Source organism: Typopeltis vanoorti, chromosome 5 (assembly GCF_054136105.1).
Source record: "Typopeltis vanoorti isolate ZY-2024b chromosome 5, IOZ_Tvanoo_1.0, whole genome shotgun sequence".
Taxonomy (NCBI): Eukaryota; Metazoa; Arthropoda; class Arachnida; order Uropygi; family Thelyphonidae; genus Typopeltis; species Typopeltis vanoorti.
The window spans coordinates 15,815,449-15,873,862 of record NC_143553.1 but is presented as its reverse complement, the minus strand read 5'-3'; the positions used below and the strand labels follow the sequence as shown (position 1 = coordinate 15,873,862).

Sequence of the window (58,414 nt, the reverse complement as noted above, 5' to 3'; positions counted from 1 at the left end):
AGAATAAAACTGAATACACTGAATTGTGCAAAACAATCAACAAACGCATCACGGGAGAAATAAGAAAATTCGATTATATATTCATACAACAAACAATTGAAAACAACCGTAGTCTCAAAAATCCAAACAACAATTGATGAACAACAATAAACAGAGGCTTGCAGTCGAACTACAAGATGGACTATAACCAGAAATAGATATGCTATAGCAAAAAAGAATTGAAGAAATTTACTTAGCATTCTATCAGGATGATAAGTTAAATGAAGAAGATAAGTACGAAGTAACAGAAGTGCCAGAGATTTTACCAGAGGGAGACACAAGTTATGTGGAGCACCCAAAACTTGAAAAATGGGAAAGCTGCGGGAGAGGATGGAGTTGTAACTGAACTTCTAAAAGCAATTGGGGAAATGATCTACAAAATCTTGGCAAAACTATTTACCCTACGTCTTAAGAAGAAAAATGATGTACCAAGGAGGGAAGAAGGCTACTCTAATTCTCATACGTAAAAAGGTGAAGTAGAAGACTTGACGAACTACCGATCCGTCAGTCTACTATCCGTGATTTACAAAGTGTTTACAAAAGGCTTGGCTCACAGGCTTTGTGCAGCGCTAGACCTCACAACCAAAAGAACAGGCAGGCTTTCGAAGTGGCTTTAGTACAATGGACCGTATCCAAGTTGTACAACATATTATCGAACGGTGTATCTTGGTTTTATTGATTATGAGAAAACCTTTGATTCAGTAGAAACTTGTGTAATACTTAAAGCGTTACCAAACCAGCAAGTGGAGAGGCCTCTCTACTGTCGAAATACAGAGAGGTATAAGACATGGTGACAAAATATCTCCAAAATTATTTACAGCATGCCTAGAAGAAATATCCAAACTTCTTGACTGGGAAGAGACAAATCTGAAGATAAATAGAAGCTATTTGAGCAATTTAGGCTTTTCAGATGATATAGTTATCTATATTTCAACTGCGCATGAATTTCAAACTCGTTTCCATGAATTCCAAATTGCTAGCAAAACAGCTTGCCTAAAGAAGACTAAGTTATGTTCAATAGCTATGTCCAATCAGAAATAATAAAAATCAATAATAATGAAATTAAACAAGTAGAGCATTACATGCTTTATTACATACTGACAACAGATATCAATGGAACAAAATATCATGAACGAAATTGAAAGACACACGATGCTTGGGTAAAAAATACTTGGAAAATTACAATCAAATATTCAAAAGCCATCGACCATTACGCCTAAAGAGAAAAGTTTTTAACCAACGTATTCTTCCTATAATGACACATGGCTGTAAAAAATGGACACTAAAGGCAAAGGAAATTCAAAAATTAAGAACAACACAATAATTAGTATGGAAAGCGTATGCTTGGTATCACAAGACTGGATCACAAAAAGGAATACGTGGAAAAGAAATCAAACCAAAGTCTCTGATATCGTAACAAGAATGAAACATCTGAAGTGGCAACGGGCTGGGCATATTGCTCGAAGACAAGATCAGCGATGGACAAAAGAAGTACTGGATTGGATTCCACGAGACGAAAAACGATCACGACGCCGATCTAAATCACGGTGGATTGATGATACATCAGATTTTCAGGAGTGATTTGGAAAAGGAGAGTCAAGGACAGACATTTTTGGACTAATCTTGGAAAGGCCTTCATCCTGCAGCGACTGATGATGATGATGACATCATCAGAGACAATGGCTGATGATGATGTTAAAAATGTAAGTCCAGCACTTTTAAGATGCTTAAAAAAAGCATCTTAAAAAATGCTTATCTCAAGAGCTCACTTTAGTGAGTATGGGAATAGTAAACCCGAAGCACCTGATGCTGGACAATGCCTTATTTGATGTAATGTACCTCTGTTATGTTATCTTTAGACTGGTTCCTCCCTTCTTTCTTTTCTTCTTACTTCTCCCCAATGCTATTAGAGAATTTGAGAGATGGGGTGAACCTTTCCTATTTTGTTATTTCATTTCGTCTTATGCAGTGGAACTCTGTCTCGCCTAGTACGCGGAACACTGGCCAACGTGGAATGAATTGGGGAACAATACATTCCAAATATGTGGAAAGGGTCTCTACAATCCTACCACTTTTTTTCGTGCAGTGACTTCACTCCAAAATGCTAATATGGTTGTGCTCCATAATACATCTCATGCTGAATCGGACGTCGCGCAGAATAATCAGAGCTACGTTCAGGGCTTAGGGTTTATTGCCTCGGTTCTTGAAGAGAGGTCCTGTCCGATAAGTCTATTGCAATCTCCAACAAAAGTAAGTGATATTGTGAATGAGGAATACAGACGGTATAGGATTAATCTTAGAGATGAATTTTACACACGCACATTGAATGTTCGGAGATCTACAAATGGTTACTCTTGTTATTGTCTGTAAAGAGATAGAGAGGTATAAAATTGGCATCATGGAAATTACACAGACTAGATGAAATGGAGAAGGTCGCTTCAAAACACAGGATGGTAAGTTAGTTGTTTATTCAGGAGGTGAATCAAAGCATCATGGGGTAGCTGTGATACAGAAGCCTGTTCAGGCAAGACCTCTTCTTGGTTATAATCCCATTAATTACCGGATATATTGTATTTGACTTAAGGTTCATCCTAGCAATGTGTCAGTCTTCGTAGTTTATGCAACCCACACAGATAAGCCTGATGAAGAGAGAGTGAGCAATTCTATGAAACCTTACAGATTGTTTTGGACTGTCTACCAAGGAGAGACGTACTTTACATCTTAGGGGAATTTAATGCAAAATTGAGAAAGAGTATGAGAGTTAGGCCTGAGTGAGGCATTCGTGGTGTGAGTGAAGTATCACCCGTGGCAAAAGACTGTTGGAATTTTCCCATGCTAACTGATTGGTTAATACCTATACCTGCTTCCAGAAACACCCACGATTAACCTATACTTGGACCCCTAACATTGATAGGTGAAGGTACCAGATTGATTACATTCTGGCTCGTCAACGGTGAAAAACAAGCAACTCTGATATGCATATACTTGTCCTAGATACTATATTATATGATATACTTGTCCTAGAGCAATCAGAGCAATTCCTAGTGGGCTGACAGAAGAAACGTCAACTCATTCGGATTATTTTTGGAGACTAGTGAGGAGAACTCGATAGAAATGCTTTGGGAAGGAGTCAAGTTTATAATACAGGATGCAACCAAGAAGACACTCATTGGTATCAGATTCAATGCGGGATATCGAGAGAAGAAGGCTGGATAAACAAAGATACATGGGACTGAAGAATATAAGAGATTTCATTGAGAAGTTAGAAGAGCTATCAGGAAGGATAAGGAAACGTTTTATACTAATAAATGTGAGGAGATAGAGTTTCAGATGATGAGGCACAATTTTGAAAGGATGTTTCATTTAGTTCGTGACTTAAAGCTTTAAGCCGAAACTGAATGTCAACAAAGAGAGAAATGGAGCAGTACTAAAAGAAGAACTGGAAATCAAAAACAGATGGAAAAAATACTGTGGGGAACTGTACAACAGAGAGGATAAAGAAAATTTAGAAGGTCCTCTCACCAGGAAAATTTCGATTTCGAACCTCCTCCGCTTAGGTATGAGGTTGAAAGAGCAGTTAAACAGCTTAACAACAATAAGGTCCTGTGCGTAGATGGAATCCCCGCGGAGTTAATTAAGGCCACAGGGAATGAATGAAAAAGTGTTTCATAAATTGATTACAAGGATATGGGAGACAGGATCATAGCCTAGATATTGGAAGAAATCAGTTTTCATACCACTCCATAAGAAGGGAGATATGAAAGATTGCAAGAACTATACGTTTAATATCTCATGCAAGCAAGATTTTATTAAAGATCATTCTAAATAGAATCGGTTGAGAGGGTTGGTTCGAGGATACTGTGGTTGGTCGGTCGATTTTACACTCCTGTAAAATTGGTGATTTGTGTCTGTTTTATTGTGTTTTTTCTTTAGAAAATTAAAGCTATAAAACATAAAACATAAAAACTATAGAAAATTTATAGTTTTATGCTATAAAACTATAAAATGTTTTATAGCATATTAGTATAGTTTTCAGTGTATTTAGTATTTAATAACATATTTTATTAAGATATTTCAACAATAAGTATGTAAAATTGCGCCAAAAAGCACAAGAAAAGTAACACTAAAAACAGCGCCGCAGGCGAGAACAAAAAGGCTATCCCCACTAACGAGGATACTGGAGTTGTGGAGGAGGTTAATGAAAATGAATTAGCCTTCGAAATAGCAAAATTAACTCAGATCATCAAAGAAGCGACGGTATTTAAATTTTCTCCTTTTGCTCATTTAAACGCCTCTCGACAAAAGTCGAGAGGCGTTTAAATGAGCAAAAGGAGAAAATGAAAAATAAAAGCAGCAAAATTAGAAACAAGAAAGCACGGAAACGGGTACGTCAGGAAGTAACGGAAATCAATTAAGTGATGTTGTTAATAAAAAGAAAAGTAAAGTAAACGAGATCTTATTTGTAGTAGTTACTAACGACTTAAATAGCGATAAGTGCAGTATGAGAGAGGACATGAAATGGTTATTGGAAGAGGCGAGAGTGAGAAAGTGAAAATCGTCAGTATTTGACCTCGATACGATAAGAATGAATTAAAAAGAAGGGCTATGATGGCAAACGATTCGAGATGGGTTGGCTGTGTAGAAGGAATGGATGCGAGTTTTTGAATATGTGGAGTGAGTTTGAGGGAAGATTGGATTTGTATAAGAGGGACGGCCCACACCTGAATGCGTTTGGTATCAGGAGTCTTGAAAAACTAATAACTGGTATGAGACCTAACACAGAGAGTCAGGGAAAGTATATTATAAAGATGAGAATGTGAGTATAAGAGAGACAATGTTATATAACTGTGCTAATGACAGGAATGGGCTTTGTCATAGAAATGTTGACGAGAGATCGATTTCGACTTTGTGTTCGTCCGGTTCGGACCCATCAAACGTGTGCAAAGATGTCTACATGTACAGGGTGTTCGGGATAAATTTGACATATTTATAATTAATTATATTTTTCCGTAAGTTACATGTATTAACACACACTTCTCTTCATTTAAAAGTTTGGACCCTTCTTCATTCATATACAAGATGTCAGAAAGGATGGATAGCTGGAACCCACCTGAATCATGGAAGAGAATAACTTGTATCATGATGATTCGTGCCCGCCATCAAAATAAGGATATTACGACTGCTGCCCAATGCTCCCTGAATACAGTAAAAACAATCAGGCATGAACTAGAGACTTGCAATGGTGACTACGAGGATGTAGCAAGAAGAAAGATCCCTAGCAGACGATCTGATTGCGTTCGTACAGCAGAATTCCTCGCAAATCTGCAGGAACAGGTGTTGAAGAACCCTGGCATTGGAATTCGGGCTTTGTTCGTGGAGTTGCTAACTGTAGTCAAGCCCTGGATAACAAGGGTAGCCAATGGTAGGCCGTATGTATGGCAGCAGGATTCGGCCCCTTGCCACACCTCTGGGAAAAGTCAAAAATGGTTATCTGAAAATTTCTACGACTTCACCAGTCCAAATGTTTGGCCTCCAAACTCCCCAGACCTTAACCCCATGGATTATTTTGTATGGGGCGCAGTTGAAAAAGACACCAATCGCACTTCCAGTAATACAAAAGCCCAGTTAATGGATAAAATTAAAACAGTTTTTGCGGCCCTTCCCAGGGAGACTGTAGCATCAGCTTGTTCGAGGTTCCGAAGCAGAATTGAAGCTGTGATCGATGCTAATGGTGGTTATTTTGAGTAAATCTTGTTGATAGTATTGTAATTAACTCTGCCTGTAATGTTTTTTTGTCAATTCATTAAATTTAATAGATACAAAGAAGATTTTCTTTTTCCTTACGAAACTGTCAAATTTATCCCGAACACCCTGTATAAGGCAGTAGAGAACAAAAGAGATCTCAAAATGACCAACAGTGTCATGCAGACAAGATTATACAAAAGAACATGCAGGTAGATTATTATGTCTGTACACGAATGGTGGGAGTATCAAAATCAAAGGAGTAGAGGTTTTTTTTTGCCTTAGACATTATGTTGAGACCTCAGATTGTAGGCATCAGTGAGACCAGGCTATCAGAATCAGATGTTAACTGGTATCGAGTGTAAAGGGTACACAGTTTTTAGGAAGGATAGAGAGAATAGGAGAGGAGGGGGCGTGCTGCAAATGATATCGGATGACCTGAATCCAGTTAGAGTTGAGACCTATGATTGTAGTAATACTTCATGTAGCAGTAAGTTTGAAGCCATCTTGTGTAAGGTGGAATCTAACAAGACTAGTTACATAGTGGGGTGTTGTTACAGACCTGTGGATTGGTTGCTAGTGATGAAGAAATGCATCGCCAAATAGACAAGATGAGAGCTAAAAGAGTAATCATAATGGGAGAATTTAATTATCCAAATATTGATTGGGTAGCAGTAGAATCTCATGAGAAGAATGAAAATGCATTTATTGAGCTGTTGCGGGACAACTTCCTCACGCAGCATGTGACAGAAGGAACTGGAGGTCAAATAGTGTTAGATCTGCTTATAGTGTGAGAGGATGTTTCAGTTAAAGATGTGACTATTCTGCTTCCGGTTGGTGACAGTGATCATGCGGTTCTCACTTTGGAAGTGACTAATGTTCCATTCAGAAAAGGTTACTTGCTGAATTGGAAAGCAGGAAATTATGACCAACTGAGAAGATTGGTTCCTGGACGGGAAGAAATCGATAGTGCATGGGAAGCTTTTCAACAATACTTAAATGATGCGATATCAGAGTGTGTACTGAGAGTTCGAAGAATAACTAGTAGGAGTCAAATGGATGTGTAATCTTATTAAACAAGAGATTCGTAAGTAAAGAATGATATAGAAGGAACACTGTGCATAACGATGATGTGCATTATGAAAATTATAAGCAGCAGGCTAGAATAGTCACAACTGTTGTAAGAAAAGCAAAGTCTCAATATGAAAAGAAACTGTCTCTGCATCGTAAAGACAATCCACAAGAATTCTATCGATATCTTGTAAGTAAATGAATATAAAAGGATAACTCTTCTAAATGCAGATGGTGTGAGGTTACAGATGCAGAAGAGGTTGTTCAACTAATGAGTGCCAATTTTGTTAAAAGCTTTCAATCTTGTGCGCTGCTATCTCTTCACTGGGTGAAGAACCTCAGGTGTATGAGGACGAGGTATTAGCGCTGTTGCACAAAATGAGTAAGAATTCAGCAATAGGGACTGATGGGATATCAGCACGTGTGCTAAAAAGTGTTCAGCTGAATTGGATATTCATTTGACTAAGGCTGTTTAATATGGGTCTAAGGAAAGGGAAGATTCTGCAGAACGGAAAGAATGTATGATAATACCATTGTACAAGGGTGATGCAAAGACCGATGTATCCAACTATCGAACAATTAGTACCTCAGCAGTGGTGGTGAAGATTTTGGAAAAATTAGTTAGGGCTCGCATTCAAAAATGGGTTGACAGTGAATTTCAACTTAGGTCATGTTTTTGCAACTTGCTCACATTCTATGAAAATGTTATCATTGAACTAGACAAGGGGGAACGGATACACTATAATACTTTTGGATTTTGCTTAAGGCTTTTGACAGAATACAGCATGACAGACTGCTCATAAATTGGAGAAAACTGTTCTAGGTTATAGAATATTAGCATGGATAAGAGGATGGCTGACTGACAGATATTAAGAATGGTATACGGTGGAATTGAGTTTTCAAGATTTAAGGTAAACTCATTTCCACTATATATATATACAGTATATATACCATTAAGTTTGCAAGATTTAAGATAACCAGTGGTGTGCCACAAGGATTAGTGCTTGGTCCACTGTTATTCAATCTGTACATTAATGATGGGAAGGATCCGACAAGCGACATACATCTATTTGCTGATGATACAAAGATTGGTATTATAATCAGGAATGCTGCCGATATGCAGTCCTTGCAGAATAATTTGATTAGGCTGCAATTGTGAGCATGCGAAAATGGATATCAATTCAATATCAGTAAATGTAAAGTCATTTACTTTGGAATGATTAGATATCGAATATCGTGTTATATTGGTGAGATTATGCTAGAAGAAACTGATCAGGCTAGGGATCTTGGAGAGTGAGTATATAGGAAGTTGAAGTTCATGGACCATGTGGCAAAGACTCCTAATGCAACTCCAAAAATTATTGAAATGCTGAAACGAACGTTCACATGTAGAGATAAGGATGTTATTTTTCCTCTCTACAAGGCCTTGATAAGACCTCACTTGGATTACTGTGTGCAGGTCTGGTTTCCGTTGTGATTGTGATGTATTGGAGAGAGTACAAAGGAGAGTGTTAAAAAATGATATCAGGATTGTGGAATACTGATTATGAAGAGAGAGAGAGAGAGAGAGAATTTGTAGACTAAAGACACTAGCAAATAGGAGAAAGAGGGGGGAATGTGATTGAGACTTACATACTTCTGAAAAGGTCATTCAGAATTTCAATTGATTGAATTTTTCAATTTATGGAGGGTGGGGAAAGGATGAGAGGGCATCCTTGGAAACTGAGAATGAAGGCCGCTAAGAAGGAGTTAGGGTTAGATTTTTCTCTCAGCGGGTGGTACGTAAATGGAATGGATTGCCATTGGATGTTGCGAGCTCAAGCAGTGTGAATGAATTCAAGAATAAGTATGATAGCTGGTGTGTGTAGTATGTGGCCCGTCTTGATGAGTCTCTGACTCCTGGAGGGGTTTCCTTCAATAATAATAATAATAATAGGATTGAAGCCAAAGTTGAGGTAGAGATGCCTGAGGAACAAACAGGTATTCTGAAGTGTAAAGTTACCAAAAATCAGATCTTTTGCCTTAGGCAGATCATAGAAAAATTTAAAGAATTTAGGCTCCCTATGGTAATGTGTTTCTTAAATTATTCTAATGCTTCCAACTGTGTTCAGCACGTGAAACTGTGGGGAGTAATGAAAATAATGGGGTTTCCTCAACACACCATCAGGCTGATAGCTAACTTGTACAGTGAACACGAAACTATGGTAAGAACTAGTGTTTGATTATATGCTTGGCTTTATGTTGGAAAAGGATTTAGGTAAGGATGTCTATGTTCTTCTCACTTGTTTAATATCTATGCTGAGGACATCAAGAATGTAGCATTAGATGAGTTAAAGACAGTAATTAGGATAGTTGGTAGATTGATCAGTAATTTGTGGTATGTTGATGATACAGTATTCCTCTTTTATTATAAGAAAGAACTAGGATCAATTCTTGGCAAAGTTAACAAGATATTTAAGAACAGGGAGTTCAGCTCAATCCTAGCAAGACAAGGATTATGGTTCTCAAAGGAAATACAGACAGGGAAGCTCCTGAAAAACAAGTGTATCTTACTATAGGTGTAATGGAGAAAGAACTGAGGAAGTCAGCAAGTTCGAGTACCTGGGATCCATTAGTAATGTGAAGAATTGCTGTTCAGAAGACATCAGAAGGCAATATTAGGAATGGCTAAAACAACAGTTCAGACACTCGTGTAAAATCTGGAAGGATGGATCCATCTGCACAGGAACAAAGTTGAGGATTTTGGATGCAGTTTTTTTTTTTTTTTTTTTTAACAGCGACTTATGGATGTGATACCTGGAACCTGAAGAAATCAGATAAGAAAAGCATACAAAATGATTGCCGCTTTTGATATTGGTGCTACAGAAGACCGTTGAAAATATAATATACTGAAAAGTGGTCAAATAGATGGGTGCTAGAAAGGATCAATTGAACTTTAAGGTTATTGACAGAAGGAGGGTGGAAGGATGACTTCTAAGAACAGTAACAGAAAGTAAAGCTCGTGGAAAAAAGAGGAATGGATAGACCGTCAATGAGATAGATGGATGCATGGTGTGTGTGTGTCTTGAGTGATGATCTTCGGAAAGTTGAAGCCTCCAGAAAAGCATACAACAGGACCGTATGGTGAGGACTGATATGGCGCATCAGTGACCATACGGCGTCTGCTCATGTCCAATGGACAGATGGATGGATTAAGGATGATTACACCATTCTTGGGAAAATTGTTCATTGAAATATGGTATCACCTGTTCGGCTGGAAATTTCTATAACAATCTGCTTCCTTTAATTCGAATACAAAATCGAATAATTAGAGTTATAATCAACATTGACTTTCGCATATTCAACTAGTGACCTGTTCGCCATTTTTCCGATTAAAGAAACTTTATCATTATAGTTGCATATTTTATCTAAGAAATAGCATTGTAAATTTTTTTGTTTATTTGTGGCCTGAACTTGCTGGTAGTTTCAAAGACAAACAAAGAAACTGTTCATAAATCTTTTAAACACTAAGCAACAAGCAGCTACAATAAACTACTTAATGAACTAAAGTCTGTAAACTTAGAATATGCTTTTAGAAAAAGACTGAGAAACTCTTTCATGGGTCTAATTAATGTTGACTTTTGTTTTAAGCTTACATCATAAAAGATCACAATAAAAAGTGCTGAATAACTACGAAAGCCTATCCACTCTGTCGATAGCAACGTTTTTTTTTTTTGTTTTTTTTTGCGCGTACAGTATGATGTCTAGTATGATTCTAATAGACTACGAGTAAGTATACACTCAGTATATATTACGTGAGCCCTCGCAGATGGAGTAATTTTAGTTTTATAGTTCTGTATCGTCTACATTTGTATATTTATAATAACCAGTATGACCATGACACTTGCAGTTCCTTCTGTTTCATCTTCCTCTTTATTATCCTGTCTTTGGCCTAACCGATCAATCTCTATATCACTACTTGAAGAGTAATTGTATGTTATATGCGTAATATGTGAGTGTTAATTTTTGGTATATTCTGGTATTTCTTGCATTACTGCGACACTTGTGTTGCATCACTATTGTATTATATTATCATTTGTACTACTTCTTCAGTCTTAATAATAAATTTCAACTTCATAACAAAGAATATTTCGGTTATGGTCTATTCAGAAAAGATAACTCTCCTTAAGTAAATTTTTGAATAAAATTTCCACTAAACATACATAGAAGCGAAAAGCTGGCGTCAAACAGAAGGGCGAAATTTTCGAAAGTCCTGTGTGGAACACATCTTTTTTTTTTTTTGGAAAAGTAAGTATAGGGTCAATATGCAGTCTACACTATCTCGGATGAATCGACTGTTGATTCCGTATAAGCAGAAATGTATAAAAGTAAAGGTCATGCAACATAAAACAAAAATATTAGCTCGTGGTAACAATTAGCCAAGTGCAACTGGCTCGAAACAAAACCCAAATCTGCCCACACAGTACAGTTTTTATGAAGTTAATAACTGCAAGAAGTTCACCAAAAAAATTAAATTCGATTTTATAAAGAGCGGAAGTGAAAATGTTGACTTGTGTTCGAAAGGTAGTCCAGATTTCTGATCGCATGCTTAAGTCACTGCTCGCATTGTTTCTCTATCCATGTATTTATTTGTTGATACTGAAATAGCTCGGAGACAGATAACTTTCAGAGAATGTCCTTGTTCACTGAATATAAATTCCACCCACGAGAGATCTCAAGATCTATAACACAACAGTACTGTGGGGGATACAAGTAATCAGATAGAAGAAAGGAATAAGTTTCTGTTTCTTGAAGACTTCACGATTTTATTCTTCGGAAAACCTGTAATGGAAAGACTCTTCCATTGTATGTGCGATGAAGGAAGAGTATGAGAAATCAGTTCTGTGAATCTGGAGCAGAACGATATTTGGTTGTGGCCAGCAGCTGCCCGTATTCATATACGATTCGAGGGAAGTAGTCGAATATGCAACACAACGTTTGGAATCTCGGCTTTTTAATAAATAAATAAATAATATATATATATAACACTTTTTGAAATCTTTGTTATTATAACAGTAGTTCATTTTCCTGATATAAAGTGTTTACTTACTACATCCTCTTTCATCGCTGTCATCATCGGGGCAGTCGATGATTCCATCGCATCTTAACTTTCTCTGAATGCAGCTGTTGGCACAAGTCCACTCGTATTCGGTGCATTTCACTGTACAGGAAAAATCGTCAGTCAAGCGCATGTTTAAATTTGGAGGTTTTAAACATGAATGCAACAAAATAATTATAAAGAAAATGATTATCAATGCAGCTTTCTCTCAGATATTAAAGAACAATCACGAAATACGACTTCATTGATACCGATAATAAAGTCACCACTTACCACTTCCTCTTCTTACTTGCGCACGTGCATATTGTATTAACAAAACACAAGTGATCACGAAAAGTACAAGATTTTTCCGACTGAAGAAAACATGTAAATGTTTGGAAGACTGATCTCTCAAATCCGTCATCACGTCTGCTCTCCACGTACAACTGAGCCGAATTCTTCCAGATCATATGACGTCGACAACCTGTATCAGGTGATCGTCAGTCAGTTCTGTAATATAATCCGTTGTGTTCTGTGGCATTTACTTTTCGTTGCTGAGATATATTTTAATATATTTCCGGTTTTCGTTAATCGGCTTTTTTTCTTTCTGGCGAGCCCATAAAATAATAACAACATTGTTATTAATAGCTAATAATGTTTTCTTTCATTTGCACGGTCAACCCTTCTCTATAAGATTTTACAAACTGGTCGTTCTAGATCGTTAAAAAGACGGGTTCTCTGTTCTGCTGAGTACTCAAATTGTCGAATGGCAGTTCATTCCATGTTGCTCTTATTGTACCAGTTATGGATTTAAGACAACCATCCATACCGAATGCAGTTTAGCTTAAGTAGCACAGAGTAAATTTTATTTCTTTTAATGTGCTGTAGGGATTTAATAAAATAAAGCAGAAATTTTCGAAATGTTTCGTAAAAAGGGAAAAGTTAAGTGTTCTTTGTGTAATTCCTAATGCTTATGCAAAAGTAATCTTCCTGTCTCTGATCACCAACTTCATTGAATTGTTTTTATTGATATTGTCCTATTTTCTGTATTGTTTTCCACATCATAATAACATAATAAAATGCGGTCATCAAATCTCCGGCATTTCAAAAATTCTGGAACGTCGAAAGAAAAAAAATATGCCGAGGATATACTCTCTAAATAGTGAGGTTTCCTCTCTGTTAATAGACGACATATATATTCACGGACCCCCACCCCCCTCCCTTCCTTCTTGTGTAGATCTTCGGTTAAAACTTAGTAGTTTGTGCTGACTGAAATTTCCACCTCTTCCGCAATTGCAAGTGAAGCAGATAACTTATTTCGCGCTAAATTATGTATGTATTTATTGTGTCGTCATTTTCTCCACATTGTCGGACCGCTTAAATACTTTTGGATGTACTACGATAGCATGACCTTGAAAAAAAAAATACAATGTTCAGTTTGCTGTCTAGAGCAAGGATTTGGGATTACCTAACACTAATACTCATCCATGATATTCATTTTCAAAATTTTGTGAACGGAATTGCCATAAAGTAATTAAATAAATAAAATGCTATTTCGCTGTAAATCTCAGTCAATAAGCAATTCAATATAAAGTAGCCTAGGGAAAGTGGTTTTGAGATGGGAAAACATCCTGTTATCGATATATATTATTCTAAGCTTTTTGTTGTAGAATGAAACCTGTGGAGCATTCGTGACTAAACATACACACGTAACCACAGTAATAAGATTTTTTAATAAGTAAATATTTCTTATTTACTTAATTTGATTCGAGGACGAAGAGGGTTGATTTCATCTAGAAACAAGTTCTTGTTCAGAATGATCCCAGACAGCAAAGACGTCATCGATATATCGTAGCCAGATTTTTGGTTTAGGAGTAAAAGTGAAAATTTTTTCTTTAAGATGTTCCAGAAAAAGGTTGGCTAAGTTTAGTGATAAGGGAGACCCCTATGCTGTCCCTTCCTCTTGCTTGTAAATTTTCTCTTTCTAAATGAAGTATCGAGACGTAATAACAAATTTGAATAATTCAACAATATCGGATAGAAATTTTTGAGTTAGTAAGTCTGTCTTTTCCTTATGGGGAGTATTAGTGAAAAGGGAGAATGTCGACGCTAATTAGCATGTCAGTTTCCAACAGTTGAATGCCTTTTATTTTTGCGTGAAACTTTGTGGAATTTTTAATTGATGAAGCTGAGTGGCCTATGAGAGGACGGAGAAGGTTAGATAAAAATCTTGATAATTTGTAAGTCGGGCTGCTAAGAGAATGCACGACGGGTTTGAGTGGAACGTTATTCTTGTGAAGTATAAGTAAACTGTATATTCTAGGAGGCCTAGCATGTTATGTCCTGAGTTTTTATTGTTTCTTGATCTAAGGAAGTGGTTTCATCTAGTAACTTGTTTAGGTTCTTGAGCTGTCTTTTTGTATGATCATAATCAAATTGGACGTGTGGTTTTCGATATCGGAGTAATAAATTCATTTTTCGGTCATATGAATTGGTATCTAGGATAATAGTGGTATTTCCCTTGTCGGCTCTGGTGATGCTTACATTTCTATTACGTTTTTAGGAGGCAAGAGCTTTCAATTCTGATGGTAAGATATTCAAGTCCGAAGGTTTAGCATCATAGATTGTTTTTGCAATTTCGAAACGTAGTCTATTAGTTCCAATATTGGAGAGATGGCTGATGTTTCTTTCAATGTTGTGTATAAAATCTAAATATTGAATGCATTTGGGTGAAATAGCAAACTTATGACCTCTTGCTAGAACATATAATTCATCTTCTGTTAGCGGACGACTAGATAAGTTGACAACCCATTTTTCGATCGGTAATTTGTTGGAATGTTTCTTGGATCGATTTAAAAAAGTGAGGTATTTTTATATAGATTAATATTTCTTTTTTCAAATGCTTTAATCCCCGCAATTTTGAGACATTAGTAATCAATTGTAGCAATTCTTGATTTAACGTACTTGATAATTCAGATACCCTGTGGATATCTCTTTCCTGGATGTACAAATCCAAAGAAAATAAGATGGTTTTATCTCCACTTTTTTTTATCGTAAGCCGGCATTTTCAGGTCGCTACGTTCAAAATTCTTCTGCTCATCATCCATCTCAAGAATTTGGCATCATTAAATCATTAGTAACCAGAGCACACAGATTCTGCTCCTCCGAAGAATTTTTAAGCTAAGAATTGGAAATAATCAAAAATACAGTCATACTAAATGGATACAATCCAAAAACAACTCAAAAAATTATCAGTCACTTCCCCACAAATCAATCTAGACAAGAACAAGCCTGTATGATTCCTATACCTTATGTCAAAGGCATCTCTGAACGTCTTTCAAAAATGATGAAGAAATACAAACTTGCTACTACCTACAAACCAATCAACCAGATCTATAACTTGTTACCTTGTCCTAAGGACAAACCCTCACCTCTGATGCTACCTGGCATGTACGAGGTTCCATGCTCCTGTAAATTGTCTTACTATGGACAGATAGGTAGATATGTTCATTCATTTCGGAACATCAAGATCATATCCGTCTTATCAAACAGCAGAAATCTGGCCTCGCACAACACGGAGTTGAAAACCCAAACCACGGATCCATTGGAAAAAAAGACCAAACTTCTGCATAGATCTTTATGTAAACATGAAGGTTTATATAAAGAAAGTGCTGAAGCCCTACGTCACAGACCCAATTTGAACTGTAATGACGTTCTTCTATCCCTAAAGTCTGGGAAATTGTCATCCTAAATTGTGTAAAATAATTTATATATGTTATCTCATTTTAATGTAATCTCTTTTTTTTTTGTTTTGTTTTTTCTTTCTCTTTCCAGATATATTTTAATTTAATTCGATAACACGCTACTGCACGTAAAGAGGGATTCCATTGTTAGCATGCTCCTAACTGTATGTGATTCCTGGTATTGTTTGAATTAACTGTACTACGATGTCCTATGATACTTAAGACGAAATATTTACTTATTAAAAATCTTATTACTGTGGTTACGTGTGTTTGTTTAGTCATAAAATCTCTCTAGCGTAACGCCAAGTGGGTATTACCTTAAATGCTGTTTGTTGCCCCTGATAAGAAGAGATTTCTCGAAATCAGAGAAAATGTGGATCGAACTGACAAATTGTGGGTGGTCAGTTTTTACCTTTAAGTAATGTTGAAGTCGAACTGTTTGAATGGGAAATAGGAAATAAGATAGAAAAAATAAATAAACCGGATTGTAACCAACAGCTCAACAGAGTACTGTCATTGAATTGGCCTTTAGATGTGAAGCAAGTATTTTTACTAATTCGAATCAATTCTGAATGCATTAATTTCTTTCTGTCAGTGTAGCTTGGCAATATGTAGAGAAGTAACTTGAAGGATTTAAATCAGCTTTGATATGTTCTTTTCTTATGTGGATCAGCTTTAACACGTACGTTAGAAAGCTAAGGTTCTGAAACAGGACAAGAAGTCAGGGCGACATATATTTTTTATTCTTATATTTGGAGATTAGGTTTGCCGAATTGGTGGTATCTCTGCCGTTTAACCGACGAATAATAGGACGAATAATAATAGGACGAATACGAACATCTAAATTTAAGCGACATGCAAATTCATCGCCAGGCGAGACTGCCAGCCTAATAAACGAGGAAACGAAGCTTAAAAAAGTTCTATGTTTGTTTTATAAAGCAATTTCCTGATTACCTAATCCCCTCCCCCCCCGACAAGGTAGTATTAATATACTACAGGTGTTTTCCTGTCTCTCTCTCTCTCTCTCTCTCTCTCTCTCTCTCTCTCTTTCTCTCGTAATGTGAATTACACTCTAGGCGTGTGTTGCATTCGCGTAACGCACTTGTGCACAAACATTGAGACTGTATGATCGAAACATAATCTAACTGAAAAAAATTTAAATTAACACTGAGTGAGATCACATATCATCCCCTACAGTGCCTTAATTTGCCAAATTCTTAACAGAATTTGTTATTTATTTATTTGTGCAGAATCTTTCGTCTTATAGTTTAATACCACTTTCTGATCAATCATTAAGGTGTCAAAATTGCGTTTATAGCTTTTCTATAAAGTAGTTTCCTGATTATCTTAACCCTTATCCCCCCCCCCCAAAAAAAAAGAATCAGCGGTAGGGGAACGATCTATGCTGCGAACAAAGATCAACTGGTAATGACTTAACGATTCTTTATATATCCGATGACAATATAATCAGACATGAAAGGAGGCTACATGACACCTCAGAAGATATATGACCTGTCATATCCCATTTCTTGACTACATGTCTTGTTCAATTAATGTAAGTCAGGCATTGTTAATCCTATTAACAGCGGGTCTGATTTATTTATTACATTTTTGGGGAGAATTACAACCTGAAAAAAAAAAAGAATTTTGAAGCTCTATAATACATTAACAGTACGGCGCATGTATTTTATATCCTCTCCAGTTACTAAAATTTTTTTATAAGAGAAACACGGATTTTTTTTAAAAGCTGCATAGTTTTCATATATCTACTTTTCCTCGATTTTCATTTAATTTAAAGTAGTCCCTACGGCACCTTTAAACTAATTTTCTTTGGAAATCAATCTCTGAGCATACAACGTACGTATTAATCAAAGTTTACTAATGGAAAGAAATTCTAATAAAAACCCTCTGTGGTTACCCGTGTGGGAAGAGTGGAATATAATGACTGCATGAATGGGAGCAGACTTCGTTCTTAAGAATTACTTATTGATCTTTAAATCTTAAAAAAAAAGTACACGCAATTTTTAAAACATATGAAAAATAGTAAAAGATTTATGTAATTAACTCTTCTGAAAATCATTCTATTATTCCTGTTCTTGTACTCGCCTTCGAACGCAGTTCGCGAAGATAACGTAATATCGAATCCCTTTAGTTGGAAACATCCGGGTTTGAATCCCGTCTAGGACACCAGAAATCTTTATAAAGCCTTTTCAGCAGAAGGTGAGATATGCAGGATGAAGAACACACACGCATTTGCCAGACCAAAAAAAAAAAAAACTGGCCTAATGGCCTCAGTTGCTTTGGCTATAATTCCAAAGAACTACCAAACAAGTTTATTCTACCATCTATATTTAACTTTCCATCTTAGCTAAAAAAATGTGCATATAAATAGCTGAAATATTTTATTTGTTCTACGGGTTCTCCATTTAAAATGCATTTGATATAAAATTTTGTTTGTTTCTATTCTTCAAAGTTTTTTGTTCTTTTATTTTGGGAATATCCTACAATACTTTTAGAGGAGTCATTCGATTTTAATAAAATGTTCCGAATACTTGTGAAGAATTTATTTAGGGATATAACATTATCTGCCTGTTTAATGTCCACAACGATATAACATTATTTAATGTCCACAAGGATAATGCAATGTGGACATTGCATTATCCTGCAATACTGATGACTCTTACATTTAATGTGATCGATATAAACCATGAATAGCAGTGTAGACAGCGTGCACCCTTCTCTTATACCTGATTTTAAGCTATACTACTTTCTTTTATCACCTTCAGTTCTAACAGATGAATTAAGTACTTTATATTGCACTGCAGCCAATAACAATTCTATGCTGCCAATGGTTTCCCATTGGCAGCACAGAATTGTTATCTGATTAACTGACGCACATCTCGAAACGACAGACTGCAGGTTCGAATCCCGCCGTGGGTACGAATGTTTGTGATTGTCTTCAGGCAGGAGATGAATTCCACCGCCCGCTGCAAGACTACCGCCGAGCTTATTGTGTCCTGAAGGAGCTTGAAAAAAGTTCCATGTTTGGTCTCGAGAGTAAGGTTTCCGAAATATGTACCATTTGAAGAGCTTTTCCGTGGCCACCTTATCGCGTACCTTTTCCAGATCTACAAAACTTAAACACAGGTTCTAATTATTTTCCAGTGCTTTCTCTCAAATATTTTTTTTAACCATCCGATCATAACAATCCTTATTTAGCCTGAACCCAGACTAAATTTCCACTAAAGCACTCCACTAAAATTCTCTTTCACAATTTTTCCTCTTCTAGGTAGGTTTTTGTAATCTCAACGCCCAGCAAGATATTACTCTTCAAATTTCGCATTCAGCTCTTTTTATTTTTATATATTTATGTATTTATTTGCATTATTTTTATATACAGACTGCAGTGTGTAAGCCTTCCTTTAATCATATGGAATTCGACCTTCTAAACAGGCCTTTTGAATATCGCAGTGTAACTGTAACTTTTTATATCTCAATATTTGAGCGTTCCATGCAGAATATCTACTCCAGCTGCCTTTTGCACATTTCCTATTTTCTGACAGCTTTCTTCTCCCTCTGTTGACATATACTCTTTTGATATATATTCACATTTATCAAAGCAATTGTTGTTGACCGAAAATACTCGGTATGAAGTGTCCGCTCTCCAACAGTGAGGTGATATGTTCGAATCCCAATGTGGACAAAGATGGTTGAGAATATCAAGTAGCAAAGTGATTTCTCACCATGACTGGTTTAAAAAATTTCCGTGTTTGACATCTAGAGGAGAAATCTGGAGAGAAATATCTTGCTGAGTGTTAAGATTACAAAACCTACTTGGGAAGAGGAAAAATTGTGGAAGAGAATTCTAGATTACTTAGCCTTTTCTCAGGTATTAATGTATGATAAGTTTAAAATCTCATGTGAATGGAATTCGTATTGAGTACATCTAGAACTCTTACAACCGTTATGAACTGAACCTTTACGCAACTTTAAAATGGTATTTATTTAACTAGAAGGTATAAATTAACAGTCACAGATTTACAGAAACAGTTAAGTACCTGAAATGTTTTTGACGTAGAAGGTCTACACGGATGCGAGTGAAAGTTGTAGATGATTTCCATCGCCCAATGCTGGATCGATGCCTTGCATAGAACTGAAATATCATGGGTAAAAAATCAAAAAGAAAAATAAATAAACGGAAAATGCCTTCCGGAAAAGCTAACACTGTACTTAGGCTTACACACCGCACTAATGTGATTCAAAGGATTCTACGCTTTTGTGGATTAGCTGTTATCAAAAATAAGAACATCTGTTCTTATTTTTGATGTTTAACAATATTGTTGTAATGAAAATCACAGTACTGCATACCATAGCAAGATGACATCATCTAATTGTTCTCGCAGGTGAAAATGCATCTTTTAGCAATAATACACCGTACAGATTCAAAATGTGAAGCTCACCTGTGTCAAAATGTTATATAATCGATGGGCTCATCATGATGTATGAACACGCTGATTCAAAACGTGAGGGTAAAGACCTGCGAAACCATAAATGTTCGAATAATAATCTATCTACGTGTGTGGAGGAACGGGGAGGGGGGTTTAACAGTTATGAGCTTATTCCAGTAGATGACAGAATTGCCACATGATTTCTATATTGTTGGCAATCATATTCCAGTGCACTCAACGCGACATCATTTGTTTCCAGCTGGAAAGGGATTCTCCAATATAATAATATTTCGGTTTTTAGAATATGTCGTGCATAAAAGACTAAGTATTTATGTAACTGGAGATGGTTATGCAGCTTTCGTGGGTGCAATTCGCAATAATAATAAGAAGGTGTTAGGAATACGATGTTATTATATATCTACAATGCCTTTTCCGATAGACAAAACTCAGACCTTTTCAACATTTAAGGAAACTGAAAAGAAACTTGTGACACATTTACCCCCTTTTCTGTTTATATGAAGTGGCCGCCTTCCTAGAACGGAAAATGGGTACTCGTCTCTCAAGAATATTCAAGATTTTTTTTGTTTGTTTGTTTAATAACATTCCCACCCATGAAAAGTAATAAAATATTCGTACATTAGCATTTTGTGTGAAAAATATGCTTTGCAGGCCAAATAGAACTTTTTGAAGTAATTTGAAGCCTCCATTGAGAAAGTTGGGTGATCTCGCACCTACACAAATTCACAAAAATCCATGCTGACTTTGGAATACAAAACGATAATCTGTTGGTTAGAGAGCGGACACAGAATCCACTCTAACAACGATCCTGCTTACTGCATACCCTTTTCATTCAAGTTTCATTAGCGATTCTGATACGAATTCTACTTCCTGTGGCATTATCGAATTCAGGGCGCAGAAACACAAAGGTGCCATTACGCAACTTAAAAATTTTATTTTCTTAACTTTTAAGTGGAATATGAGCTATCCATTACAGTGAAATTTCCCTCCCCCTTATGCTGAATGTAGAAAAAAGATAAGAAAATGCTCCTCCAAAAGTCCAAGTTCATTTCAGTTGATGGTCATCCACTTGTTGTTTGTCTAGAAACATACCGAGTTCTTTTTCCTCCTGCGTTGCGGAGGCCCTTCCACTACAATGGCGCCGATCTTCATCGTTTAGGCGGGTAATATATCCTGAATGTCAGGATTACTAATTGCACTTATACTCTTCCCAGTAGTTGAAAGTGACCCATTCACTTGTATTGTGGTGTCAGTTGGAATCCATCACGTGTATAATAAAATATATCTCAGTGGAAGAAAAACCAACCTGAATTACAGGGATGAGTTAAAGCGAATGGGGCAACCCCATTCTACTTACTGAGTAACGTTTATTCCACTCAGCTATTGAAAGAAGAAAATCTCTGAAAAAATTCACATTTTTTTGAGAGAAAATGTGGATAATAGACAGAAGAAAGGAAAGTCAAGGAATTTTTCAGCTGTTCGTTACATGAATTGCTTCTCGATCAAACCGCTCTGCATGTTAAGAATGTTTTAAATGCGAAATATTAGTCCCTCAAATTGTACTTCCCTCCCCTCGAGAATCGAGTTGTCCTATTTGGCCAACAGCAAATTTTTATTCATGTTTTGTTTTGTTGATGAAAGCAAAAGTTATCGAATATTAATATAAATTTCTTTATGACTCAGAAGCGAAACGTTATGGTAATACGTTATGGTAATCTCCGTAGCGTTAGAGATAAAATGACGTCACTTCCGAATCCTACGCTGATAAAAAGAGAGGTCACCTAGAGTTCATTTCTTTCTCTTGTTGATTCCGTGCAGATTAAATTCTGAAAGGACGGGATTATGAGGACTAGCATGGGAAACCGCATTCTCGAAATAATAATCGTTGGACTTTGCTTTTTACTTTCATTGTTTGGTAAGTAATCGTGTTTTTAGTTCATTATTATTGGAGCTTTCTTTGTATCCATGACTGTCGGATATATCGAAATACGGGAACAAAAAGCTTCAAATTTCTTGAAGGAAACGTTACTTTTTTATTTAATGAAATTAAGTGGTAGGCCACCAGCCTTGCATCCTATCTAGTATTACACAGAATGAGTTGACTTCTATTGACGCATTACCGTCTTTCCTAAACTCTTAAATGAAATAACTTAAACGGGCAAAAGTGCTATTTTCGACATTAGTGAGGGAATGCTTATTCGCACAGCTGATGCATAATGTTAGATGCATTCCTTGTTTCATGCTAGATTAAAGTAGTGCAAAAACTAAGTTGATATTCAAAAACTGTCAGTATTCAAACAAAATACTGGTGTTATTTCATCATATAATAAAACTTAATGTTCTTTCAGCATATTACCATAGGAGCAATAAACGTATTTCAGTAAATGAATTAAAATACTACCGAGAAAAACGCCCTACTTAAACTCCAAACGAACAGTTAAGTCTTACTCGGTCGGTTGCTCACACCACGCTTTTTAACAAATGGCATAAGACGCTCGCATTATCCAACCTACTATACACTTAGTATTATAGGAACCCTTGCCGTAGATATTATCGTTATGAGATCACTGTGCTACGAAGTCAAACCATTAAGATTAGTCAGTTGTGCATGAATAAAAGATTGGATGAGTGCGGATCGTGATATGCAAATATTTCTATCCCTGTTCAGTTAGCACTGCTCAGTTCTGACAAATAAGCTTTCTATTGCAGCCTGACAAGCGTTCTCGTTTCCCGTATGAGTGTGCTACGAGTTATCTCTCCCCCCCCTCTCCAGCAAAATTATAGGCATGGACACCGCAACCAGAATTCTGCATAAACTAAGTGATGCTTTGCGTTTATTACTTGCTGTTAACTACTTAGTAATAGTACGCTGAAGTTTGCTCAGCAATGATACTTTAAATCTAACTTTGCGTGGCAGTTCAACATTTGAACTGTCATGCAAATCTTCCTAACTCGATCGAGCCACTTGACCGGCCTGCTGCTACTAAATGTAATGTTCAGTAATAAACTCCGTAGCGCGTCATTGATTGCTCAGTAATGAACGAATCTGTTCTAACTACATCTTGTGCTTCAACGGTCTTAAGCTAAAGCAGCTGTAGCCATTCGCTTATTTTGATAGCATTGATGGTTGTCTTTTAGCCATTAACTTGACTTTCTTGCAGCATTCGTCAGTGGAGAGTCGAACTGTGATACAGAGCTGTGCCTCCAAAAGCTTGCTAACTTAATGGAAAGCTGGGCATCTACACCGGAAATAGAAGACTTGGAAAAGATATGTCGGTAAGTAGTAGAATATTCTTGTTCCGCTGTGCTTCACTCATTAATGAAGTCGTCTTCGCGGAAAAATAAAGGTCATTGTCGGCCGTAATTTAAAACTAAATTCACTTTTCATTCGCTGACTGTATCCTTTCAATGTTCAAAAGGATACATTCAGCGGGAAACATTAGCAAAGCAGCGTATTTTATGTTAGTAATTAAAGTACCGTTTTGCAAACGGTATCGCGCCCATTCGAAGGGGTAGGGTAGTCGGCTTAAACCCTTCGGGTGGACAATCGTTACCTGAGTGACGATGTGCGTAATTACAGTAACACTTCACAATTATATGAAGGAACACTGAAGCAGTTAATAATCCCTGAATATTAACTGCTTCGGTGTTCCTTCATATTCTTGAAGCTGACGCCTAAATGCTATTTTATTTTCAGGGAAATATCTTCTGTGCCCTGCTTCAAAGATTATAACGACTGCCTATCACCATCCCAGGCATTGGCCTCTACATCCTATTTGGCAATGCTTTCCAAACTAAACGCTGACTTGTGCTATATAAACGCCTCACAAGCAAAACTAAGTAAGTAGCATCCATTCTCAATCCTTCCTATATAAGGAAACCTATAGTTTTTATGCATTCAAGCTGCGAAATGTTGACATTTTCTATGAATTAGTTACACAGTAACTTAATCTTAAATCTCAGCTGTAAGTACTTGGTTAAGCCCGCGAATGGCAATTGTGTTAAGCGCATGGTAACTATTTCTTGCCATAATCTTCGTTGCACTCACTTTGCCTGGTAACTTGGTTGCAGATTCATAAATAGTAAACATTTTAGCGTAAAACTAAGACATAAACCTAAAGCCCATGCTTAGATGAATTTTCTTATGGGGATAGCAGGGGCTCTCGTCCGACTGGCATCTAATTTAGGAATTATAGACCAGAAAGGCTTAAAATCTAAACGTTCACTTGAGATTCTTGGAAGGACTAGCTGAAATATTAACCTGAATTAGGAAAGAAATTACCACACGCTTAGGTGACAATTCTCCAAACAGAAATTTAGCAAAATTGCTATACATGAGCACTCTGATTTACTCACTTTCAAAGTAGTGGAAGTCAGTTGAATACAGCTGAGCTAGCTTAAATCGGTTTCATGACATCTCATACTTCACATTTGAGACGATGCTAAACTAGCATTTACTGATACGAACGTAGCATTACTTACTGTAGTGATCTATCCCAGTTTATATTGATGATCCTACGTCACTGTCCCTGTTGGTATACCACGGACTATTTTAGCCTATAGTCTAAAATTTACCCAACTGAACTTGAATGTACAGTTCAGCTTTAGCATTATTCTCCGTATAGTTTCTTAATCCACTGAAAAATCAAGGGGTAACTTAATACCAACTTCGCCCGAACTGATGAGCATGATTAGCGAGTATATTATGTAGCCTGCATAAACCTTGAGCACATTCCATGTTCAAGCAGTTCTGCAGAAGCCATTTGTTCAAACACCCTATGTTGACATCTTAACGGATGTCAACATAGGGTGTTTGATGTATGATTAGCAACAACTAATCATACATCCGAATGAAGAGTATTCGGTGCCCAAAGACAAAGTATCTCACTTGAGATCCAAATCTCAACGAACAATACTTGATTATTCTAGACTTAATGTAACCAAAATCTCGTCCGATTAGGTGAAATTACAGAATGCTATCAACAGATGGACATCTATTCTCCGTCACGAAACATGAATTTTCAGTGACTTTCATTCCCCGGAGAATGACCATATTGCAACTCGCTGAAACGGCGTAATTCGGCTCCTAATCCATGAAACTTGAATCATTAAACCCTCTACTTCTAATCTGCGAGTTAAGGAGTCGCGGTTTGCAATGAATTTATTTTCGAGCAATAAAAACTAGTACTGCTACTCTGGTTGCATCCAATAGTTAAATTCTGTTTAAGGGGCTTCATATGGCTTCTAGTCGACGATGAATAAAATCAATCGTCAGTCCCAACAGAACGAGTTGCTTCTAACGAGCAAGAGCTCGAATACAACGTGATATGTATCGATATACAATGAGATTTTTGAAATTGGATACTTAATCTTGGTTTAGGTTCCAATTCCCACATTTCTTTGCTTCATTCTTCCATTTTTTCTTCGACATTCTTGTAAAGAACGCTTCAGTAACTTCGCTTATTCTACTCATCCTCGTGTATGCCACATGTCGTCGTAATTAGTACCGTAGCCTTCAATTTATAGAATAGCCAAATTGACTGCAACTACTGAAAATATTGCAGAATACCACTTCAATTATACATGCTATTCCATTTCCACATGAGCTCCTTTTAATCTAATTCTCATGCGTACTTATTTGGTATTTACTTTTTTATATCTTGTTCTCTATTCATTTCTAGCTTATCTTGTAGATCCCGGGTTTTAATTTCGTAAACGATACACTTAATTTACATGATACGTGAGCAGTTTTCATACTGCTTCCTTGAACTAGAAATTCACGCTAGCAAGACTTCATATTGCTTGCTTTAATGAAATAGATACTTTCATTTAGTTAACATTTTATTTTGATTTCATATCAAATAAACGGCAGCCAAAATTACATTGAAGTAGTGCTCCCTCCATAGCTGCAAACTTGTTTTATACTCCTGTCTTAACAGGCAATATTTACACATGCTATTTAACTTTCGTCCAATAACTAAATCCTCATTCCACTCTACTGTTACAAATGTCTAATTCAATCCGGTATGAGGTGCTTCTTAGATGCCCTACACTTCATTTGTTTTATGAATATAAAACAAATGAAATGTAGGGCATCTAAGAAATAATTCGAGCTCTTGCTCGACAAGTACTTGACTTGGATTTAGTAAATTGATCCGCAACTTTGGTTTTGTAACTATTCCAGATTACATATCCCATGCTGAATGCTTAAACCACTCGATAGAAGAAATGTATAATTGCTTAATTCCTCTAGAAGATATTAAACTGGGTGACTCCGGAGTATCGCAGTGTTGGTAAGTACCAGCAGTTACTTTCGTACTTTTAAACTTTATAGTTCCACGATAGAACTAAACTTGATCTAAAACTTAACTTCCTGTCAATTTAGTCTTAAATATGTAACGTAATCTTAGCACCCACCCAGTACTCCTCCAAGCGGTTATTCCTAACCAATAATCCAGGAAAGTCTTTCCACTGCTCAGAAAACCAGGTTACCAATAAAAATACCAGCAATTCTCAGCTTATGCTCATCTAGATTTGAACTCTAGCTTTTCGGAGGCTTAATGTGCATCGCTATCCTTCAGTTAGCCAATTCCAACTAGATGGCTCTCGTAAAACTTGAATTTACGATAATAGGTGGGTGCTAGTTGACTCTTCCATAACTATCTATACAATCATTTTAAGTTTAATACTTTAAAGTGCAGTTACTACTTACTGCTGATATAGTAAGAAGCAATTTAGCCGTGCTGAAGTTCATTTTCTGTGAGGTTCTCTTGGTAGTTATGAACTTCAACACGGCTAAATTGATTGCTAGTTTATCAAAATAGTAAGCGGCCTTCTTTATCATAAGACTAACATCGAATCACTGAAAGAACTTTCAGTTAAGTGCAAACATATAGAACGAATGGTGGTAATTGAGTTAATTTTTTTCTTTATTTCAGTGCCCTCAAGAGTACTACAGAATGCATAGGAACAGCTGTTGCCCATGTATGCGACCAAGATATGGCGATTTTCTTCTCCCAATATACGTTTTCAGCCACAGCAGAAGCTCTGGGAATCAACTGCCCAAGTACCATAGATTGCGCAACACAGAACTCGGCCACTTACTTCTCTCCCTCCATACTACTGTTGATTGTTATTTGTAGCATCGTATTTGACTAAACATGACTTGTTTTTGAAAATTAAGTGATTTTAAGTCTTCGTATAAATTCAATATTTAACGACTTCTGTAATTTTAACCAAAGTTAATCACTGTAACGAAACCCATCTTTACAGTTTAATAAAGTTCATTTATTAATAGCGGATGACTGGATTTATTGAGTCAATGGAACTACTTTTATTCTCGCTTTTCGAACTATACATGAGCAATCACGATGCAAGTATTCAAACTTGATTGAATGGACAATCAACAGACGACTCTAAAACTTAAACGCCAGCTTTAAGCTCAATCTTATTGCACCAACTTTGAAGTATTTCCTAACAACTATAGGGCTTTGCCACATCGTGAGACCTACCAGATGGGTTTCGAGGATTTGGAAACATTCTAATAATTTACTATAAAAATCCAAAAAAAATAATGCACCGAACCTTGCGCTTGAATCAGAAGCACATATCTGCTTCTGATGTAGAAGCGGATATGTGTCCAATACAGAAAATTCCACTTGAAATAAAAGCAAATATACAGTTTAGATTAGAAATCTTGCTAGATGTGACTTGAGTAAAAGCTTAAATTAGCTTAATTCACTTAACGAAAAGCGTCGTTTTTGAGACTTGTCTTGTATGTAACATCTCTCCTAAGATGGCTGATTTCTTTATCAATAAATATTAAAATCTAAGGCGAGTCGGCAAGCCTCTGCATATGCAAACTTGTGTCACTTGTATACACTGGCTTCGGCACGCTAATGATTACTTCAAGGAAAGTCGCAGATTTTGTCTTTGCTTTTGCGCAAAGATAACGGTGAAGGAAAACAAGGAACATTAGTTCGTAATGTTCAAGAAATTCTGATACAAGAACGGAGAAATTTTTTACTGTGATATACGTTAAAACGATATTCATGAATTGCTACCGTGTGTATATATATATACCAGAATTATCTAAATTCGGGACACTAAATGTGGAATAATTCCATTTAAATTTGGAAATGTAGGGATTTACAAGTTTTCCAAGTAGACAAACATTCTCCCTAGCACTTTGTCGTTTTCTTAACAGAAAACGAAGTTAAGCTGTTCTAACACAATTTTGTATTAATGTTAAGCTGTTCTAACACAATTTTGTGAACTGAATAAAGGCATTCTACTTCACAGTAGAGATCGAGATATACATACTTGACCTCCTCGGATACTCCATGGAGTTGACTCGTGGAGATTTACACTATTATATATTACATTACTGTTTGTGCATTCACAACGACCTTTCAGCACTCAAAAAAAACCTACTCTGCAACCCACACACCTTCAGTCTATCCTTATGGGGAACATTCCAAGCATCCCTCGTATTCGAATCCAATTCCCTAGAAAGACAACTGACGAAATTGTGCGCAGTACTCAACATGTGGCTGAATCAGCCTTAAAGGATAACCATCTTGTCTTTACTTGGCTGTTGAACACACATTGACAAATAATCTTAACTATTTTGCCGACTCTTACAATTGCAAAAAAATGTCCTGCATATCAAATCTTTATCCACCATTACCCCTAGCCACAATTTACTGTAATTCAGTACAGTCACATGTAATACAATGTGCATAGTGATTTCATCCAGCAGTGCATTACATTATTTTAAAATTCAACTGCCAATTACTCTTTTTCCCACACTGCCAATTTATTTATGTAAATCATCCTGCGAGTTATCTGGATCACATCAACTATTGCCCTCTGCAGTTTTACATCGGCGAACAAATGAATATTCCGCTATGGTGTATTTGTATATATAATTTAAAATTAAAGGGCAGTAATCCTACTTAGCGTACTCCACTAGTCGCCTTGATGCTTCTCCATACACCACCCTCTGATATGATATATCAGCTGGTCTGATGGATTTGGGGGTGACTGATGGAAGAATGAAGTTCAACTTGGTGAACTTTTCTTCAATGTAAGTGCTATATATATAAGGCATATCTGTCATGGCGTTCAACTTGGTGAACTTTTCTTCAATGTAAGTGCTATATATATAAGGCATATCTGTCATGGCGTTCAACTTGGTGAACTTTTCTTCAATGTAAGTGCTATATATATAAGGCATATCTGTCATGGCGTAGAAAATAATCAGGTGACTAAGCAGGAAACGAGTTTGGCACTAGCAACTTGCAGGTGGTCGAAATAGATGAATTGCTGTCTTTAAAAGGCGATTGGAAGAGCGTGGCGAGCATTCTTGTGTTGCTTTGGCATTCCAAATCATGGTCGTGTACACTGTCCAATGACATTTCCTTGAGTAAAGGCCACTGGACTAGATTTCATGCGTCTTCTCTGATCTGATGTAAGGCGTGATACAAAGCCGTCTAAGGTAGACTGTGTTCGGATCGCTGCTCGTTTTCGATCGGGTGTGGTGCAAGGCATTTTGGGGAACCACTGCACTGCGAGCGTCATGCTAAGCGAGATGACGCTGCTCACTTCTTAGCAAGACCACTCGCCGTGTAGGTTATTTGGCAATATATTCATATATATCGTGGTCGTATATATGAATATTCCTCCCTGTATATATAAGGAATAGAATACAAAAAAAAAAATACTATTCGCGTTTTTCTCATTCCCCCCCCCCACCTCCCTATATATACATGATGCATCTTCAGGCGCTCTGGATTGCCTGGCATTCTGAAATAAATTTGAGAATGTAGTGTATGTATAATAAAGATTGTAAAGTCATTATTTTTCCATAAACACAAAGTAGTCTTTGAGTCCGATTATTCTGAAGTTGAAAGCGTGATTCATTTTCACCTAACTCTCCACACGCACACGGGTACAAATAAAGTATATTACAAACTCTCATGAGTTGATGGAAAGCAAAACCAGTTTGAAAGACATTCTTCGACCTAAAGACCGACTTAATTTCCACAGAAATTTCAAATGATGCATCACTATCAAGTTAGAATACGTAATAAAGATGGACTGCAGTCATTCTTATCAGGGTTTTAAGTTAATGTTATTCTTTAAAGAGGATTAGAAACTTCGTAAAGTAATCTTGATTAAGGCTTATATATAAACTCGAAAACAAGGAAAATTTTTTTTAGGAAAATTATTTGATCATAGTGGTCAAATCAAATGTTCATGTATTTTATACAGCACGTGTTCTTGGTTGTTCTAAAGTTCAGATTTAGAAATATTCATACAAGTCAGTAAATGCATCGGTGATGCTTCCGCGATGTTACATATTTTTCAAATGGAGAAGACTTTTCTGACATTGCTAAACTTGATTGGTGTTGTGTGGACTGTCTCGGGGCGAGAGAGAGAGAGAGATCATGGTAGTGGCACAGCGATTAAACTTGGAATTGATGGTTGTTCCTGGTTTTTCTGCTGAATACCAATGGTGAGTCATGTCCTGGAGAATCATTAGTTTTGATTCTTTTTGAGTAGCTTTAAAAAGATCAAAATCTGTGGTATCACTTGATGTTGCAGTCATTTTTGCTACTTCATCTGCAGTTTCATTTCCCTTTAATCCTACATGCTATGGAATCCATTGGAAAATTATTTCGGAATTCTTATGTAGTTTGTTTTTTGCTGTGTCTCTAAGTATTTCTTGATGGCTAGTGTAGCAGTTCTTAATAGCTAGAAGGGCTGCTAAGGGATCTGCTAAAAATATAAATTCCTTTGGGTTTTGTTTATATAAATGTTGCAGTGCTGTGTTAATGGCTATTAAATCAGCGTGGCATAAGTTGCATCCTATATTATATTATAATAAAATTAGTTTAATCCTTTATCCAAGTGTGATCAAACAAAGTTTGCGCCTGAAAGTATCTTCAGGACTGGAGTAAGGTGGTACAACACCAGGACAACTCGTTGCAAAGGTGGAGCAAGTTACCAACACTCCTATCTCAGTATCTCCTATAATGCAAAACACATCTCCTTGCGGATATGTCTAATGTTATGCATTAAGGGAAGGGCCACAACCCAGACTAGTTTCGACCATTATTGAGGTCTCTTCAGTGGGAGCCAGGCCCAAGTGGAGATACCAGGCAGAAGCATTAGCAGGTCATCTCTACCTATAGGAGTTGCCAAATGGTGTGCCACCCTTTTTTAATAAGTTACTCTGGATTTAGAGAAAGATGTTTGGCAACTCCTATAGGTAGAGATGACCTGCTAATGCTTCTGCCTGGTATCTTCACTTGGGCCTGGCTCCCACTGAAGAGATCTCAATAAAGGTCGAAGCTAGTCTGGGTAGTGGCCCTTCCCTTAATGTATAACATTAGACATATCTGCAAGGAGATGTGTTTTGCATTATAGGAGATACTGAGATAGGAGTGTTGGTAGCTTGCTTCACCTTTGCAACGAGTTGCCTTAGTGTTGTACCACCTTACCCCAGTCCTGAAGATACTTTCAGGCGCAAACTTTGTTTGCTCACACTTGGATAAAGGATTAAACTAATTTTATTATACTCTAACCAAGTGAAAAATAAACTTTCTGCATCCTATATTGTTGGTTGTTTTTAGTTCTATATATATAGATATAGAACTAAATATGGCTGTCATATATCTACCCTATATAATATAATATATAAACTGATAAGCCTTTTTCTGTAACGTTTTTATGTCACGTTTTTTGTCAAGTTATATTTGAAACTCAGGGACTACCCTGAGTGTCGAGTCTTCAAAATTCGAGTCATCAGAATTCAAGGAGAACTGGCCTACCAGTCCGGAACTCGGGGGGTTGGGTGCCGCAGGCTCTAGGGAGGCGGAGTCTCCTAGTATATATATATATATATATATATATATATATATATATATAGGTAACTCTCGTATAACGTAGTACTTATACAACGCGGTCTACAAATTGTAGCAACCGTCGTATAACTCGGTACTTACAACGCAGTTTCGATATATAACGCGGTCTACAAATTGCAGTAATCCTTTATCTTTTCATATATTTTTCACCGCGTGACTTAAAAATCAAATTTTATCTTCGTTAAATTTGTGTCTACCCGTATCGGGCATGTAGTTATAAGTAGAGAATTTTAGGGGAAACACCCTTTAGCACGCACGTCAATTGTTTACCGTATAAAGTGTTAATTATTTGAAAGTTGTCTTCGTTTTCTGCCAGGAAAGGGCATTAAAAATCATAAGTGTGTTAATCTTCTCAAGCTGAGCACTTTATTTTCTTCTGAGAAAATAAATTACATACGTACAATATGTAATGCTTTTTTTATGTAAAAAAAAAAAAAAAATTCTGTAGTAATAGCCACATAGAGGGATTTTGCGATATGGTTGAAAACGAAATTAGTGAATTAATTGATGGGAAATAGATTTAAATGAGGAGGAACTGGTAAAATTAATAGATGACGTCGAACCAAATAGCGGGGATAGTTCTGTCGAAGATTCTGATTGTGATGAATCCGTTAAAAATTTCAGTTTAAAGAAATTAGCAGAAGGATTGGACTTGGCAAGAAAGTTAGGAAACTATTTTACGGATAATGACCCCAGAACAGAGGGCTACGGAAAATTCACGAGACAATTGGATATTTGTTTAGCTCCATATTATGAACTTCATAAAAAAATTGCAGCATAGTGGTAAGCAAGGGCTTGTTATTGACTTCTTGATAATTAAACCAGCCGAAGTATGCAATGCAAATTATACAAATGAAATCATCACTTGAAATCAAAGAGATTTCAAGTGATAACGACTTCCGGCAACTCGTAAATAAAGAACATCTACGAAATGTTCGTTTTGAAGACAGTGATGACTATTGTAATATCCACTTTATTATGTGCAATGAAGTTTATGTACAATTTGTAATTTTTATTTTATATTACGTATTTGTTTCATAGTTTATATGTTTTCTTAACTTACATGAATTACAAGGATTAAATAAACAAATATTTTTGTTGGGTATGTCATTGTTGTTTATATAATTAAAAAAAAACGATTTCGGAACCTGACCCTACTTTTTCTATGTAATCTGAGTCTCGCATAACCTGATTTATATAACGCGGCATTTCTATGGAACCTAACATCCGCGTTATATGAGGGCTACCTGTATGTGTATATATATATATATATGAGAGCCAAAGATGAGTTTGCCATTTGGATTTGTGGAGCCACCTATGTAGATTTTGAGTCAAGTCCATATTTCATTATTTTTGAAAGAGCTAATGATCTCAAGATTTCAGGGTTTTCTAGGCTTTTTTCCCCTCACGTTTCTCTATTTCAAAATGAATAACTATATTTTTCCTGTCTTGAATTGGAGGAAATGCTGGGTAGTTGGCTATTTTATTTGGACAATCCAAGGGAATTTTATTTTCCATGATTTCATGCATTGTTGATTATTTTCTTTATTCTGTTTGTTGGTTGCCACTTTTTAAAAAGTTTACTTGTTCTATGATGTGCAAGGTTGGTTCTGTTTTCTACAATGATGTAAGATTTTCTTGCCACGTAATTCTTAAGAAACAAAGTTTGATTCGAATTCTGCTATTTTTCCAGGAGTTGTGTTCCTTAGTCCACATATGTTTGTTCACAAACAAGTCAATAAATCGCGCAAGTTCGCAATAATGCAGTTTCGATTTTCAGAAGCGAATAACATTCCATTAATATCTACACGTATTCCTCGAGTTTGTGCGATTTGCTATAACTACATGCTTGAACATTCCCATAAAATATTACAATAATACTCTCGCAAATAATCAGATCATATTTCTTGTAATTCTGATTGCCTCTATTTGTTTACATTCCACGCTATACCACCGACATGTGTGGAACTCGATTGGCCTTTCTCTTGATTTCGTGCACTTGAATCGCGTTCGTTGTTTTAAATGCCTCGAAAGAATCTCGTGATTCAGAAAAGTCAGAACGAGACGAAATGTTAACTCCTGCAATAACAAATGTTCTGTTATGATAAATTCCCTTCGAAAGTTGTTTGTGAGTAAAACAGGGTAAAATAAGTGATGAAGATTGAGCTAACAGCATCGAGAAAACACAACTTTTACAGAATAATAGCGATGTTGCTTTTTCTGTTTGCTTTTTCTGGTAAGTGCATTTTGATATCTTCAATGAAACGTCTTTTCTGCTCGTTTGACAAACAGCATTATATATGTTTTGGGGAAGATTACTTTTCGATTTTGATCTGCAGCACTTACGTTTGTTCGACATTTCTACTCAGAAATAGAGAGGGTCTTTTCTTACGGTCCATCCGTTAGAGATGTCAACTGGAATTTCCATATTTTCCTTTTGTGCATGCATTAAGAAAATCCCAACTACAAGCAAGAATTACTTCTCCTGGACTAATTCCAGTTAAGTATTCATCTTCATATATTGATTAACAAACCTGAATGAATCCTCTTCAATCTTAGGTAGCATCGTTAAAAGTAACCTCGAAGCAAATCGGTTCTCTTAAGCCTTTTTAATTACATGTTCAATATTGGGCTAATATCTACCTATTTGAATGCAAGCAAACATTGTTCTGAATGCATCAGTTTAACAAGAAATAGTTAATTCCCAGTATATTTTCTGTCTTCAATTTCAAAGTTTTTCACTTGGAACTGAATCATATTAATCATACTCCGTTGGATGCACGAAGTGGAATCACTTGAAACCAGCGCCCAAATCTAATCGACAATGCAAAGAACAACTCGTAAGCGATATTAGTTTCTAGCTGAGTTATCCAGTACCATATGGGGATAGCAGTCCCCTTTTTCCCTGAAAAAAGCAAAACAATATCAGAAAACATCTAATTTGAGAACATTCTTCTTCTTTCTTAGCTTGGGCGAATTGCTTAAAACACAAAAGCAGCCCTTTTTGTGATAATACAAAGCTAAGGCGAGTAAATTTTGAGCTCTGACGATAATCTCAACATAGTTTTTTTGAGAAAGGAAAAAGCCGTAATAATTGCGTATTGGTGTTACTGGAATGGTTCACTTCATTCCAGCAAAGAAATTGCTTTGCTGTCTCTTGCAAGGTTTAGGAAACCAAAGATTTCCTATTAACTATGTGCTCACGATTAAGTTTTGGCTCAGACTGCAAAATAATTTAATGGTTTCATGGTTTCTTTGGTTTTCAGGTGTAAACCTGCAAACCGTGAAGAATTGATGTTTGTGGTACAGTAGGAATAAATGATCTCTGGGTGGCAAAACTTGGATTGCTGAAGAAGGCAAAGAGATTGAAACTCTTAAAGATAAGGTTGAGTTGGTCGAACTTAGTAAACAACTTCAGCTTTTAAATCGCATCAGAAATCATGCTGGAGTGTTATTGAACTTCATTTGCAGTGCTGTTAATAGTAACGTTAATTTTCTAATAAATCTTTGCTTTCATTTAATAAGCAATTTCGTTGCCTAGTAAAAGCGTCTTGACATCATTTAAAGGTTCCGTTTATCGAATTCTGGTTCTTAATTATGAAATATTTTTCATTATACGCGGAAAAATTTTAAAATAATAATTATTATTTTTATGAAATGTTCCAGGTCTACTCCAAGAAGGTATCTCTGTTACTTGTAAGGATGAAATTTCTTCGTGCTTAAGTAAGTTACAAGATCCAAAGTACTTTCTGAAATTTAAAAACAAATCTGTGGAGGAAACATGCACGTAAGTTTTTACATATTAGTTGCTTTTTTAAAATACGCACATTTGTTTGAGTATCTACTTTAAATTCCTTTAGTGCTTTGTTTCTTCGGATCATTTTTTTTCTGTAACCTCTAATTTTTAAGGAGATGCATCGTCTTTGCTTTTACAACTCTACAATGGTGCATGATTTCTTACCACCATTGTTCATTGTTGTGTGTGTGTGTGTTCTTAATTTTTTTCCCACATTATTCGCGTTTCCAACCAGAGAACTCCCACTTTCTTTCCCTTATTACCAGACAGAAGCATCTAGTTTCGTGTGCAAATTAATCTAGACCACACAACGCTACCATAACGAGACAGCCAGGACTCGAACTGTAAGCCTAACTGCTAATCGCTCCACTCTTCGACGAAGTGGTTGAATGGAGAAAAATATTTCAGCAAGATGTTTTGCTTGTTTATCCACTGTAAGACCGAGAGCGTATTCGCGAGGACTGCACTGTGTCGACTAGTTTTTGTTCAGTTATTTTCATATTGACGTTATCTCAACAATGCAGCTTACCGTCAAGAAAACAACACACTCGGAGGCAATAAATATCATCGTAATAAATATTACAATGGTGTAACATTTATTAGTGCTTATTAAGATATTTCATGATGCTACTGACCCGTGTTTTTGAATCACATACTTCTTCCATAAATATATCAAGATGTTAAAAAATGACATTTATTACTAACTCCAAACTAATGTATCCTATTATACACAGAAGCCACCCGATTTTTAACTTTGGTCATATAAATTAAGGGGCCTCCAAAATAAAGATTAAAATAGATAAGAGACAAAAACATACACGCTTCACCGCTAATTTTAATGATATTCTTAACTAATTAGGTAACTTAGACGTACTTAAAATATTGTAATTCATATCCTATGTTTTCTTAAAAACTGGTAACAGATTTTGTTTTTCAACTTTTCTATTGCTTGCTAAATCTTTGTCGTAAGTGGTTTCCTAATACATAAAAATTAATTTTATTTAAGCAAATAGCCTAAAATATAATATATATATATATATATATATATATATATATATATATATATATATATATATAATGCATGATTGTTCTTATTTCATCAGAGTAACAATATCGACTGTCTATAAATTGGCAGTCGCTAATCTTAATTTGTACCAATTATATTAAGGGGATAAAAATCCCTTATTATTTTACAGCCAGTATGCGAAACTCTAAGATCGAAAACTACGATCTAAGAGTTTCATGCCGACGCACTATCGGCGAATCCAAGCGTAAGTGACCACTTGGTAATACCACACCAAGGCAACTCGATGCAAAGGTGGAACAAGCTCCCTCACTATCCTTGATATTTTCTCATAATGTAAAAACACACAGCTCCTAGGAGATGTAATACTGCTTTACATTATGAGGAGAGGTCACTACCCAGACCGGTTTCAACCTTTTTTGAGGTCTTATTAGTGAGTAATAATAAGGGATTTTTATCCCCTTAATTTAATTAACTTCGCCAGAAAAATAGCTGTTTGGCTTTTCATCTTAGTTATAATATAATATAATATAATATAGTGGCACACTTTTCTGGCATTCGTATAGCGAAGGTATGTAAGTTCTTTTCACTTAAACTTTGATATCATCTAGGTCTAGCTACTCACTGATGAGACCTCAAAAAAGGTTGAAACCGGTCTGGGTAGTGACCTCTCTTCATAATGTAAAGCAGTATTACATCTCCTAGGAGCTGTGTGTTTTTACATTATGAGAAAATATCAAGGATAGTGAGGGAGCTTGTTCCACCTTTGCATCGAGTTGCCTTGGTGTGTGGTAATACCAAGTGGTCACTTACGCTTGGATTCGCCGATAGTTCGTCGGCATGAAAATCTTAGATCGTAGTTTTCGATCTTAGAGTTTCGCATACTGGCTGTAAAATAATAAGAGATTTTTATCCCCTTAATTTAATTAAGGGGATAAAAAAAAGGGGACAAGTGTAAGCAAACAAAATTTGCGCCTGAAGTATTTTCAGCTGGGGAAACTCGTGGTAAAGGTGGGATAAGTTCTGATCACTTGCCTTGGTATCCCCCATAATGCAAAGCGCATAATGCAAGTGTGGGAAATAACTTGTTAGAGCTCTCAGAATAAATGCTGAGCTTTCAAATGCAACTGCAGTTCTATGTGATGGCCATCTGATTATTAGATGCCTAATCTCACCTAAAATCGAGATAGTCATCATTTCTGACTGCACAATAATATGCGGGAAATGCGTTTCTCTCTTTCTTTTTTTTTATTTTAAGTTTGCCTTTAAAAAATTTGTTTCATAACCAAGATATCTTTCCAAAGTATATCATTAAGTGCAACGGCTTTGAAACCTAGAAGAGTCTTCTGGTCATTTTACGCTCAGGTTAAATTATGATGTTAATCACTAATATCTAATACTGTCGCCAACTTTCTGTGTTTTGCTTAATAAGGCATCTCATTTACTTGCCGAATCAACGTTAAGATTCATTCCTAGAGTTATCTGAGATTACTAGTCTTCATAAGTAGATTTCGTCCGTTTCCCATTTTTTCTTCGATTTTTAATGGCGAAATGGTGTGAGAAAGTCATCAAACGATTTCAATGTTTGAAAGTTTCCGATTGTCAAGAATAAAATGCAGGAAAATTTTATTTTCCAGGAGTTGTATTCACAAGTAAGCTCTATTTCAGTTTAGTTTAATTTTTCTTTAATTGTCTTTAATTTCTTAATTTCTTTAATTAAATTAAATTTGAAAAAGTTTTTGGAAGAATGGTTTTAATACTTCTGAGTATTCAGCTATGTTATCGTAAATGGAAATGGACTTCGGCAGTTATGCAACCCCTTTGTTGAAGGCGGGGGGGTTTAGAATATGCAACAGTTGTCACGAATTTGACATGAAGATAATAAATAAACGATGAGAAACTTCCATACATTCTGAGAAACACTGTGCATACCATGTAAAAAAATTGTACACTAGCACTTAGGTTTACCTTTCCATACTTACCGTAAAACATTACAACCTCTGCATTCTATGTCTGTTTGAATATATCATTTCCTTTCAGATCTGAATTCTTGCCAATTGCAAAATGTTTGACGTCTGTAGAAAACGCTTGCAAATCTGAAAACAAAAAAGGCGCCGATTATATGAACGAACTCATCCGTTTCCTTGAAGATCTCTGTAAAGAAGATACAGATTATCACAATGGTAAATCGCAGGTTTAGTTTCTCTTTAAGTTTTGAATTTTTTCATTTATAACTATAAATTAAATGGTTAAATTATAAATGAGGAAGTGAGAGATGGTGTGGAACATCATGAAAGTGAGGAGAGCTTATGAATGTAAATGTGAGTGTGATCAGATGTGAGATGTAGATGTAAGATTGATTAGACAAAAGAGGATTGAAATTGCCTGGGATACCGGGAACCTTTTTAGTCTTGAGAGAGTTGTAGAATTGGTCGTGATAGCGAGGAATGGCCAGGGAGAAGTATGAAGGAGTCACATCTGAGAAGTAATGTCAATGATGAGACTTGTTCTAGAACTAAGCTATTATGTTTGTATACGAATGCCAGAAGTATCCGAAATAAGAGTAATGAAATTGTTGCGTTTATCGAGTTCATTCATCCCAAATTTGTCGAAATACATCAGAACACGACTTCATAAAGGAGGCGATAAGACTCAAGCTACAAATTATAACTCAATTTGTATGTTAGGTATTATGGTTATTAAAGTGTTAGAAAAGTTACTAAGGACTAAAATTTAGGAACTGGGTTGACAGGTAGCATTCTCTTTGATCAGTAGAAGTTTGCTAAATAAAGACGGTGTTTAGCAACCTACTTACTTATTACAAACAAGGTGACGAATGGATTGGACAAGGGAGATGCATCCACAGTGGAATACTTAGATTTCGCAACAGGCTTTGATAAATTACTGCATGACACGCCGGTAATTAAACTACAAGAACAGATGGGATTGGATAGTAGATTAGTGCACTGGATCAGAAATTGGTTGTCTGATAAGTATCTAGCAACTTGTGTGTGTGGGTGGGTGGGGGATATCCCAGACGAAAAAAATCACTAATGGTGTAGGAATGTGTCCTGTCTACTCCGAGGTTCTGTTTAGGGGTCGCTGCAGTTTGTATGCTTATGTAAATGCTATTAGAAAAGGTTTGATCAGTGAGATGCTGTTTGGAAATGATATAAAGTTGGAAAGAACAATGAGAAGAAAGCAGATGTGGCTTAGTAATAGGGCTTTAATACATTGAGTGAATGTGGTTGTCAGTTTAATGTTGTAAAGTGTAAGGTTTTAAAATTCGGAAAGCAAATATGGAATGCAGAGTAAAACTGGTGGGAGATATCTCAGAGTAGGTGAGGGATCTGAAGAGTGGTGGTGGTGGTGGACAAGCATATAAAATTTTGAGGACACATTCCTAAAATTGTTAAGACAGCACAGATGATTACGCAATGATGCGAACGATTCCCATTGTGGAAGTAAGGATGTTATAGATCCATTATATAAAGCTTTGATTAGGCCGCATTTACTGTGCATATATTTGATTACCTGGTATTCAAAAGGATGAAGAAATATCGGAAAGCCCCAAACACGATTGATTATGGTGATTTCTAGTCTGAAATATTGAGCATAAGAATATGTTGAGTGCAATTTGCAGTCTAGTGAATAAGAGAAGTGATATAATTGAGACATATAACTTCCAAAGGATTTATTTTCAGATTAATGTGGATGAGGTTTTTCACCAAAGCAGGAGATTATAGGCCATTCCTGGTGATGAGTAAGTTTTTCCGCGGAGAGTGGTAGGTGATTGGAATGCTTTGTCTGAGAGTGAAGTGAGCGGGGAAATGGTGAATGCATTTAAGGCACGGATGATAATAATTAATATTATTATTCTGTTATTTATTTAATTCATAATTCCACGCTTAAAATGTTTCTTTACATAGATTAATTTTTAAATAAGACAGCTCTTTCACATCTTTCATATTTCATTTTTTGAGTACAGTAAACGCAATCAAGTTATGCTAATTAATATTATCAAAAATTCATCCTCCAATATCACGCACTGAATATCCATTCTGAAAATACAGGCAAAAAAGACAGAGATTGCCAAAATATGCAGAGGCAAATATCTCTGAAATTCATTTGGACTGGAACTATTTTACGCTGTTTTTTCCGTACTACCGCTCTCAAAAACAAGAAGAGAACCCTGAACAACTTGGGAGCATCTGAATATAAGATTGTGATAGGTATTATAAATGAGCATTGTAAACATAATGAAAGGAAAACAGAATTACATGAAATAAAAGCATACAAAAGAAAATATAAAAAACATTCAATGAAACCGGTACGATAGCGTGTAGATATGGTACAAAACATTTGAAGCCTGGTGAAAAGAATAACTTCATAACTGATATGGGGGACATGTCCAACAATCCAAAAATCCAACTTGTCACAAGAAAGTATAAGCCAATATATTATAGCTAAATTAGATTTTCCAAGAATTTGTGACTTCCTTTTTAATCACTTATAGTGTTTTAATGAAAATTATTATATTTTTTTAAAAATAAAATGCTGCATTTTGGAAATATTTCAACTGTTTTCTTCATTATCTGCTGTTTTTGGGTGGAAACAGAAATATTAAATAAAATATTTTTACTTGCTTAAAAATCATTTTTGCTGTGCAATAATCTTGCTTTCCTTACTAACCATATAAATGTAAAGATGAACTGTGATTCGGCACAGAGAAGGCGTGAAGTGTGGATTTCCGACAGCAAGCTCGTATCTTCCTGATCATTTAAATTTTGGAAGAGTGGTAGTACGTAGCTGAGTTAATAGCTGAAGTTATTCGACGCAATCCAAAATTGGCTCCGTCAGATTCATTAGGAATATATAAGTCGCTGTCAGCAATGAACAAGACGTGGCGGACAGATATGTTAATTTTATAAATTTCTCTCACACACACGATTACAAGTGGAAATAATGTCGCGCACCCTTGTAGATCAGTCAGAAAAACTGTACGTGGATTTTAGTTGGAAAGCTTGAGTGTGAATCCCGTTTAGGGTGCAAGTATGAACATAAAGGTTTTTCAAAATGAAGACGAGTATTCGGTCTTATTCATGGATGGTAGAGATTTTTCTTCCAGAAACTTAATTCCCCACAGACGCACACGCAAACATATGAGAGACACCAGGAGAATGAGCTTTAATGACAAGCATTATGAGTTCGGCTCATTGCCTAAACTGTCTCAGCTGAATCCTAAAACTAAACAGTGCTACCAGCTGTACATATTTGTGTTTTCTTAGTGAACTTTTAAGTAAAGTGCATCCTTAGATGAAGCGTTCAAATATTTTCAAGTTCATAAATCTGATCTGAAATGGATGAATAGATAACATGAAAACACTGTGGAACTATCAGGACAGCAAGCAGAACAAAGTATTGGATCAAACGGTGTCATAAATGCCTGTACGTATCAATGGTAGTGGTGATGATGACTGAAGAAAAAAAAAAACTAAATGAAGCTTATTTTGAGGATTGACAAGTATTAAATAAAAGGATAATAAATATCCATTGCTAATTTTTAGTGCACTAGACATTATGTTTGTGATAAAGTTTTGGCACAACATTAAAAGAAAACATGAAAATCCTCTGAACAGAAAAAATGTTAGGTGTAGCATTTAAAGTAAGAGAAAACAATATATTAAACGATAAAACTTTATCATTCGTAGGCCATTGGAACATTTTTTGAATTTCTTTTGTAAAAAAAAAACTCCGTTTGTGACTTTGCACGTGTAAGTCTGTATCCGCAATGGTGGATCTCAATGCTAATTCGTCAGAGAGAGAGAGAGAGAGAGGCAGTTACAGAAGGCATGTAGATCAAACGAGCATATAAATAGAGAAATTATCAAAGGCTAAAGTGGAAAAGCAGAGAAAATAATTAAAAGGGGGGAAACGAACTGGTGGTGCAGTCTCATTACAATTACAAGCGGTACTTAGCGAAATCTATACATTATAGCTAAAATTTAATGTACTTCTCATGCTATTTTCACGTCTTTCAGTTTTAAAGAACTCTAAGGAATGTGTCACTTCAGTTGTTAGCAGGACCCGCTGCTTCGGATGGAATGACACCGATTCTACGGATCAGAGCTTAGCAACTTTCATGTGTGGGTAAGTTTTTTTTTTTTTCCCTTTAAATTCCGAAATAAATTTGCACATGGAATAGACTTGAGAGACAAAATAAAATCGTTTTCCTTTGATAAGGTTCACTTGATAAAGCAGAGAGAGAGAGAGAGAGAGAGAGAGGTTTGAAAGAAATATTCATATTTGGTTCCTACAGTAAGGTATTTAACATGAACCAACCCAGAATACTACTCTACATCAAAGATGCAATCTTTTGGATTTTCGTTTTTTTTCCTGTCATGATGGTATTAGGGTGATGTGAAACACTTGTCTTCATTAACAGCAAGACCTCTGGGAGTAAAATACTGATTGGTATATTCTAACAACCCCTGAAGGGTCATCTTAGTTTCAGCAACAAGCATAAAATCATCTGCAAACATCATCGCATTTATTTGACAATCATCTAAACCACCAATATATGGTGGCATAGTTGAAAGAAAGCCATCAATAATAATATTAAAGATAACTGTCTAATGCGACATATAGAAGGAACAGACGATGTTTTATCTCCAACACTAATTGCAATGGATGACTAAGATTATATAAAGATCAATATAAAGGCTCTTTGATTAACATCATGAGGAAATATCTTTTGTAAACGCTTTACCAATATTTTGTGGAATAGTCTAAGAAATATGGAAATTATAGTAATATGTCTGTATTTAGACGTGAGTAGCATTTGATTTTTATGGTATGAAAATGGTCTGACTTTTTAAGCAATGAAGGAATATGCTTAATAAACAAGAGAAGATTAAGCATGTACCGTAGGATCTTGAGAAGAATATTCTTCAACTCAATTGCAGTAATACCATAAGGACCAGGAGCAGAAGAATTTTTTGGAAATGCAGCTATAATTTCTGATTGATTGATCATATAATAAAGACAACCTGGATGCAATGGAGAAGATTAAAGCTATTAGGCTGAAATACAGGTGGTAAATCAAAGAACTTGCCTCCAAAATGCTGCAATGCTGAAAACTGATCGGAACATGGTTGATTAACTTCTTCTTCCAACATTATTCTTGATGAACGCACCTCTGTGCGTTCGTCAAGATTTTGCCAATACATATCCTGCATGCGACCGTATTCTCTTTTTATTCTTTTGCAAAAGAACACCTCGACGCTCTACGTAGGATTGGCCTGCCGAGTGTCTGCTGGAAAACGCCGCTTTTGACAAAAGACTTATTTAATATAATTATTTACAAGAAGATCAACGAAATTCCGATTAATCAAAGCTTTAGAAATAATTTCCTTAAGCGTTCGATGGTAGTAGGAGACCAATGGAGGTTCTTGTACAGATTGAAGCAAATAAGATTCTAAAGAAGTTTCATTTAAAAAAATATGTATTTATACGGGGTATGAATTCCTGATGATTACTAAATTGATAAATAAAATGATCTAACATTGTCTTAACTGATGATCTATAACTTTCCAACTTTCTGCGTGATTTAATTGTATTGAAGGATCTATAAAGTAGAACAAATTAAAGAACCGTATTAATGTTTCGGTTACCAGCAATTAGTAGGTTCACTGCCTTTGAAGTAAGAATTCTCTCTTCTTCTTGGAAGGGGTCCATCTAGCCTTGACCCGTCCTATAGAGATTAGAGCATTAGCCTCGACGGGTTGTTCAGATGATCGGTGAAAACCCAGACCAGAGGAGAAAGAACGAGGGCAGTAGGAACACGGAAATGGATCTTGTTCACAATTAAAAGATACAGCCGGTAGAGTTGATGATGATAAGACTAACGACGGTGTTTCTGACAGTACTACCTTAAGAGAGAAAGGAAAGTTCCTTTCTAACACTTGTTTTCGTTGTAGCAGAAAGAAAACTTATCGGGGAAGGGGGTGCTAACCTTGATAGGAGGAAAGAGTGTGTACCATTGACTGGCCGAAGAGAAGAGCGGTACTCTGCACTTGTTCAGCCCTAAGGATGGTATAGAGCGACTTCGCGTGCCAAAAGTCTAGTCCAGTCTCGTAACTAGCGTCACTTGTGATCCTCCCGATGTCAGGCGGGGAACAAAGCAGGTGTTTATAATGATACCCACCATACGATACCGGACTTCAGGTTCCTAGAATATTGAGAAGTACTCTGAATAGTCAACGTGTCTTCGAAGGATCAAATGAAGAGAACGTACAGTCAATTTATACATAAACTGGGTTGTAATAAATAAAGAAATAACAACTGACTGTTTGGAGTACAACACTTATGCAGTAAAATCACGTCATCGCTGTTTTCAGTCGGCTCGCCTGGCAATCTCAAGTAAATGAGAACTGATTGACGATTCCAATCTCAATTGAATGACAAACTAAATTACTGACTGAATGATACATTATAGGATTGCTTGAAGCCTTATTAATCCCTGTTCAACATCCCATTTCTTCATTATATGGATATTTATTTTTTATTTTTATTAAACTTAATAAAATATACATTGGAAGATAACAAAAAAAAGGGGACTATTTACATATTGTAAGAATGTATTATTCAAATAAGGAGATATTACTTTGTTTTAAAACCGAATAAGAAACTCAAGGATTGGAATCAGAGTTTCATGCCGAATATAGTAATCTATAAAAGTAACCTTAATTTGAATAATGTTTATATCGCCGAAATGAAGCCTGTTGGCTCTTTATATTTATACTTAATGGGTGCACCTTTTGGACAACTCGTATATAGCAGAGTATATAAGTTCTTTTCGCTATACACTTTGGTATTAATTGGTCTAGCTACTCACTGATGAAGCCTCAAAAAAGGCTGAAACCGGTCTGGGTAGTGACCTCCCACCATAATGTAATAACAGCTTACATTTCCTAGGAAATGTGTTTTTACATTATGGAAAATACCAAGAATAGCGATCAGAACTTTCCCCACCTTTGCAACAAGTTGCCCGAGATTGTACTACGTACTAGGACTACTTGCATTAGCTCACGCTAGTAATCGCCGATACTTTTATAGTTTACTATATTCGGCATGAAACTCTCTGATTCCAATCTTTGAGTTTCTTATTCGGTTTTAAAACAATGTGGGATTTAATATCCCCTTAATCTGAATAATGTTTATATCGCCGAAATGAAGCCTATTGGCTCTTTATATTTAAATAAGAATGTATATTACAGAGAAAAAAAGGATTTTCTTTTCAGATATACAATACAAATGAGGGAAAAAAGATACCTTGGTGGCAGACGGGATTTGTCTTTTCAGTAAGAGTCAATATTACAGTTCAGTATTATTTTAATTATTTTTCAGCTGGAGTGTATTGTCGTTGGCAATCCAGAACATGGTACCAGTTAGATTCCACTCCTCTATGAATTTTGCGACAGTTCCTGATTCTTTGTAATAATCAGATTCCAGTGAAAGCCTGCTTTGTAGTTTCTGACGTAGACTACATGATATGAGGGTTTGTTCTGATTCAATGATGGATGGGTGCAGGTTATTTCTTGTGTGCTTAAGGTAAGAACTATAAATGACTGCCTTGGCGCAGATGAATTCAGATCAGACACCATGGAACACAAATTCCAGACTACTGGAATTTGTGTTCCAAGGTGTCTGAAACTTCGCAGAGTAGACACTGCTCCGATTCTCTTAGCTGAAATTTGTGGAGCTTATTAGGAGTTTGCAAGATGTTATGCCATAGCCTTCACTCCATGTCGGAATCTGGTTTGTCACACCTCGATTTATGTGGAAGATCCCACTGAAAACTAGGTGGCATGTGCAGCTTAGTAAATGAGAGGGTTAAGGATGAATATACGAAGGGCGAGGTTGGAAGCACCGATATGAGGAAGTGGTATATTTTCTTGTAGTTAGAGGGAAGAATTGGAAGTGAGGCTTCAGATTATGCAAGATGAAAGGTAGGCTCCCAACAGTTTCTAGCAGAAATACGGATTCCCTGAGGTGTAGCGATATCTGGGAAAGCATTTATGATAGCAACTTGCATCAGTTCATATTGCTTTTCAGTTTTTGGGTTATTCATTGGTAGGCTTGTTAGTGTTTTCCAGTTTAGCATCTGGATCAGGAGGTCCCCCTGTGATTCTTATTCCTGCCCAGTTCCATGTAGGGAAAGGGAGGGCTAGCCAGTTGTGAGACTTGTTATGTTTTTGTTCGGAAACAGTGGTTCTATTAGTACAGCTGACTCTGTTAATCCTGTCAGTGCGTGATGAAGTTGTGTACTTTTCCACCGCTGTAGAGCATCTTTGTAAAAATGAGATAGTTTAGGAGGTGGTGGCAGAACTAGCCATTTGGAGGATTGTGAAAAGTGTAAGTCCTCTGGTGGATGATTTCATGATGTAATCGAAGGTGCTGACATAAGCATAATTGGACTGAAGTGTCTTTAGGAGAAGGATTATCCTGAAGGATATGATCTTGTTTACAAGGGAAATCAGTTATCAACTTGCACCTTTCATTTTGCATCATCATTATATGGATATATATTTTTTTATTATAAACATAACAATCTTATGTACAGGATTAACCGATTTTTGGTTCTCTGCAGTCAAACAGAGAGGTTACATGCTCATACTCTTCTTGAGGTATGTTACATGGAAATATCAGTTATAAGAAGTTATATATATATTTTTTTTTACATTAAAGCCATTAGCAGTTATTTTGACATGATACTGATAAGAATATACAATCTGACATGCATGTGGAAGAACATAACAGTTACTATAGGACAATATTTTCTATTTACATGAGAGTGATAGCTGATTGATATTCGCACTGTTAAGCACAAAGAACTTTCTTCCCCTTTTCTTGGGGGGGGATGATGTCACTTCTATGCTGGAAAGTGGACAATGATGTAGTCGCCCTGCTCAGCCAGGAGTTGATTCCGTGGATTACAGTCTTGGTGGAAAAGATCTAGGGTGTTGTTTAGCCTGCGGTGGTGATGCTCTTATAGGATCCGACTTCTCACCTTTTTTTTTGAAGGCTGCAAGGAGTTGGTCAGCTGCCTCTCTCTGTGAAGTTGCCGAGCTGTCTGGTCTTGTATGTCTGAGGTAGAAGCTGTAATATTACCGCTTTAGCAGTGATGAAGAGGTAATTGCAGAATGAATGATTATTTGACTCTGCATGGAGGAGATTGAAACACTCCTCTCCTGTATGAAGACTACCACAGGTGAGAGCTGCCGTTTCCCGAGACAAACTGATTAATTGGGTGTTGATTGGGCGTTCCAAGTAGATATGCTGGACTGTTCCTGATCGGTAGCAGAACAGGCATTATATGAGACATCTGAGTTAAATTTTCGTAATATAGTTAGAGTGGGTAATACATTGTGCCACATTCTCCACTGAATATCTGCATCGGGTTTGATGGCTCTTGTGCTTTGGTTCGACTGTTGTATTAGAGTGCTGTAGATTCTGTTGGAGTTGCTGGGTGTAAGTTTCTCCAATGAATTATTAGTTTTTATCAAAAAGATAGGCACCGGATCTTCTGACTTTGGAGGGCTAAGCCCCTCTTCCGTTATGCTGTCAGGTATAGCGGCTTGAAAAGCGGCGTTTACAGTGTGTATCTGCTCAGCCTGATTCCCGTATTCCAGGTTTTCGAGCGATGTTGGAAAGCGCCAGGTGAGGCTCGGAGAAAGATGTCACCCAAGATCCTCACGCCTCGCCAGCTCCATGGAGGAAAGAAAATCTCTTTCTGAGTGGTCGGGTTTCTTACCATCGTGTTGTGGAAGATGGGTTCCTTGAGGATTTCAGGAAAGGATGCTATCTTCACTGTGTGCTGGAGATTTAGCTTCTTTTATCTTCGAAGGACATCTTTGTAGAAGTTTGTTAGATGCATTGGCACGAGCGCTGTTGTCATTCTGAAGGTTGTGGAGAGAGAGAGAGACCTCTAATGGCAGAGGTGAAAATATATTCAGTGGTGCATTTGTGTGCTATTTCCTGTTGTAGGGCATTAAGGAGAAAACGAGTGCGGAACGTTGTTATCCTGTTGTCAATGGAGATCAAGTTTTGTCCTCCATCTTTGAGAGAAATACATAGCTTGGAGTAGGAAAGCCAGTTTGTTTTGTTCCATATGAAATGACAGATGGTTGACTTTATTTGTTTGGTGAATTTTACTGGTAGAGAGAGAGAGAGAGAGAGAGAGTATCATTAATAGGGTTCTAGATTCAGTATCCTAGCACAGAGGCAGAAAACTGAATTTCAGCACGAGTGATCTTTCAGTGCTTACAAAGAGTATTTTTTGTGCCTTTGAGAGTAAATACTTCCAACAAGTACCTCACATGCGACTGCAACATGGGTGGATCCTCTATTTTCACTACCCTTCATTTCATTTAAAATCGTTTGTTATGCATTTAATATATTTAATTTAAAAAAAAATTAATATAATTACCGTACTTCCATTAGGGGTGCTTAATGGTCAAAGCTGTATAACTGAGAGGAGACCTTCACATAGCCTTTAAAGGAATGGCGAGAACCGACCAGGGCTTCTGACCTAATGCCCAATCCTCACCTTCTCGTGGTGCACCCTGTTGGGTATCTACCTGGATACTGAACGAACGTGGATGGGCTGGCAATTTGGGATTTAGCCAAACAAATTGTATTCTTATTGGCTTAAACCAATATACAAATGTACAATATGACAATTTTTCATGCCGGCTGGGGATGTCGCCCGGTTAAACATGCCCCCCGCGTTATTTTCAGAAGGGATCCAGGGCGAATAGCGAAAAGTCAGCTACTGGAACAAATCTGAAAACACACCCCAACTCAACATCACCAGAGTTAAAAATCGCTACTATCAACTACTATCGCTACTATCGCTACTATCATTTCTTTGCCTGAATGGCAAAGAAATGGAGCTAGCTGAGGAATTATATAAGCACCAGATCGATATAATAGGGGTGACTGAAACAAAAACGACAAAAACTGGTGAGATCTTTCTGAGCAATAAATACAAAATGTATATTCAGGAAATAACAATCAAGGAAAAGAAGAAGTAGCCATAGTATTCAACACTAAATACGAGGCTAATCTTCTTGAATGGCAGGCAGTCTCAAGTAGAGTGATGTGGGCAAATATGAGAATGGGGAGCTGCACAATGAGATTTATTTGTGTGCCTATGGTCACACAGAAGGTTCTACAAAGGTAGAAGTGGAGGAATTTTTTGATACTTTATAAAAAGCAACCGACACAATAAAAATGGAAAAGGTGCTCCTTGTTGGGGATCTAAATAGCAGAGTAGGAAATGATTGTCAGACATACAAAAATATTTGGGGAAAATTTGCAGAAAAGAGCAAAGCTAATAATAATATCAAATACCTGTTGGATTTCTGCTCAGGACATGGACTGGTTATTACTAACACCATGTTCCAACATAAAAATGTGCACGAATTCACATGGAGAAATGAGGCAAGGAATAAGAAAAGTCTCATAGACTATGTTATTGTTGATAGTGATGTTTTCTCTCTGGAGCAGGACACCAGAGTGTACAGAGGACTTGAAATTGGAAGTGATCACTATTTAGTCTTGAGCAGGATAAAATTGAATTTCATATTGAAAAGAATAACATGTAAGAAAGTTTTAAAGCGAATAAAAGTTGAGCAGCTCTCAGATGTGAACAGTAGACTAAAATACAGAAAGATTATTGAAAAGAAAATGAAAGAGTTTGAGAACAGGAATCAAACCTTGGAGATTCAGTGGCAAACCTCAAAGAAAATCCTGATTGATTCAGCTATAGAGGCATGTGGTGAAATTGTCTGCAAGGATAGAAAAATTAGAACTCCATGGTGGACACAGGAAGTTAAAGAGGCATTGAAGGAAAAGAAGAAAGCATATCAAAAGTTCCTGGCAAATAAGTCAGCTTTTACTCTTACAGAATACAGAGACAAATGTAAGAAAGCTAAACAGTGTGTGAAACTAGCTAAACAAAAGTCATGGGAGGACTTTGGCAAGAACATAGAAAATAAATATCAAGAAGGTGACAAAATATTCTGGAAGTTGTTGAAGAAGCTTAGGAATGGAGGAACGAGTACTGTAAAAGGAGTTAGAGATGATAAAGGTGACATGAAAACGGGAGAAAAAAGATATGCATGAGGTATGCAGTAATTACTTTGAAAAACTGCAAAATGAAACAAGCAATGATGACAGCACAGTGATAAAAAACGCTGACCAGGCATGCAGTGAGGAATACATATCCATACTTAAAGTAGAAAAAAAAGCCATCAAAGGAATGAAATATGGAAAGGCAGCAGGAGTACATGATATTCGACTAGAAATATTTTTGTATGATCATCATTATCATCAATAAAGGCACTTTGTATCTTAGACGATAGAAATATAGACAAAGATATAGGTGGCTTATCGATCCCTATATCTTGGTCTTCCTCTGGGTCGTTTTCCTGCCAACCTGGCAGAGAAAATTTGTTTTGCTAATCTTTCCTCGCCCAATCTGTTTAAGTGACCATACCACCTGAGATTAACTCTGCTAACGCATTCCTGGATGCTGCCAATATCAAGTTCTTTCCTAATATCTTCGTTTTTAATATTATATTGCCAATGATTCCATCTGTTCATGCCCCTAATCCTTCTCAGTACTCTTATATCTGTGGTCTCTAGTCTTTGGTCAAGTGTTTTACTTCTCACCCAGCTCTCAGATCCTTAAGTTAAAACTGGTTTGAACACTGTCTTCTAAACTGCTAATTTAGTGTTCCGACTAATTTCTCTCTTATTCCATATGAATTTATTCGATTGCCTCCTACCATACCAGCTTTGTTGATTCTGTTCTCTATTTCCATATTTAATTTACCATCTTCACTAAAAATCGATCGTACCTAAGTAGCTGAAATGTTTCACTTGTTCCACAGGTTCTCCGTTCACAACACAGTTGACATTTTCAACGATTCTCTCTATTTTTATTGTCTTTGTCTTTTTATTGCTGACCTTCATACCATATATATTACAACAGTTATTCAAATTAGTCAAGAACTCTTGCAGACTTGTAGCGGATTTATTCAGAAAAATAACATCGTCCGCATAAAGCAAAAAGCTGACAATAACATCTTCAAATTGATATCATGTTTAATACCACTTTCCTTCATAATGTGATCCATATAGATAAGGAATAACCGAGGGGATAATGTACTTCCTTGTCTCACTCCAGATTTAACTTTAAACCAGTTTCCTGTACTTCCTTCTATTCTAACTACTGACTTACAACTCAAATAAAGACTAAGTATTGCTTGATATTATGCCCCATTGACACCATATAACTGTACTGTATTGAATAGCTTCTCTCTTGGCACCTTGTCGTATGCTTTTTCCAGATCGACAAAACTTAAATACAGATCTTTGTTATATTTCCATGCTTTCTCAACCATTTGTCGTAAAGTGAAGATCTGATCCTGACAGCCTATATTTGGCCTGAATCCAGCTTGTTCTCACCAATCTTTTCTTCCACAACTATTCTCAACTTTTTCTCAAGTATACTTGCACACATATCTTGCCAGGAACACTCAGTAGGGAAATACCTCTGTAATTCTCACATTCAGTTTTATTTCCCTTTTTATATATGGCTACTAAGAGACTACTCCAATCATCGGGTATTCGTCCCTCTGTCCAGGCTTTTTAACTTATGATGATATGCTTTCTTCTTTTCTTTCACTGCCTCTTTTACTTCCTATGTCCACCATGGAGTTCTGATTTCGCTATCCTTGCAGGCAACCTCACCACATGCCTCACTGACTGAATCATTCAGTGTTTTCTTTAAGGATTGCCACTGAATCTTCAAGGTTTGGTTGCTGTTCTCAAACTCTTTCATTTCTTCTTGAATCGTGATTGTGTAATTTAGTCTACAGTTCACGTCTGAGAGCTACTCAACTTTTGTTCTCTTTAAAACATTCTTACATGTTATTCCTTTCAACATGAAATTGAATTTTATCCTGTTCAAGACTAAACAGTGATCACTTCCAATTTCAAATCCTCTGTACACTTTGATGTCCGGCACCAGGGAGGAAACATCACTATCAACAATAACATAGTCAATGAGACTTTTCTTATTCCTTGCCTCTTCTCTCCATGTGAATTCGTGCACATTTTTATGTTGGAACATGGTGTTAGTAATAACCAGTCCATGTCCTGAGCAGAAATCCAACAGGTATTTGACATTATTATTAGATTTGCTCTTTTCTCCAAATTTTCCCAAAATATTTTTGTATGTCTCACAATCATTTCCTACTCTGCTATTTAGATCCCCAACATGGAGCAACTTTTCCATTTTGATTGTGTCGGTTGCTTTTTCTAAAGTATCAAAAAATTCCTCCACTTCTACCTTTGTAGAACCTTTTGTGTGACCATAGGTACAAATAAGTCTCATTGTGCAGTTTCTCATTCTCAAATTTGCCTACATCACTATACTTGAGACTGCCTGCCATTCTAGAAGATTAGCCTCGTATTTAGTGTTGAATACTATGGCTACTCCTTCTTTTCCTTGATTGTCATTGCCTGAATATACATTTTGTATTTATTGCTCAGAATGATCTCACCATATTTTGTCTTTTTTGTTTCAGTAACCCCTATTATGTCGATCTAGTACTTATCTAATCACTCAGCTAGCTCCATTTATTTGCCGTTCAGGCTTCTTATGTTGAGAGTACCAATCTTTGACCCTGGTGATTTTTTTTTTTTTTTTTGAGATTTTTGGTGGTATAAATGTCTTACAGTGGCTGCACTGCATAGTGCAGAAGACTTCGACAGAGGGACGAATTCCCGATGATTGGAGTAGAGCTCTCATAGCACCGATATATAAAAGGGGAATAAAACTGAATTACAGAGGTATCACCCTGTTGAGTGTTCCTGGTAAGATATATGCAAGTATACTTGATATATGCAAGTATACTTGAGAAACGGTGAAGACGAATTGTGGAAGAAAAGCTTGGTGAATAACAGAAGCTGGATTCTAGTCAAATAGAGGCTGTTAGGATCAGATCATCACTTTGCGACGAATAGTGTAGAAATCATGGCAATATAACAAAGATCTGTATTTACTTTTCGTCTATTTGGAAAAGGCATATGACAAGGTTCCAAGAGAAAAGCTATTGTATACGCTACAGTTATATGGTGTCAATGGGGCATTATATCAAACAATACTTAGTCTTTATATGAGTTATAAATCAGCAGTTAGAATTGAAGGAAGTACAGGAAGGTGGTTTAATGTTAAATCTGGAGTGACACAAGGATATATATTATCCCCTCAGTTATCTATTATCTATGTGGATCACATCATAAAGGAAAGTATTAAACATGATATCAAAATTGAAGAAGTTAATGACAGCTTTTTGTTTTATGCTGATGATGTAATACTTCTTAAAAAATCAGCTACAAGTCTGCAAGATTCTCTGACTAAATTGAATAACTGTTTTAATAGATATGGTATGAAGGTCAGCATTAAAAAGAGAAAGACAATGAAAATAGGCAGAATCATTGAAAATGTCAACTGTGTTGTGAATGGAGAACCTGTGGAACAAGTAAAACATTTCAGCTACTTAGGTACGATTTTTAGTGAAGATGGTAAATTAAATATGGAAATAGACAACAGAATCAACAAATCCGTATGGTAGGAAGACAATTGAATAAATTCATATGGAATAAGAGAGAAATTAGTCGGAACACTAAATTAGTAGTTTAGAAGAGAGTGTTCAGACCGATTTTAACTTATGGATCTGAGAGGCTGGGTCAGAAGTAAAACACTTGACCAAACACTAGAGACCGCAGATATGAGAGTCCTCAGAAAGATTAGAGGCGTGAAAAGATTTCATCAATGGCAATATCATATTAAAAACGTGGATACTAGGAAAGAACTTGGCACTGTCAGCATCCAGGAATGCGTTAGCAGAGTTAATCTCAGGTGGTTTGGCCACTTAAATAGAATGGGCGAAGAAAGATTAGCAAAACAAGTGTTCTCTGCCAGGTTGGCAGGAAAACGACCTAGAGGAAGACCAAGATATAGGTGGATTGATACGGTACAAAGTGCCTTAGACCAGCGCTGCCCAAACTGTGGGCCGCGACCCCCTTGGGGGCCGTAGGTTTTGTTGAGGGGGCCGTGAAATAATGAAAATAAATTTAAAATGTTTTAAGACTAAGTAGATTTTTTTATTTTAAAAGAAACATATTTAACTTTTATTATTTATTATTTCTTTTTTGTTATTTTTTATATTTTAATGGAAAAATTCACACATTGGTGTTGGTTCTCAAACTTTGTTTCCTGCGTATTTCGGCGTTTAATGAATATTAGTAAATATTGCTTATTCATATGTTTCATTTCAAAGCAGTGGTTAATTGTATTTACTTCGAATGCTCTCCAGGGAAGCTCCAAATCTTCCTGTCCCTTTCATCACGCGTTCGTAATCAGGGACTGTTGGTATTGACTTTATATACATATCAAAACTCGTTCTATATTATCACTGTCATTCGAGCTAGTTTTCTGTTACCAATAAAAGTTTCGCATATACTTCACACATGAAAAAATGCTTAAACAAGTTCATGTGGGGAGATAGTAACTCGCTTGCAGTGGTACACAACACCGCCCTCCCTACCAGCCACTATACTGCAGAGGCAATAAAAACAAGTACTTTTATTATGCCAGTGAATAAGGTATGAGGAGTCTGTGTAATATATTTCTCAACAAATAGTGTAATTAGAGACAACTGGGATAAAAACACACTAATTAATGAATCACATGTCCCCTCATACAGAAACTATGCTGAAAACAGCAAATTGCCTTTGCTGTTTTCGCGTTAGGCTTAATTACCTTAAAAAGGAGAAAAGTCCCAAAAGAGAAAAATGTTCCTGGTCCGGTGATTCCCTTATTCAGGTAATATTCACTAATTTCATGTTATCAGTCTGTGGTGTGCCAGTATCGGTAAGAGGTGATATTATTTGATCTATTCTACGTTAAAAAATTTAACCCTGAGATGGATAAGTGGCTGATAAAAAAATATAAAAAAATTCCCGCGAACAATCAGAAGAAGCAGAAACAGACTAAAAATAAAATGACAGTATTTCATATTTTACAGAACATCCCGCATCGTCTTTAGAACCAAACGGTAAGAGTCAAAAAATGTAATATATGCATTTGATTTTTGCAATATTCACTGTGTATGTTTGTATTGAATATAAATACAATTAATATTATAATAATATATGTATCTATTACGATTTTTTTCGAGGGGGGCCGTGAAATATTTTAATTTTTGCAAAGGGGGCCCTGACATCCAGAAGTTTGGGAAGCACTGCCTTAGACGATAGAAATATGAGATCTGATAATGTTGGAGTCTTGATAAGTAACAGACTGATTCGGAGGAAAATTGCAGATAGGAAGTTAGTAATAATGAAATTTTTTTATGTAGTGCTATCATATCCTGTACACCCCCCCTTGAGGCTACATGGCAGGAATTTGATGATGATTAGATGATTATGATGATATACTTTCATTGTTTTCTCTGTCATTGTACAGACTTTCGACAGCTACTTTATCGAAAGTCTGTAGAATGCTCTTTTTCTCATTCTCTCTGCATCTTTTAAAATTTAATCTTATATAAGGGTAAGCCGTTGGTGTCACTTATTTAAACATAGTTATTTCGTTGTTTTTTCTTTTTTTTTGTTTTTTTTTTTTGCAGAGTCATTCAAAACAGTTACGACTGTATCACCAAAGAAATAGAACAAAAATGCAACAGTGAAGCAGTAAACGTGATCCGGTGCTTTGTGAAGAAGTATACCTTATTGTTCTGGACCGAGGTTTGTCCGAAAATTAATTACGGAGAGTGCACTAGTGCTTCAATGAAAATGGACAGTGCTCTGTAGTGGCCGCTGGCTATAGTGATAATACCTGTAATAATGAAATTAAATTTCCTTTAAAGGCCAAGTTTCATAAAATGAAGGTTATTTTATTTGTCTGTATATTATCAATTGCAATCCTTTACTTACTGTATGCATCATCGATTATACTACTCGTATTAATTATTTATTGTAACGAGTACTTTGAAACTGTAATATTCTCCGCTTATAAGCTAAAGTACCTTTATTATTCTATATTTTGTATGTGAATTATATAATTCGGTTTCGATTTCTCCTATCAGAATAAATATTTCGAAATTATTTTAAGAGATTTTTTTTTATCACCTTGATCACCTTTTCTTTATCTTCAATATGTTATACTCAACTGGCATTCACCCTACAGCAGAGAAGTAATTCCCTATACAAACAATAAAAAAAACCGTGATAAGTGTCACTTTCAAACTAGTTAACTTCGACACCTGGAGAACTGCCAACTAGTCAGAGCGGAATGGTCTGGAGAAATCTGAGCTGTTACACTTGACATCTCCACATTAATGCAGAAATGTCAAGTGCAGCAGAATGTGACATTAATGCAGATGTTCCTCGGGGATGCTGCTATTTTGTTCATCCTCTTCGTCATATACATAAACGACCTGCTCTCACTGACCTCCAAGCCTGTTTAGCGTCTCACTGATGAAGAGCACTCTCCACTCATCCTACTCAATAGGAAAAACCTGGTAGTGTTAAAAAATCTCAAACTTCAAAATTATCTGCAATGTGTGCTAAAGTGATCTCCTCAGCATCATATAATGAAGCAATAACAACCAATTCACGTTGCCTAATTCTCTTTGACAATACTCAACAGTAGTGATCAGCTCTGTCTTCTGAGATTCAATTCACCTTCCAGTAAATTTTGTATTCTCTTTCCCTGAAGACCTTACTTTTCTTCTGTCTGATTACTTAATCTATATAAATCTCAAATCCACCTAACCGTCGGATGCTGCTCTCAAATATGGGATGGTGCATCTAATTCCTCTCCAAATATTCGGTATGCTATTCACATGAAAGCAATTAGGTTGATTAATGACTCTTATCTCACTAACCGTTCAGTAACTGCCTCCCCCCCTAGGCGGTCAGTTTTTAAATTTTGTCCCTTCTACAGATATTTTCACCGGCGTTGTTCGGCAGAATTAGTATCCATTATGCCCCAGTTTTCAGCTAAACCTACAAGCAACGGCTACTCAACATTCACTTACAGTAGAGCTGTTGCCTCACCGAATAAGCTATTCCAATTAAATTTATTTCTATCTATGTTTCACTTCTGTGTTACAGTCCTCCCCACGAAGTATTCCCTGAAAACTATATCCTCTAGCTCTTTAGCTCTGTTTTGGCTATATATATATATTAATGACTACATTACATACAAAATATATATCAATCAAACAACAACTCAGGTAGCGTCGTATTACATGAGCTGTTCAAAGTAATGCCTTTTTTGTAGATCATATGAAGTTAATTCGTTGATGTTTAATTCTTGTAAATATTTGGATAGCTTCTTTGAAATTGCACTTCCGATGACTCTGGTATGTTTAGGTCACAG

At 36.3% G+C, this 58,414-nt stretch overlaps 2 protein-coding genes across 4 annotated transcripts; both read left to right on the top strand.

The window, feature by feature from the left end:
- Positions 1–10,728: 10,728 nt before the first annotated feature.
- LOC150106241 (uncharacterized) lies at positions 10,729–27,434 on the top strand. 2 transcript variants are annotated; one of them, XM_090392261.1, is made up of 5 exons: positions 10,729–10,843; positions 23,300–23,414; positions 23,836–23,978; positions 26,323–26,431; positions 27,077–27,434. In XM_090392261.1, exons 2-5 carry the CDS (start codon positions 23,362–23,364, stop codon positions 27,294–27,296), a joined length of 525 nt encoding a protein of 174 aa, XP_090248387.1. In that variant the 5' UTR covers positions 10,729–10,843; positions 23,300–23,361; the 3' UTR covers positions 27,297–27,434. The 2 variants fall into 2 exon arrangements, with proteins under 2 accessions (XP_090248387.1, XP_090248386.1); XM_090392260.1 differs by lacking the exon at positions 10,729–10,843 and adding an exon at positions 21,672–22,053.
- Positions 27,435–34,117: 6,683 nt separating this feature from the next.
- Positions 34,118–57,135, top strand: LOC150106240 (uncharacterized). Of its 2 annotated transcripts, none has more exons than XM_090393055.1 (5): positions 34,118–34,304; positions 35,735–35,855; positions 38,929–39,071; positions 42,930–43,038; positions 56,658–57,135. In XM_090393055.1, exons 1-5 carry the CDS (start codon positions 34,223–34,225, stop codon positions 56,839–56,841), a joined length of 639 nt encoding a protein of 212 aa, XP_090249181.1. In that variant the 5' UTR covers positions 34,118–34,222; the 3' UTR covers positions 56,842–57,135. The 2 variants fall into 2 exon arrangements, with proteins under 2 accessions (XP_090249181.1, XP_090249180.1); XM_090393054.1 differs by lacking the exon at positions 34,118–34,304 and adding an exon at positions 34,430–34,567.
- The last annotated feature ends 1,279 nt before the right edge of the window (positions 57,136–58,414 follow it).

Coding starts and splice junctions, on each gene's coding strand:
- LOC150106241 (XM_090392260.1), top strand. CDS start 21,981: ATGAGGACTAGCATGGGAAACCGCATTCTCGAAATAATAATCGTTGGA. Junction 22,054..23,299: donor CTTTTTACTTTCATTGTTTG/GTAAGTAATCGT, acceptor ACTTTCTTGCAG/CATTCGTCAGTGGAGAGTCG. Junction 23,979..26,322: donor CGCCTCACAAGCAAAACTAA/GTAAGTAGCATC, acceptor TAACTATTCCAG/ATTACATATCCCATGCTGAA.
- LOC150106240 (XM_090393054.1), top strand. CDS start 34,477: ATGTCAACTGGAATTTCCATATTTTCCTTTTGTGCATGCATTAAGAAA. Junction 39,072..42,929: donor AGATACAGATTATCACAATG/GTAAATCGCAGG, acceptor CACGTCTTTCAG/TTTTAAAGAACTCTAAGGAA. Junction 43,039..56,657: donor TTAGCAACTTTCATGTGTGG/GTAAGTTTTTTT, acceptor TTTTTTTTGCAG/AGTCATTCAAAACAGTTACG.